At 42.0% G+C, this 60,948-nt stretch overlaps 1 protein-coding gene across 2 annotated transcripts; it reads left to right on the top strand.

Moving 5' to 3' along the window:
- Window positions 1-6,680: 6,680 nt before the first annotated feature.
- On the top strand, window positions 6,681-45,936 carry bcl11ba (BAF chromatin remodeling complex subunit BCL11B a). Of its 2 annotated transcripts, XM_047610989.1 has the most exons (4): window positions 6,681-7,579; window positions 15,789-16,274; window positions 39,752-41,611; window positions 45,369-45,936. In XM_047610989.1, exons 1-4 carry the CDS (start codon window positions 7,525-7,527, stop codon window positions 45,407-45,409), a joined length of 2,442 nt encoding a protein of 813 aa, XP_047466945.1. In that variant the 5' UTR covers window positions 6,681-7,524; the 3' UTR covers window positions 45,410-45,936. The 2 variants fall into 2 exon arrangements, with proteins under 2 accessions (XP_047466945.1, XP_047466944.1); XM_047610988.1 differs by having other exon boundaries at window positions 39,752-45,936.
- Window positions 45,937-60,948: the final 15,012 nt, after the last annotated feature.

Here is a 60,948-nt window from a genome sequence, read left to right as displayed (position 1 = left end):
AGACTGGTAAATGTTCATTGTAGTTATCACAGAGTGTTGGGTTATAATAAATTGTTTTTATTATAGGGTTTTTCGTTTTATATTTTATTTAATGTTCTTTTGTTTGTGTAAGCTGTTATAATTAGGAACAAATAAATTCCAAACTCAACATCTGCCACAGAGTTTTGAATGGAGTTAGAAAAAGGAACTCAGCTCCTTCCTACATGAGAAAGCTTAAGTCCCTTTGTTCAGAGCTGACGCGGACCTCCTTCTTCTTTAATTTGAGATGCAGTAACTGATGAGAGATGAGAAACATGCAGTGGACCTCTTCCAACCGGGTTGACGGTTAAGACCCCGCAAGTTACCTTTGGAGCTGACTTTGATTGGACAGGAGAACACACACGGTCCCCTGGCATATTTTTGAGTTGAGTTCAGACTTTTAATTTTTGACTGAACTGACAGGTAAAAAAGTGCTCCTTCAGAGTGAGTCTATAGCACCCTCCTGTCTGCAGCCACCCTATCTCTTCTGCCAAAGACGGGAGATTTTGCTTTACTTTAAAACTGTAGACTAGTTGAGACCGATGGAGCTGGTGCTTTCCTGGACAGTTCTATTATGGACAGTCTGTTTTGTTTTTCTGCGAGAAACTTATAAAGTATCTATTTTGTCAGATCAGACATAGGACCAGGACAGGTGGACAGATGTGCACCAGCATAAAGGGTAGAACATGTGTTTATGTGACAGTGTGGGTAATGTGAGGGGTTCTTTTCTCACTGTGTGTGTGGGGGGTGCATGTGAGTGGAAGGCTTTGTTACTAACTTTATTAAATAATCAAACATAAAGCCATAAGTTACATGGAAATTGAGATCTTCTCTCTCTATCTCTGTCTCCTTCTTTTTCTCTCTCATACATCACAGTGATGTATAGGCTCGACTCAGTCTCTCACCACCCTGACGCAGAGTCAGCCATAGTACAGCCTGATAAGCTACAGCTCCATTTGAATGAAATCTGTCACCGGCGTTAGATTCTAAATCTTTGCTCTTTCACCATCATCTAGCGACTCAATTAAATGCGGGTTTGTGTTATTACACACTGAACTTGTGGCTTCTCACAGCCTGGACTGACACTGTCACAACCTGCCTGTCAACTCCTTTTGTTAATCAGCCTCATTAAGGCTCCTCTCAACAGTAAATGGGAGTAGACCCATGTGATTTGGCTCTGGACTCTCAGTGCATTGTTGTATTTTGTTCACAACAGGCCAAAGCGAGGGCCACACAGCCAAAAGTCATGTTTGCACTGGAAAAAGAAAAAGGACACAAGAGGTTCTTTAACACAAAAGAAAGGACTTGGAGCGCCACTGCTGGGTTTAGGATGGCTGTCTGTGGGCGGAGTTTATTGTGCTGAATACAAAGCTTTGGCAGCTCCAGGTTCCTATCAGATGCCAGTGCGTGTGTGTATGTGCACTGGGTCGTGCATTCCCTCACTCCTTTGTTTACGCTCTCTCCCCGCTTCCTCCAGGGACCCTTGTGGAAGTGGGCCTGCCATCCTCCTGCCAACCAGACCTGATTTAACCATTTTTCTTCGACAAAACAATCGTGTTTGGCCCGAGGGCCAGTGGCCGATGGCTGTTGGCTGATGGCCGGTGGCTGGCGGATGGCTGTCTTCAGATCCTGGTAACCTAAACTGGTCCGAGCGGACAGCCTCCTTAAGATCTCATTTGGCTTTCAGGTGACAATGTGCTGTCCATCATGGGACTCCTCTGTGATTTGGCTACGTGTGTTTGGTGGGAAGGACTTGTGTGTCTGAGCTTCTGCTACAAGTCATTTTTATACCTGTGTGCCTTGGTGAACGATTGAATACCCACACAGTTAACTAATCTTGTTTTCCCCTTTTAGCTTCATACTGAGAATGAAAATGAGACCCTTAATGAAATGTCTTAACGTTCTTGTGCGGAAATTGTTTGTACTGCAACAAATTAAAACACACTGGGGAATGGAACCTGGATAATAAAGACAGGAAAATTCTCAATAAATACACTGTATATTTAAAGTCTTTTATTTGGCTTTAACAAACAACAACTAAACGGTGCATGTCAAAAATAGTAATGTCATTTTGTGAATGTGGCTTTAGGATTCACTTATAAAAAGTAAGAGAGAGCCATTGGAGGCTGTCCCATGTATGAAGAGTCGCTAATTGAAGGCAAAGCTAATTAGGACACTACATATAGAGCTGAGAACACATCCTTTTTTCTTGTTTTCTCTCTCTGCCTCATTATATGAGAATGAATAATGACCAACATATACATTAAGCACTGCTATAATTGTGGTGGAATTAATGATTCTGAAAATAAATCTCTTTGAAAAGAGAAGAGGAGAAATAAAAGAGGGAGCGGGCCAAAAAGGTCCTGAAGTGTGAGCGCATACGTGTTTGTGTGAAAGCGCCAGTGTGTGTGTGTGCGTGTGTGTGTCGGTAATGAGACTTCAGAGTTGGTGCTAACTTACTCTAAATAAATCTATGATTAGCATTTTTCCCTTTAAACGGAATAATTTCAACTTTGATATCTGTAATTGTGCTTAAGGGCTTCTGCGCTCCTCCGCTAGCCCACTCTTCAGCTCATGCAGAGACTATCACAGTGGCGTTTTATTCACTTAACACTTCATTCACAACCTGGAATAATGAGAGCCGCTGAATACTCTTTTAATAAACCCATACAACGCGCAAAGTGAGGCTCAACGTGAATGTGTGCAGCGGAGAAATCTGCTAGTGTGCGGCATGTAGCAGGGTGTATGCAGATACGCAGAACACACAGCAGAGCGCGCACTCAGAGTGATCAATCATCTGTAACACACACTTTCAAACAGGCTCGGACACCAAGAATAGAAGAGTCTGCAATCCACTGGAGGCTCACACCTTCCTCTGCACGCGCGTACGTGCACACATACACGGTACATACATAAAATTATGCAAAGAGGTGCACACACACACACATGCAGGAGCACCTTCCCAATGTCACAGAGGGCCTTGTTATTTGCATGTGGCAGTGGATAACCAATAGAGGGTGGTGTTGCATTGCTGGTCTCAGCACAGAGGGTCATAATTTTTAGCTGCGAGCGCGGAGCTCATCACTTCAGCACCTGCCTTTTCTAATCTGCTTTTCATTGCTGATGACTGGATAAAAAAAAAAAGAAAGAAAGAAAAAAAAAAGAGAATCAAGCGCTTTAATGGATGAAGCTGACATTAAGACTTGATGGCTGCTGTTAAAGAAGACCTGTCAGCTGCTCATTGATAAACTGTGTTAGAAATGTGACAAGCAAATGATGTCTAATAAAATTGCGTCTCTTTAACTTTTGGTCCATCTTGAGTTTATGACACAAAATTTAACCAGTTCTCTATGATTCTGTTTTTACTGTGTATTTAAACTAAATAATATATATGTATTGGTTTTATTTGTTATTTTCATTTTTTTTTTTTTGAAGATACATATCACATATCTCCTTTGGCCACTAAAGGCTGTTTCCAAGGTTAAGAATTGAAAAGTAACTCTTAAAGCCACAGTGGCAAGATAAAGTCCTAAATATAAATAAATAAATAAACGAAAGGGTATTTTTGGATGCACCTGCCCAGAGCATGTGACCATTTGCTTCGCTGACAACCTGGTCTAAAGAAATTTCGGTTTGCTTTAAAAAATGAAGAAAAAAAAAGAAAAGAAAAACATCCTCTCATAGCTCACTTTTAAAGCTCACTGAGCCCATTTACTTCCTTCCTCGTCCTGCTTTATCTGCCAGCCTGCATCCAAACACATAAACATCAATATTAGCAGTTTAGTGGTGAACAGTTGTTGGCAAAGTGATCTTAAAACTCTAAAGGACACCTCCACGTCCCTCTAATTAAAATTTAAACGCCCAGCCGACGCGATGGGTGATGGGAGGGGGGGAGGGAGAAAAGGCTTATTTAGCATTAACATAAAAACAAACAGCCGCATATATATATGCAAATGAAGGAAGGGCAAAAGCAGGATGCCGTGAGCCATCCGCCATAACTCACACTGATGGCCTTTAAGTGAGAAATCGCCTTCGAAAAACGTCCAATAAGAAGGCGGAATGATGCACCTGTCGCCCATCTGACTAATGAGCCAATCAGGTTGCAAGGACAAGGAGCACATCCAGATAGTGATGTTGGCCTGGAGTGTCACTTCACACTGAAGGCACTCAAGATTCTACAATGGTGGAGATTTCACAGCTTTGGATGATACAAAAAATGATCCAAGAAGTCAAAATTGCATCTTAGAAACAACAAACCTGCAATAAGGAATGATTCCTCACTTGTTGTAACCTCAGCAAAATGATAACAGCGAGAAAATGATTCCAAGGCAGCCTTGGTGTATCTGTGTGTGTGTGTAGTGAATATGAGCGACAATGAAGACAGCTTCTCCTTCTTTTCCTCCGTCCATCCACGGGCTGCTCAAAGCAGCTCTAATCACATATCTTCATTAAAAAAAAAAAAGGTACTGGCTCTGAGTTGTGCCTTAAAACTGACAATGATTTACATTTCAACATAATGCTCTCTGTCGCCTGTTATTGTGACAAAGTGCTGCATAGATCCCTCCTAAAATGAAAGTGGGTGTTCTGTTGTGTGTGCGACAAAGACATTTGGACAAACCTGCCATCCTCTCCTTTTTCTTGTAAATGAGCATGGGAAATCTATTTATGTACTCCTACAGTATACTGGTGGAATAAGGAGAGGCTCTTGGCTTGTTGGGAGACAGCCCGAAAACAGACGAGATGAGCCCCGTGAAGATATATTGAAAGAAAGAAGAAGAGGGACAGAGGAGGGAAGCGCCAGCACTCGAGGCAACGCAGGGAAAGTAGCAAGAAGTCCAAACACAAAGCCAGGCAGATGAAGGATGAGAAAGGCGTTCTCACTGGATGATCTGCTGCTCTGACAACACCTGGCCCAGGAACAAACTACAGGCTTGTCTAGATGCAAGGTGGGAGGGAAAAAAGAACCCCGAGGCCTGCATCCCCCCATTTCAACTGCGAGCGGCAGGATAGAGATGGAGCGACCAAGTAGAGACGAAGACATGCAGATGAAGAGGAAAAAAAAGAAGTGTTTCTGGAATGTGATAGCAGCTAATCCAGCTCAGAAGCGTGATGTGGGGATGAAGGAGTTGGCAGCTGCAGTTTCTAGTCAATGCTGACTGGCCACAACTTCAATCCTCTGCTTTTAAAAATACTGATGTTCCTCTAATCTAAATCTAAGGGGTTTCGTCATATAGAGAAACCAGTGCTCAGCTACTGCCACTAAGACATTCAACCTCACTTTCCCCAAACACACACCTCACCTCAACACTCACCTATCTGTTTCTCCAAGTCACCAAATTTTACTTTTGCTTTGGAGTCTCCCTCTCCTCTCCCACAGAGATGTGTGGGGATAGAAAGCAAAGGCTCCCTACTGTACCTGCCTCTCTGTTAAACAATGGGTGCTACTGGGGAGGCAGTCAGCAGGAAGCAGGCAGAGATGCTCCTTTCTGCCACCAAACCACTTATCCATCATCAGCCTGAATCTTCCAACTAAACACACACTTAATGTGCACACACATGACTCTCTAACTGCAGTGGCTACATTTGATGGAGCGACAGAGATGTGTAGCAATTATTAAAGCTTTTCCCCCCTCTAATAGAAACCTTATTTTAATTTTAAATAAGAGTAAATTAGGATTTTTCTTCGCGATAGGATTTTTAATCACCCCACCACTGATCACAGGAAATCGCTTTTGAATCCACACCTCCAATTTCTCACATATTCGTTTTCCACTTTAACGAAAATCAGTTTTAGAGTCACCGTGAGGTCACAACCCTGCCCTGTTAAAACACTAACGTCTCCCACGGAGAGCCTAAATTAATTCTTAATTCTCTGACGTTCTTACATAATTGATAAATAAGATCAAACTATTTAAACAGAAGCACGTGTAAATTTAGAAACCGAGCTTCTCACGCTGGGTATCGATGAGCGATCTGAAAGAATGAAAATGTTTGCGATCGATACATTTTTACGCATATCTAGGCCGCGACGCAGTGGTTTGACTCGAAGTCGAAAAATAAGTTAACACGGCTGCAGGCTGTAAATTAATAAAAATAATATACGCAGGCGTATCAGATGGTCAGCTGATAAAGAATACAGATGCAATCCGTTCATAACATAATTTAGAATTTTGATGTTCTTGCGCAATCAAATGTCCAAAAAGATTAATTTTGTTTCGGGGCACACGCAGTATTTTATGACAGCCCTGTGAGCGTCTCTGCATGTAACAGTTTGGTTGAAAGGGGACAAACGGAAAGGTGACATTAAAAACTATATTTAACAGTGAGATAAATTTAATTTAAGGCATTAGCGCTAATTAGTTGTGCGTAAAGTATAACAATAAGACATTACAAGTCTGAATATGTTTTAAATGTGAACACAGTCTCATGCAAAATGTCCAGCATCCTGCGGACCGGGCATTCTGCCCCCCGGGTCACAGTTAAACACGAGAAAATCCTGGTTCTAATCGTGATGCTTTGTCGGCGGTGAGCGACTCTGACCACTAGCGCCGTGCGCGCCACACGCCCCTGCGTGTGCGTGTGTGTGTTTGTGTGTGTGCGTGTGTGTGTGTGTGTGTGAAAGCTACCACTAGTCGCCCCCAGTGCTCTTCAGTCTCCACTCTCCCTTCTCACCGCAGACTGAACGTCACGTCCGCACTTGAACTTGAGTTTTCTCCCATCGTAGAAGCCAGAGAGCCGCACAGAGCCGCACAGAGTCGCACACAGTCCGGGGATGCGGGACTCTGCAGCAAGCACAAAGAGAAAAGAGGGTGTCAGTCTGTACTCAGACCAGTACTGGGCTTTGACTTGAAGAGTTAAAGTCTAACCCGCCCGCCCGGCCGGCACTGTCAGTGCAGCAGCTGAAGTGCCCACCACTTGGCGACATCTCGTGAAGTGCCGTGAAGAAAACTGGATTCCTATTTTACGCACGTTTAGACGTTAATTGGCGTCCTGTCACCTTCTTCATCCACGCAGGAACGAAAGGTGTCCACTGTGGCCGGATAGTGGACACAGGTAGTGACTGACCAAGAAGTGACCGCCGACCTCCCGCGACTTACCGTGTCTCCATCCCTTCAACACCGCGTCTTCATCGGCTCTCCTGTGACAGATGGTGTGAGAGCAGCGGAAGGAGGACCCGGACTATCGCCCATCCTCATCTCCACTGTGACCGAAGAAAGGTGCACAACCACTTTGACGACGAGAGCCCAGGAGCCGAGCGCTGCGCCACGGCCGGTCTCACCAGAGCGCAGGAGCCGCTGCACACTGAAGAGACAACCGCCGCGCGGGAGTCAGCTCGGGGGCCACATTTGGAGCCAGTGCAAAGCGGGCAATTTGAGGTGGCCAGCGACCGGTCGGTTTTGGGGCCAGCTTGGCCAGTCACAGAAACAGCAGGAGGAGGTGGAGGAGAAGGAGAGCCGACCCTTCCAGCGCCGCTCTCCGGGCGATGCCAGTGTAAATGCCAGGGCAATGTCCCGACGCAAGCAGGGGAACCCGCAGCACCTGTCCCAGAGAGAAATAACATGTAAGTACATTTGCAAGAGTTCACAGCACCACATTAGACTCTCTTTTCCTGTCTCCGTTGTCATTCGCAGAAGCTGAGTGTTTCATCAGTGCGTAAAAAAATAACATTTTCAAACTTGGAAGAGAAACTTTAGAGCCTCACAGAGACCAGATTATCCTCTGCTGGTATATTAACAAAATTAGATGAAAGCTTTAATGGCTTTATGCGATTATGGCGTTCTGCAAATAACCCGCTATCATTAGAACAAATTTACACATGGAGCACGGTGAGTCAAATCGTCTTTGGCTGCGTGTTCGACTTTTACTGTAAAAACTGCTCGTGGAGGAGTCGGAGATCCTTCCCGCTAGATTATTAAGACGCACATTCTTCTTTATTCCACTTTTTATTTGAAATCGCTCCACCATCAGGGAGGCATGTAGTCTTACGCTTAATTTCCAGTTGATAATAAAAACATATTCGTAATCCCTCCAATTCGAACCACTTTTAAACTTTACTTTTAATATCGTTTCTTTTCCGGCGAACACCTTCAACTTCAGCTTTGTTGTATTTGTGTGAGATAAAAACACGAAAGACCAGTTTTTTGATTGAAATTAAATTTGAACAAATTCTATTGATCCGCTGCATTTTTAAAACAGTGTTCCATAGGCTACTTATTTTTTTTCACTCAGCAGGAAACTTTTAACACGTTTTAACAAGAAATCAAGTAGATCCTCTGCTTCTCTCGTCGCACTCCAAAGTAGGCTACACGTCTCTATTTTGTTTTACTGCATGCTACTGGATCTGGCACATTATAGCTTCGTGCAAACCCGTTTATTTTCTGGTAAATTATCAAACTGTTAGTGGTGTTTTATTTTGCGTGACGGATTCAAAGCGTGTTCTTCTTTCACACGTGTAATATTAATGCGGGGTTCGGATTATTTAATTTCATGTACGCATCGACATCGGGGAAAAAAGGTGTTTCCTCACTGCACATTTACTCAGAGAACAGTGAGTAGCGGCTTTTAAAGACCAAGTGTGGGTGATTAGTGTCAACTCCAAAGCGTTTATTCAATGACAACGCGTTTTTTGTAGAATAAATCGACTTCTTTGACATACCATTGGAACAAAATTAAGCAAGCGTATTTCAACAGGAAACTCAGCGTTCGGCCTTCTAATTTAACTCTACTACTCGATTTATTTATTTATTGTCTATATTGAGCCGAAACCCTTGCCGCTAAACTTTTCACAATACAGTTATATTTTTTGGCCTGCGATCAGTTTTCTGGCTGATGTGGCTGCAGCGTGCTGGCTGATGTGTTCTGACAGTAGCGCACACCTCCAGGAGCTCTCACGCAGGACTTTAATAAACGAAAACATAATTTTAGTAACTCACACTCAAAGGTTTGAGGGATTAGTATAAACACTCTTGTTAATTGTTTAAACTTTTGCATTAGTTGGTTCAAATCACACAGGAGGAAATGAAGATTTTTATGTTGCTGTTGTTAGATGTAGTGCATGCTGCTCCTCTCTGTCCTCCAGCATGAGGTTATTCTGGGTTATTTCCTACATCAGATCACTTAAACCATGGTGCATCAGTGTTCACCTCTGTGGCGCATGGTGCATGGAAGTCCTAGATTTACCGGTAGAACCTCAGCAATTTTGTGCGCTTATTCCATGCGTGGTTTTGGGCCACACTGCTTGGCTTGTGTGTTCCTTCATTCCTTAGCTGCAAGGCCTTATTTTATAGCAACTACTGCCAACCACTGCAGCTGTATGCAGGGACACACACACGAAAAGTCACTGCATGTGGTTTAGATGTCAAATCACCCCATGCAAACTGGAGGTTTTGATTCAACAACAGAGCTACAACTTGATGTGGCAGCTTGTACACAGGCCTGCAGTGTGTACTTGGTTACCTTTTGAAATGTGTCACATTGTGCACGCCGCATGCTTCGCTGTGACATCAGCTTCTGCAGCAAAGAACAGTGAATACAGATAAATATGCAGGTATCCCGTCACATGACGTGGAAAGCTGAGAGAATATGAAGACAGAGGCTAATAAATGAGATTCCTCTTTGTACTTTAACAAAGGTGCTTTCACACACACTGTGTGTGCAGTTTAGCTGCGTCCAGGGAGCAGGTCCAACCTGTCTGTCTGTCTCTCTGTCTGTCTGATTTATCACCATTCAGGCTGCAGCATGATGCTGTACATACCATAATTTATGTGTAAGAGAAGCTCCCCGATTTACTATGCTTGAGTACACACACACACACAAACACACGCACACACGCACACCGACACACACACAGATATATCTTCATGTGGACATCAACGCACGCACACACATATATGCAAATGCACAAATGTGAATCCCCCTCGCCGAAATCTACATAATTCTTCTTGAGCTGTCAGGTGGCAAAATCCATCTGACCTGGGTTTTAATGCAGAGCATTTTTAATTTAGATTTGGCAACATGACGTTCCAGGCGCAGCAAAATGTGTTGGGTACGTATTCTACATTTTAGAAGACGAACTACAGTCGCTCCCCGTCTTTTGACATTCAGTTATCTTTTCCTGAGAGGGAAGAAGCGTTAGGAGACGCGAGACACATTTCCTGGAGTTTAAGTCGCTTGTTTGTTTAAATGAAATGTGTCAAGGCCTCAGTCACAAAGCAATGCTCCTCCTCTCGGTGCTCAAATTATTAGGGACGTTTCCCTGGTACTAAGTTGTAGTGCTTCTTTTTCCCCACAAATGTCACCTCAGAGAGTTGTCTTGGAGCTTAAAACCCCTCCTCTTATTCATCAGTCTCATCTTGTGAAATTAGTAAGGGATCACGATGTGGACCTGGAAACAATATTCAATCCACCCAATAAAAATTGAGAAAAAGAATGTGCATGTTTATTTACGCCTTCACTAGAAAATATGAAATATGCACTAAATTTGGTGCTGTACGCCGTCCCTGTCACCAAATTCACACTCATTTCCTGCCACGTTAAAATCAAACAGTCTGTCCTGGAAAGTGCAAAATCTTATGAAAATTTGGAGCATTTTATTAAGACATACGCAGGAAATACTAATCAGTAGAAATCTATATTGCTTTGTTTGTCTGAATGATCTGGTGTACGTTTTAGTGCCACGATGCCAGGACAGTTTACACCTGAAGGTGCAGACGTGCCTTCTGCTTCTCATTCACTGCAAATAACCCCGGCTTTCCTCCGAGAGGCTGATTTAGTGTGAAGAGACGCAAACAGGACGAGGGCTGCCATTGTAGCTGCACGCACACACACACACACACACACACACACACACACACACACACACATTCACACACAGAGGGCTGCGTGTAAATTGCAGTCGCCCACTTGAGATGCATGTTTCCCTTTGGCTTGTCAAATAGCCGTGCACCCTGCTGGGGCTAAGTCTTTGTTAGAGAGCGAGAGAAGCCAGCGCCTCCTCCTTTTATGCGCTGAAGCATTTTGTAGATCAGGTGCTTTTAAAATGCCACAAATGAAAATGCACTTCTTCACTGTGTCATATTAAGTATCACAGTTGATTGTTATGTACGCACGGTGATATTTCTAATAGTCACAACATTCCTGATATTCACACATGTCTTCCATTTGTCCTCCAGTGTAAGAAGCTGCACTGGTTTAATCTTAAATGGGGCGGCACACGAAACCACTGCAAAAACAAGGAACATATTTGTAATTGTGAGTTGTTTTCATTGAAATGAAAGAGGTAGCCCTGGGCAGGAATCTCTGTGGCGATGCCTGCGTTTTATCCATAGTAATCTCAGACACCATCTCTGAAAAGAGACGTTGCTACAGTTTGTTTAAATGTCAGGTTTTAATCCTGTCAGCGAGGATTTCTTTTTTCCCCCCGCAGTAATTAAGAATTACCACTTTTGGTTATTTATGGTTTTGTAGAAAACAAATTACAGTTTTATATATATATACACATATAGTAGAAATTCTCTTTATATACAACATTGAAGTTTTGACTCTTAAGAGTGTGTGCATGTGTGTGTGTGTATGTTCATGGACACGCAGGATGGGTTCCAGGATCCTAAAAAACATGCCTGAACTCATTTTGTTGATCAGTTGATTCACACTATTGATACACGCATACACACTCATACACATTTATGCTGTTCCAAACCCTGCATACCCCCGTGCTGGTTTGCTCAGCTGAGGCTTTACATCTGCCTTCTGATCCTTGGCCCCCCCACTTTTTTTGTCTGTGTCTATGTCTCCCCTTCTCTCTCTCTCTTTTCTCTATCCATTTCTTTCTCTCTCTCTCTGTCTCTATGTCCCTCTGTCTCCTGTCTCCTGCTAGGGGGAGCTCTCAGGCTGTCAGCGCTGCGCTTGCTCTGCCTGGGAGAATGGTAGCGGAGTGTAAATGTGGCGCGTGTGTGTGTGTGTGTGTGTGTGTGTGTGTGTGTGTGTGTGTGTGTGTGTGTGTATGTGTGTGTGTTAATCAGATGACATCAGTGCTGAAAGACCACATTCACCTCTTAACTGTCAACAGCTGCACACCCTGTACTTGACTGTCTGTCTCTCTGTGGCACTTCTTATTTACAGCATGTACTGTCAATTCACAGCAGTGTCTGACTGGCATCTCTAGCAGTATGAGTGTGTTGATACTGCTCTGATTAGACTACATCTTTACTTTGAAGCCTATGTGTGTTTGTTTTTTGCGTATATATACCACGCGTTGCTCTATTTTAGGATGTGTTTTCTGATGAGATGGATTCGTTTTGAAGACACGTTTCGCTTTATTTTAATTAAACATTTTACAAATGTATGTAAATTGACTTGACTCTGTTGTCTGTAATAAACAACGGAGCTCTCAGTTGCACACTTTTATTAATTTCAGAGGGTATTCATAAATTATATAATTGTTCATGTGGTTGAAAATATGTTTCAAATACAAATACAATCGAGGTTTGTTATTTTGAGGATGAAGAACTTCAGCCATGCGGTTGACATGCTCTCATGCTGCATTTCCGAGGAGCGCTTGATTCCCACCACAGCGCCTCGCAAGCAGGTGGCTCTGCTATAGTCTGATCTCTCTCTTTATCATCAGACTCGGGCAAATGTTTAAAATTATTCGCCTGTGATCCACACGCGATTGTGTCGACGCTGTGATCCAGATTTGGGCCAGAACGGAGGATTTACCTTGTGATGAACTTGAATTAGCTTTGAGGTGAAACAGATTATGCAAAACCAGGTCAAATCTGAAAATAGGCTGCGAGTCATATCAGTGAAACTTTTGTCCACGAACAGTTCTTCTATTTATGTTTAAATGTTTTTACTAGCTCTAATCAAGTAGAATTAAATGTTTTTATATATATATCTGATAGATTTTTTTTCTCCGCAGTGTTTTCAAGCATTTGTTCGGTTTTGTTTTGATAGTTGACAGGAGAGCGGTTACAGGAAATGGGTGAAAGTGAAGAGATGATGTACAGCAAAGATACAAACAAAAGACGTTAGTTCTTAAACACCTGCCAGCTCAGTGCCATCATATAATATAATGTGCCACATATATATTTAAAAAACTAAAGGTACAAATGACTGTAAATTGGAGTGGAATTTTCTATTTTTTTTTTTTTTTGGAAAAGGGAACCACTGGTCAAATTCACGAACAGTAAATGAAAAACAGACATCACTCGGTGCAATGACGACAGTGTCTGAATCTTCTCGTTCCTAACTCAGATCTTTTCATAACAGACTGTGGATGTAAGGCCGCTTCCTGTCCTGTTCAGACAAAAGCGTTCAGCGTTCATCTACCTTCACTTCACTCGCTGCTGTTGTCAGTGTGTTGGTGCATCATATTCGTGTGTATTAGAGTGCACATAACTCCTTGATTGTTGCCAAATTCAACTGTGTGAAGGGGCTGGGTGGTGTCCGTAACCAACTTGGATAAAATTCTAATAATTAAAAAACACAACAAATTTGGATTTCAGGGGTGTGTCTGTGTACATACATAGTAACCCCGTGAGCAAATCTTGAGGCATGTCTATAGTTTAGTATGTGAGGAATGGCTCGGATGCTGTAGGTGTGAATGCTTCGGCATACAAGTGTTTGAGGCCTCTTATGTGTGTGTGTGAATGCAATGTGCAGTCTCACCCGCAAACTTTCCTTGATACCAGAGACTGTGTGTGCGTGTGTGTTAAAGAAATGTGATTGAAAGTGTTGATCAAGGCTTTGACTCCCTCCGCGCGCACACACACACACACACACACACACACACACACACACACACACACACACACACGCACACACACACAGTCGACAGGCCTTCAGACATTTTTCTTTTGGCTAAACTTGCGTCAGTGCTGAAGAAAGTAAAATCATTAAATCTACTGTTGAGGACACCTGAAAATAGCTGTTTGGTCAGCTGCCGGCCGCTTATATGCTGTGCAATTTGTGTCTGTGAATATTAGATGACAGCCATGTGGTAAGTGTGAAAGGTTTTAGATGGATTAACAGCACATGTACAGTGATAGGTGGTATATAGAGGAAACCAAACCCCAGAGACGGGAGCCTGCTCGGAGGAAACTTCTTCGCAACGGCAGGAATTCACAACAGCACCTTCTGGGCCCTGAGACGAGACGAAAATCAGTTTGGCTCCCTAGATACCTGTCGCATTAACCCTTCTGGAGGTGGTTCATCAAGTTGTTCATTTCTGTTGATTTTTGCTCACAACTAATTCTGTCTGTGCTCTCTGTGCTATATATTCATATGAAACATCCATATCTGCGTGTTAATTTGCAATAGCACAAGAGAGAGTCAGATCCTGTTCTACTAGATCAGTGTTTCTCACACACACAGGAAGTCAGCTGTGTATCTGAGGTCTGTCTGCCTTTTTTTTTTTTTTTTTTTAATCACATTACTATAATTATTAACGTCTCAGATGATGTCAACCTCGCAGGGGTCACTGGAACTGTGGGTTGGATTTGTTCCAGGCCAGCTCACTGGCTTTATTCTTTCTAATGTTTATTACTGGGGAAACACACTCTACTGTACACGACTGTTCATTTCAATGGTGAAGGACAGATGGCTGCTGCCTGCGGGCCGCGCACACACATGCACACAACGCATATGTGTGTGTGTATCCATGAGGTTACAAACATGTTACGACACACAACGCATTCAACACATACACACATTTACAGGGGGTGCAGGGCAGTTGGTGTGTGGCTATGTGGGTTGGCGGAGCTCAGACATTGCACACCTGCTCACACGCACTTTTCCTGTCGCCGTGACTACAAACTACCGCGTCTGAACCAAACATCTTATCTCTACGTGTGATTAAAATGTGTAAACTGAAATGTCTTCAGTGAATTATATTTGGAGCATACTTGGAGGTTCAGAGATGTGTTCCCAGTGTGAAGAAGCCGGGTTTACTAGTATTTATAAGTAGACCTAAGGCAGGTATATGGTGAGGTGTGTTGCTCCATCTGGAGCCTTCATCTGCATTTGACGTCCCAAATCTGTTTGCATTTCTAATGTGGAGGCTGAGACAAATGGCCAACCTGCTGCTAATCCATCATCCTGTGTTAGAGAATGAGAGGGAGAGAGAAAGAGAAAGAAAAAGAGAGAGAATATTATGACGATGAGGAGTGTGAGTCCTCTCTTCAGCACGACCACTGTTTTGAGAGAGCATTTTTGCTTGTTATTTCGCCACATATGTGCCACTTCACAACAAAAATCTTGGGCACGAACATTTATTCATTCACACTGAAAAAAAAAAATGCTTGTAAAATTTGTTTCACTCAAATCAAGTCATAGTTGTGACTTTAGCATGCATAGCATGGTAGCTAAGGCCCAAGATAAAGAAAAAGGCCAGACTTATCTGGAAACAAATCAAATGTACAGTATATGTGTGAGGTGTGTTACGATAACAGTGTGCATATTCACATTATTAACCTCAAATTGTACATGTGTTGGGAATTTACCTAGAAGCTTGTGGTTATCAGCAAACTTCTGCTTCACATTTAGAGTAGCAAAGGAGACGAGAGGATAAGAGAACAAATAATTATCCAGGTGAAAAGAAGAAAACATCTAAGGTTCTTCTGTGTTTTGTTCACAGGCCCTTCTCAGAGTCATTTTCCTCTCACATTCCTGAATTCAAACCTTTTTTCTTTAGAGTCCATCAAACAGTCTGGGAATGACACATTAGTCCAGGTTTACTTTGACATGTGCGGTCTGCTTTTCTTCTCTTACAGCGGAAGTTGAGCATCCAGATGGCGCTCTGCTCTCCAACTCTCTACCTTCCCACCCACTTGGCCTACCCTCCCATCCACTTGGCCTACCTCCCCACCCTTTGGACCACAGCTTGGCCCACACCCTGCCGCCTGGCCTCCACGCCGACCACGACCTGCTGACCTGCGGCCAGTGCCAGATGACCTTCCCACTCGGCGACATCGTCCTCTTCATTGAGCACAAAAAGAAGCAGTGCCAAATGCCGCTGCTGGCCAATGGCTGTTACGACAAGATGAACGACAGAGGAGGACAAGGGGGGAGTCCCACTCTGCAGAGCCTTCATCATTACACCCAGCGGGTCGAGCTGAGGAAGGTGGTGGAGCCGGTGGAGATAGGCATCCAGGTGACACCGGAGGAGGAGGAGGTGGGAGGAGTAAGGGAAAGAGGTGAGAGGGGAGAGAAGACGCCCATCAAAGGAATTTGCCCCAAGCAGGAGAACACACCAACGGGTAGGCCATGACAAACACACACTCTCTGAAGACCTAGTTCAGCATTTTGGGACGTACACCTCAATCACAAGACTAATATCAATGTTATGTCTGTGGATTAAGTACAGAGATTAATTCAATCTAATTTAGTTAAGATTAAGTTCAAATTTATAATATGTCAGAATTATTATTATTATATTTCTTAAATGAGAGAACTTTAATACCCCGAGCCAAGAGTTACCAGTTTTACTGCAGTGATCCATCCAATAACATTAACAAATTAATAAATTAATACATTTCAAGTCTTGTCACGTCAGTGTGATCATGCAAGACCCCTCAGCTTTTAAAAGTCAACGTTTTGACAACTTAAGACATTATTTCTGAACTAGTTCTTTTAATGCGATTTCTATATTATGTAGATGGAGACAAAATTTCTTTTTCTGGTGTTATATTTGATGCTGTATTAAAATACACTATTACCGCACTAAACCTTTGTGACAATTAAGCGTTTATCACACACTACAACCATTACTTTACTAAGAAATAGTCCGAGCAGATCCCTTCAAAGCTCTTCCCTCTAACACCACATTTTTTAGTTTAGTTTTTTATTTGGTGTATGCAGGACAAACCAGACGAACACAGGCCCCACTTCCAAATAATATTAGTATGTATCTGGATACGTTATCTGGATACTGACACCTGACGCATAGCGTCGCTATTAAAATGCGTCTTTCTTATCTTGATGGTTCCTGCAGTCTGATCCAATCACAATATACAAATTAGTCAGACGACGAGGCAGTCTGGGTCAACAAACACGAAGAGGAGCAATGTTGCTGTTTGTGCTCGTTTTATTTAAATTTTTTTTCTACTGTAGAGCTGACTTTGCTGCTGCTACCTGAAGCTTTCATCGGGGTAATTGAGTTAGCAGGAAGAGGCAAATTTAGGTGACCTTTTAGATTGGGAGGGTGGGGGGTGTGGGGGGGGGGGCTGATGTTTCTTTCACCACGCTGCGGCATTTACACCTGCCGGAGATCTGATCGAAATACGAGCCTGACCATCTCCAAACGTGGTCTGGGTGCTCGTGCATTGTGCCACATTTACACCTGCATTAATGCATGTGTTTCCCTTGACCCAGATGTCCACATGTCACGCAGTCACATCGCTGCATACACGCTGTATGTTCATACAAGGTGTAAAGAGAAGACGGCATCTAAAAGAAATGATATACCATGACACTTCATCCAGGTCACTTTCGAAAACTATTCCATTCCCAGGACAGTTTTTGGGATAGCACCAAATCTTCCTGTTTTTAATCTTGTGACCAACTACGCAGACGCATACACACATGCATAAATTTGTCATTTCAGTCTTTATGGAGACATCCTGTTGCGACATAGTCCATCCTTCCAAGCAAGAGAGAGAGAGTTCATTGTATTAGAGCAGGAGGACAAGAGAGGGGGAGAGAAGGGAAGTAAGGGAGACAGGCACATTACCCACTCAGAGCTCTAAACCCCCTCAAGGACTCGACTAGTTGAAACAAATTGTGCAAAACGTGACAGAGAGACTCACCCCGACTTTCATGGAGAAATCCAGCCTAAGCCATCTGCTTAAAAAGGTGAAAAGCTCATTAAAATTCAAATAAGCAAAGCCAGGGAAAAAAAAAACACCATGAGAGAAAGAGAAGGAAAAGACAGAGAAAGAGGGATTAAAAAGAGGCTAGTTTCTCCCCCGTTCAATGGGGTAAGGAGGCAGTTTAGCAGGATAGCAGCTGCGGGGGGAAAGAGCACCAGCAGTTATCTCTGAAACCAGTCAGTACGCTCAGAAAGGAACCAGAGGAGAAAAGCAGAATATTCCAGTGTGAGACCAGAACTCACTCGCACTTTCCTAGACGTCAGTGTTTGTAGAAACAGGCCAGACACAGAGGGCTGCTCCGCTGTGTCTGATTTTAACCTTGCGAGCCGGCAAGAAGACTAGTGCCAAACTGCTTAGACTCTGTCTAAAAGAGGATCATCTTCTCATTTTAAAATCAACTTGAATTTGATGAACAAAGTATGTGAAATATGTGATACAGCTTCAACAAATGTATGTATGAATTGGACCAAATAGCTTGAGATGTTTTGGCAAAACCGTTACAAATTCCAAATGTGTTGTTTGTGAGTCATGAGGCCTCAGTATATTAGAACTCTATCAGGGAATTTTGTCATTAAAGCGCGACTATCAATCAGATGGATGTTTGTTTCGCGGTTCAGGAAGTTGTTTCCATTCCCCATGATTTTGCATATCAATATGCCGCTTCAGAGGTTTGTGTAAAATCTGTACGGCATTTGGATGGAAACGTAACATGATTCAGAAGCAGCAGCAGCAGCAACGGCCTAAATTTAGAAGAAAATTCTGGCACAAAGCCACATGAGGAAGTGCACTCGCAGGTAACACGCCTGACTCTGTTTCCCCAGTTAGTGTGCTCGAGCAGGACAAAGCCCCACTGAACGTGTCAGTCTGCGGTTTGGCCTACGCTGTAAACACTGTGTTTGGGCCTGAACTTCATCAATATTTTACCAGGCTGTTACAACTCTGCCAGGCAGCCACTCAGTCGCTCCTGTGGACTGCGCGGCCACCTGTATGTCTGAAAAGCTCGGTCCTCAGCCCCAGAACTGTGCTGCAGCTTCACATTTAACACAGATAAGTCCAAACTGTAGGGTGCAAATAGCTTCAGTACAATCCCAGCGTGTCTGCAGAGCTGCGCTCAGGCATGCTCACTAATTGACTGGCGTTGGTCGCATTATTAAGCTGGCATTATTCATATTTATGTGCATAAATATATATTTTCCCCCTGCGTTTAAATGCTCGCAATATATCTAACTGCAATCCTCCCGTGAAATCAACCCCACATGTGCTGCGTTGGAAGGCTTGAAATTGTAATTGCACAATATTTCTTTATAACAGAAAGCGCAATAATTTTCACATTAAAAGCAAAAACATATTAGCGGCTCAATTGGACGTGCACTGCGGCAACTGTAAACTATATTGCTCCAATAACATTTTATGTTGCAAAATTACCCTCGGTATTTCACAATTTCCACATGAAATATGTCCAACTAGCACCTTATTAACACCGGGAGAGGACAGAGCGGTTTATTAATCAAGACGCAGTTTAATTTGGAGAGAACACACTCAGCCCGGCTCATAATCACTGGGGGATTGAAATATGGCAGGTGGAATTCTCTCTTTGTAACTCAGACGTGAGTTTTTTTTTTTTCCTCCTCCAGTAGAGTTTTACACCTTTCATTACCTGGTGAAAGAGAGGGAAAAGAAAAAAGATGTAGAAAAGGAAGCAAAAGAGCAGAGCTGAGCGGCGCGCCGGAGAAAGCAAGGGAAAACTGATCAGGGAGTTTGAATGTCAGCTCAGAACACGACTGACGACAATGCTTTGTAATTGGCTCCCAGCAGGTCAAACTACTCCTTTATTCCCAAGCTTTTTCACTTCCATTTGGTGTCCATGTGAAATGGAACATGTGTGCGCACACATTCACACTCTGAGATGTGCATCATGCCAAGTTATATATATATATATATATTTTATTTTTTTTTATTTTTTATTTTTTATTTATTTATTTTTTTTTTTACCCCTAAATTAGAAGAGGTGCTCCTGCTCTAAGTGAAGGTTGTGTTTTTGCTATATTTTTGTCTATATAAGGTGGCACAGGGTTAGGCCGAAATGAATTGAAGAATTTGTTTTTAGTTAATGCAGCTTAAGCTGAATTCAGTGCTGACAGATGTTGCTGTGGTTTAGTTCGTAGGATGCACACCATATTATGTTGTGTTACCATGTTTTTTTTTTGTTTTTTTTTGTCACACTCACTGTCGGGTCACAGACAGGAAGGCCTCTTTCAGTGCGTACTATCTGACACGGATTTGATTATGCAACTCTATAGAAAATAGGTCCTTCAGATTCCTGCAAATAAATTAGAATACACTATTAATGCTGCGCAAAGGAAGTACAGTTAAACTGAAGCTGTCACTGGAAACATTATCGTGCCTTATCGCGGCCGATTAAAATAACCTGCAGCTCGCTCCAAATGTCGCTGTATTTCGCCAAACCACTGAAATAAAATAGATTCGCGAGAGGGTGCAGCTGATAATGAGGGTTTGGGGTGTCACCCTTCACATGTTCTTGTAAAGAACCTAAAATATGGTTTCCAAAAACTGTTTCACATCCTTCACTTCCTCCACCTCTAATCAACAGCATCCGACAGAGAGTACTGATGCTATCTGAGTACATTGTGTTTGTAATTATCGGTTTTCACAGCACACATAAACAGCAAAAGTGAAAATGAGTTTTGGCGTGGATGAATTCAAATTCACCACTGACTTCAGAACGAGTGGTAGGCCAGCTTAGAACTAACTTAACCCTGCAGCTAGTGTCTGCAGCAACATTACATCAGGTCAGTTTAGCCTTGACAGTAGTAGAAAATCGAAAATCGAAAGTAGAAAATTTATCCTTCATGTACAGGCAGCATTTTGTTGTATACTTGCTTTCACCGGGACATCACCGCCTGTGAGTGTAGGTATTTTAACTGGCGACCTCCGAGTCACACACCTCCCAGACTCCCAGGCCTCTGATAGTCAGAGTAGCGGGCTGCTCCACAGAGGTGCGACACTGACAGTTTGGATTAGAGAAAGAGAAGGAAACATGTCATATTTACTGTAAGGCGTACGCACACTCGCACTGTGTACACTTATCACTGAGGAGTGTTTAACACCACCTGACACAGCGCTACGCAGCCCTGAAAGCCTTGTCAGCTAGAGTTTAATTCAGATATTTAACTAAGTCCAGTTGGAGTGGAGAGGAACACACACACACACACACACACAGATTAAAAAAGTGTCATCATATCTGAGTTTGTCAAAGTTACTCCTTTACACAGGCGTGTGTGTGTGTGTGTGTGTGTGTGTGTGTGTGTGTGCGTGCGTGCGTGCGTGCGTGCGTGCCAGCTGTCTAGCTCTGCATCTACCTCGGCTTTCACACCCACATTTTTAGTCCCTTTTTTTCCCGGCCGATTTTCTTCTCTGTTCCGGTTCACTCTCTCTGTCGTTCACACACAGATGGTCACCCGTGCGTGTTCAGATGACGCGCTTTCTCCTGCTCTCTCCACTACTGAAGGTGTAATAATCGATGCGCATTATTACTTACGTGCAATTTGCAGAGTAAGGGAAAAACACACTCACACAGAAAAAAAGTGTTGTTGAATGTTATGCAAAGATTATTCACGTGAACACGCAAACACACTCGTGCGCACAGATCTTTAGCAAATAAGACTGAGCGCAGCGGTGTGTCCCTAAAATATTTACCATATGCTTATTTATCTTCCAAATTAATCTGCGCAAAGACTGAACAAAGAGCAACGGAACGGTGTGTGTGTGTGTGTGTGTGCGAGCGTGTGTATGTTTGATATAACAGCCTGTACTTTAGAGGCATTACGGCGCCCGCTGCTCTTGTTGTTTTGCGTTGGTTCAATAAAGCTGGGAGGCCTCTCGGATGGAGCGACGGCCTTTTTGAAGTGGTAATTACTCTGGTTTGTATCGCTGCTTGCTCTCTCTCCCTCGGCCTCCCTCTACCTCTCTCGCCTGTCTGTATGTGTGCTTTTGGCTAGTTTGGGTTTTGGGTATTTGTACGTGCGTGCATGTGTGTGTGTGTCTTCACATAATACAGTCCTGATGCATTTTTAATAGGCCTGAAAGCATGTGGATATGCACTCGCACAAACACGAGGCCACACACAAATCAAGAAGAAAATAAAATTTTCTGTTTCAGTCTGAAACAAGTTATTTGAAAAGACACGTTATCTGTTACTATAACTCCACATTACCTTACTTGTTACTTTACAGCTGCAACCCGGCATTATATGTTGTGTCCTAAGAATATTTAGCATTTAAGGTAGATGGCTGCTTCTGTTAAATAAAGAAATTTGTGGAGAAACTTGTTCAAATCTTTGATTAAATTGTATAGTTTTGTGCATTAATCCAGGAATAGTAAATGGTCTTGTATTTATACGGCTCTTTTGGTACTTAAAGGACTTCACGCAATGACTACATACAAAAAATACACTAACAAATTGCGGAAACTTAAGCGTGGACAGCTATTGGCAGTCATCAGCCTCCTCAGCCCCAGTGAGTGCACAGACGCAGTAAGGCCCAGGTCCAGCTCCACTAGCAGTGTACCACTGGGGTTATTAAGTGTAGCGTGACAAAGTTCACATTTTGCCCCCTTGTACTTTTTGTCGCTATCAAAGCCGTTGCTGTAAAATGATAGTCAATATTTGCACAACGCTGGTCAGTAGGATTTTGTCACAACTTCTGTGTGTGTGTGTGTCTTTGAAAGCCGGCTCGTGCATGCGTGCGTGCGTGTGTGTGAATGTGAGAGAGCCTCACTTTCTCCTTGTTCTCCTCTAGCCATTCACCTCTTCCTGGCCTACACAACGCTCTACTTTTCCTCTGTAAATCCAACATCCTGGACACAAACCAGACACCGAGAGCAAAAACAAGCGAGACATGAAGGTCGGGAGAGGCAGCGGCCGAGCGAGGCATACAGAGACAGGGGGAGAGAGAGAGTCCTCGCCATTAATAGAGCATCTCATCTCATGCGCTTCTTAGCATTTTCAAAATCCCTTTTTGCGATTTTCGCCTTGTCGCCTCTCGCCGCTGTGTTAATCACTTTGCATGCACTCATTTAAATATTAAAATTTTCTTTAATCATCAAAGCCAGTGATGCATCATGCATATTCATATCATCTTACCCCCCTCAACCCCTCCCCGATGCCTCCATCCCCTGGATCTCAGGTTCATTACTCTGCTGCGCAGCCATTAGCCACTTCTCTAATCACACAGTTTACACACACAGACTACCCCCGCATATGTGCGCACAAACACGCACGAAAACACACTAGCTAGCCACCAGCGCTAACCAGTGCTAATCCGCTAACTAGACTAAAATACACAGGCATCCCTCCAGTCTAAACTGAGTGAGCAGACTTGTCATCCATCCCGGCTGCTAGATGGCTGGAGCTGGGAGTATTTGTCAAGAGGCTCGACGAAACCCTCATTTGCATAATGACTTTGTAGTTCTGCATTAATAAAATTTGCATATGAAGCCGTGTTAATTACTCCTGATCAGTCTTTTTTGCATTCATGCATGGTAATTTTCGGCGACTTGCAAAAATTGATGTCCTGGCGTCAGTGATGAGATTTGTGGAGGAGGCACCGTGTGTGTGTGTGTGTGTGTGTGTGTGTGTGTGTGTGTGTGTGTGTGTGAGTGAGTGAGGATGAAAAAGAGGAAGGTGGGGGGCGATGAAGGTGAGGCACGGGTGGGGGTGTTTGGGGCATTATCACAGCAGAATAGATGGCAGGTTGGTATGGTTTGCTTATCATCCGGCTACTTCCTCTCAGCGTAACTTTTCTGAAATGTACGTAAATTGTGAAGAGTGACGAGAAAGCTGTTCACTAAAATCCTCACGCACACAAACAAAAACGATGGCTAGCAGCCATTGTAAATCTATTGTTTACTTGTAGTTCTTCTATTTAAAGACTCCTCAAACTGTGCAGCATTTGTTCAAGACTGAATAATATTCATAGCATTCTATAACATTCTCTCTCTGGATCTGAGAGGCGGACAGAGAGAGAGAGAGAATGTTGTTAGTGGTGGAGTACGTAGTTAAGAAACAGATTCTTTTGACATTTGTGATGCAGTATCACCCTTAATGGAGCCAAGTCATGTCAGGTTAGCGGGCATATGAGTCACATTGTGTATTTTTCACATCTGGAGGACCCTCGGAGGTCCCTGGACCCGACTTTGAGAGGCACTTGGTTTATAGCGGCTACTGAGACGTGACTCTTGTGTTTCCGTTTGGCTTTTAATAGCTTTGGAAAACAAACTATTCTTTGTTGGAAATAGCCTCTTAGCAAACAATTGTTGATTTTAGAAGCACGGCTCGTTTGAATTCCCCACGGGGTCGATCAGGTTTAACAAACCCTTCCAAATCGGTTAGTCTTAATTTATTCATGGAATTTACGGCACACTTTTCTGCACCAGGATTTTAATTCAGGTGTCACATGTTTTTCTTAGATCTGCAAAAATCATAGAGAGAGAAGAAAAAAGAAATACGTGATTTTTTTTTCTTGATGGTCTCTGATTCATTCAATCACAACAGCTATTCGCAGCGCGGCGAGTCGTGACCAATGCAAAGGCATCATCAGGAGCATGAATCACAGGCAGCCATGGATACAGTTTTTAACTTCTTTTTTTTCTTCTCTCCATTTTTAACAATGGCAGTGCATGAGGTTTCTATTTCTTGTACGTTTTGTAGGTGGCACTCCCTATGTCTCTTGCTTAACTTGTTAAAACACAAAACCTGTGCTACCCATGCTTCCTTTGGCAGACGTTTGCTAAACCATAGGCAGAAACACTGTAAAATATGTTAGTTTTTCAACTGCAGTACAACATTTCCTCTTTTTAATTTGGGAGTTAAGTTTTTAGAAAGTCCCTACTGTACCCACTTGGCAAGTCGTTATTCCGCTATTCTGTGGGTTAAATAAAGGGTTATCTTATTTTATCTTATGTACCAAAACACTTGCAATTAGATTTTGAAACAGTTGTGACAAATACTTGTTAATACATCAACTTACAAATGTTTTCCTGGTCTTTACAGTGAATACAACACATGACATGCCCTGATTCTTAAACTCCACTCTCTAGAAGTGTTCACATATAAAATCCTCTGGCCTCCTTTGTCACAAGACAGTTAAACGCCTGTCAATAAATAGCCACCTTGACATACAGAGATTTGTGGGGAATTAAGTATCGTAGCTTTCAAGATGAGAAATTTTTATTATTTATTCTCTTTATAGGGAATTAGGTGTTATCAGGGACAAGTATAGCCTACAGACTTTATAATAAGAATCCCTTTAGAGACTGGGCACAAACAAACAATGGTGTGAAATCCAGTCACAAATTTGCAAAAAACGTTCTCCAGCAAAACTCATGTAATGACACCATACAAGCGTCATCAGAGTTGTATTGACCGCCTTCAGGGAAATGTAATCTCTGTATAAAATATAGGTTCCTCTGTGAATAATCCCTCTGTTGATGGGAGAGGCTTTCATATAACCTGTTGGCTTTTGTGAAACTGAGAGATCAGATAAGACGATAAGTGCTCAGTGGAGTTTGGATCCAGATGACTGACTGAGCGAGGGCCTGTTATTAGGCAGGTAGTAGGCAGAGGCCAACAGAGAGAGTAGAAAAGTGAAGGACGGTGACTGGGAAGCTTTGTGAATATGACAGTGGCTGGATGAACGCTGTACTTCCATCTGTGTTCATCTGGACTCACTGATGATATTTGGGGACACAGGCCCTCCAGGAAAGGCTGCACCGACATTCATTCGGTGCTGTAAGACCTTTCCCATGTTTACACTGTCTAATTTTCTGTAACGTCGCTGTCCGATGAAAAAAACGGATCTCCACTTTTGATGTTTTTGGCTTCCTACAGTATACGACATGTCTGCATTCTACCCTAGCAACTGACACGTTCAGTATCTATCTGACCGATGGTACGATGCTTTAAGACGCAATCTATTTAAAACGTATCTCCATTGGATGTCAAAAAAGGCAGTCAAAAAGCATGTATCAAAAGCAGTTATGAAAAAAAGAAATTTGGAGATACGTGTTTTTCATCGAGGACAAGCAAATTTGTCATATTTGTGTTTGTGTTGCATTGTGTCCATGCAAGTTTGTGTCTGCAAGCACTTGTTCACTTATAAGGGATCATTTGGGAAAGTCTCTTCAGAGGCAGATCCTTTTTTTTTTATTTTTAAATGAGACAGACATCTTATCGGAGCTCAGCGTGATCAGTTATTACATGGACCTGGAACGTTCACACAGTGCCCCTCAAGCTTCCCTTTAAGCAGTAACAGAATGAAGGTGGGTGTCAAAGCCTGGCATATCTGGAAACAATTCCATCTGCAGCTTTAGTAATAACTCACACTCTTTCCAGAGTGAATAAACACGTGTTTTACTGCTTACATGCAAAACGAGTCAAAAGTGCAAAAAACTGTAATGAACACTCTGACACAGGCTTCAAACAGATACACAATTAAGGGCATTAAGCGCATAACCTATGCAAAAACGATAATAAAGGTCAACTTAGTAGCCTCTTCTTGAGCAGTTTGTAAGATGAAATGAAGTGGTTGCTAAATGATTAACAACCCAGTTAATAATATTTTTCACTTTCCCATTTCATGGTTAAATTACTGATGTATTTGCTTGTCATTTAGATTATACAAAGACAAGACAATTCAAACAAACTGACTTAGCGTCTGGGAGGCATTTCCAAGACCAAGAGGTCCACAAACTTGGAACAAACAAAAGAAGAAATACAGTGTGTCTAAATTAAATCTGCAGCAACAAACGTTTAGCAGCAAACACCAAAGATCAAGTAAAAAGTAAAAGAATAAACCAAACCTTGAATAGTGCTTTGAGTTGGACTGCTGTGTTTGTATTTAAACAAAGAATACATTTCCTTCACAGTGTGTCCTGTATGAATTACAGCACAGTTCTAGTGTTCCAAAAAACCAAAAACAATATGCAGGTCATCGCCAGTTTTCTCCCTAGCAGCCCTTTAGCCCACGCCCTCCAGTTATGACATTACACCCGACAACTGCAAACTTCTCAGAATTAACTCCTCAGTATTGCTCGAACCGAGACAAAGTCACAGGGATTTTCTGTTTGAGATGTCTCCCCACTGAGTCTCAGAGACGACGCTGCGCTTTGTCTTGTCTCCTCCTGCCAGAACAGCCTGCTCTTTCTCACTGGCTTTGAGGATCTGAATCCGTAGCCTTTCCTTGCGTCGTCTATCAAGCTGACACGGGTGGCTTTCACTACAACTCTGCATACAAGATTTGATTTTGTAAAGGCAGAGATGGCAGCAAGGGCATGCTGCAAAACAGACACAACACCTCAGAAATAGGTAATACACACAACAGGCCTTTCTTGCTAAGCTGACATGGTGATGTTTCAAAGCCCCTTTTGACCAAACAGGCAGGGACATAGCGCTTGAGTAAAAATAATTTGCCTTTATTGTAGCTGCACACTAGCAGGCAGAAGCAGTTCCAGTCTGGCCACATGGACAGGATGGGATTACCACAGTATTTCTGTCGAGTTTGGGGGACTCATGACTGCCCCTCTCCTCTACAATAGTCTGCTGGCGTTTAACACCGGCCAAATCACCACTTAACAAAAGCTAATTTCTCACTTGGTTAAACTGGGAAGGATTAGGGGCCCTGTGTTGGCGCAATCCATGTTTGGTGAAGAGTGAGGGATGGAAGGATGTTAGGAAAGGATTTAAACCTCAATTACAAGGGACTGAGGGCTTTTGTACGTCCGTGGCGAAGGTGGGATGCAGAGGTTTAGCGACTCTGCTGCAAATGTTTGCCGCCTTGTTGTGCTCGTGTGTAGGTGTGCGTGTATGTACGTGCATGCAGCTGAGGGTGACACAGCCTGACAAATGCGTGTTGATCCTCTTGTTTAAGAGGGTTTTAAATCTCCCCAGTTTAGCACAGTTACTACTCAGGATTTAAAAGAATAGGTATGATGTACAATCAAAGCTTGTGACAGCAGACATTTGTGTTATGTGCTGGAGGTCCCTTTACCATAAACATTTACTCATAACTCCTTAAAGACCTTTTGTTCACCTCAAATTTCCACTGGAGCCTGTGAACTTATTTAGCACTCTTTGCAAACTCCCCAAACTTTCAAGTGAATAATATGCTTTCGGCGTTGCGCATTATTCTACACAAATGCCCCCATTTTACACACTGGTGGGCGTCCCTTGTTACATTCTTCACTCCCTGTTTCCATCTCTTTGTGTGTTACATGTACAAATGAGTGAAACACCAATAGCATCTTTGGGGACAGTCTTTTTGAAGACAGCAATGTTATCACCAGTTGAATGGGTATGTATTCTTTAAGACAGCCTGATGTCAAATAGCTTTCACTCTTAGAAATGGGCAGAAGGCATCCATGGTGTTGGGGCTGTAATGCCAGCATTCCCTCTCGCTGTTCTTTTACACAGACTTTTAGCCACTTTTAGCATCTCTCATCTCCTCCAGACTTTTGGAGGAAGGGGATAAAGAGGGAGTTACCCCCCCACACACACACACACACACAGACACACACACACAGACACCCGCCGCCCGTGAACACCAAACCCTTTCGTTTGTATCAAAGGTTTGCCTCACCCCTGCTGACATCCCTGAATTATTCACTTAGAGGAAAAGATAAACAAAGCTTGCTAGCTACAGTTGTTCTATTGATTTCTCTGGGCAACATCACAGATAACAAAAAGAGGGCTGAAGGAGAAGAGCTGGACTGCTGCCGTCTCTGTTTTTTTTTTTTTTTCATCTGTAAATAAATCAATAACATGTGTAGTTTTTTCTCCTGAGAAAGGAACCTGCGTCCTGTTTCCCAGGAAAGAAAGTAATGCATTTATACTATGTATTTTTTAGGTAGTGAGAACATGTGGCCATGAGGCTCTTTCCATGTGGGAACAGTATTTTCTACCTGTTGGTTAGACCGAAATTGCCCATTGCTGGGGTAATTTGCCTTTCAGAGTGAGGTTGGGGGTTGGCCAAGTAAACAATGCTGGCTGAGGGCCAATAACCGGCGGTACCCCTCTGATTAAAAACAGGCAGATCCTCTCCATTCTTTCTTTCTCGCCTTTATGAGAAAGCCGGAGTGAGAATTTCAAAATAAAACCTGTTACTAATCCGCTCATTTCATCGGTTATACTACTGTAAAATTATTAGACATTTCTATAACAAGTATACATGACTGTATCTATGCGCTGACCCCAAACCAAGAATGGCTGTGTTACACTGTGTGCACCCACTTTGTTGCTTGTGCAGGGTGTCTTAACTGCTCCTTTGTCACCATTTGTAGGAGAAAATAAGAGGGAGAAAATTGGAGGTTGGTACAGTGTTTTCTCTCTGTGTGTCTATTGATTCTTAATCTCCAGAGGTTTTACCAATTATTTTGTCCCACTTGCCCCACAAGACATTATTATATCATCTATGGCAATTGTGGGCTCTGAGAAAGGAATTGTGTCTCGGCCGTGATTGGTCAGTGGATAAAGTGCCTCGGTAGGATTCTGGTCAAGGTTTCAAGCACACCACCACATAGCATCCATCTGAATGTCTGTGGTGGGGAGTCTCACCAGCGAGGGAAATCAGATCAGGGCATCCTGAGCAGCTTCATGTGAGCCTGGCTACAGTGACGAGACAAAGCACTTACAGGCAGAGCAGAGAAAAACCAGCAGCAGATACCTAAATGTTTGCATATTATGCTACTCGATTTGTAACTTAGACTATACAGGAAATGCCCTGGTGTGATGCAGTGTGCTGTAAAGTATAGTAGTGTTGTGTTAGCACTGACTGTGCACTGTTTCCCAGTGTTCCAGCTTGTCAGTTAATGTTTACAGTGTGGGCACTCCTTTTCTACATAACTTTGATGTGTAACTGTAAGTTTCCGTAGGGTTTAAGATGTTGTTTTACAGACTGATTTTCTAGCTGGCTTCCTCATATGGTTTTCTGACAGTGTAGCCGAAACAGTAATAAAAAGGGAGTGCGTTTCTCCTTTAAGAGATGAGGACCGCACTTCAGACTGTGCGTGTGTGTTGGTATGAGCGAATGAAAACAGATTGGACTGGTTATAGGAGCAGGCCTGCTTCCAGTTAGTGGAGAGACAGCAGGAGTACCAAGGACCTGATCTCCTCTCTGGACCAAACCAAAAAAAAAAAAAAGATTAGATTCTGTCCACTAGTCATGACTGAGAATCAACAATAGAAACTGGAGAATAAACTGTACTGAAACTAAATATAAGTACTGAAAAGCAAAGCAACTGGATGTTGGATATGTAATTAATGGCCTAAGTTGACCAGCCTCCCGTCTGTATTTATGCCAGTAAACTAAATAGTATAAAGTTATATATACATAAAAGAATTCAGATGGAGAATTTCTTGTGATGCAAATACTGTAGCTCTTAAACTATAATCAGAGCCATAGCTATGACAGGAACACTGAACTCCTCATTATTCCTCCTGAAGAGTAATGTACTGTTCGAGTTATATCAGACACTTTGGCTACAGTGTTGTTTGAGAGAACAAGCATATTTTATAACCCAAGTTATCTTTTATCTTGAGTTTGATTGAACTCATCATTAAAGTCAGTATGACTGCTATTATGTGATAAAGAGCTTGCTTGCTGGGTTCCCATGCACTGTGTCCCAGTCTGCAGGTATATCATTTTGTTGCCTTTCCAGAGCTCTCCAGTCCTCCAGGCCTTATAAGGGCCTCCAGCAGAGACCTGTCCCCTCATCCCTTTCTCCATCCCTCCATCCGTGCCCTCCCCTAACCCCTTCCTGGTCTGGATCTGCTCTCGTCCTAGGACCTGCCCCACTTCCCTCCCCTCTTCTGCTTCTTGCTGCTATTTCTGTATAAACAAGTGGAGTCTGACCAAAACACTCAGACCACAGGCGACACTCCTTCATTGTCACCCCCTCCTCCTGCTGCTTCAGCTCCTCTTCCACCTCAAATCCTTTCTTTCTGCTCCCCTCTTTACAGGTGAAATAGTACTTATTTTATTATATAAGATACCTAAACAGCTGCTAAAGGTTACAAAAATATCCTTATTTTGAGATTCTGATCCGAGGGCATAATGTTGAATTCATAAACCTGGGATTACATTGAATTTTGTCTGGTTCAGTGGCGAGGCAAGGGAGAGGTGCAGGAAAAACAGAGAGAGACTCTTTTCTTGTCAGGCAAAGCTGTAATATGTCTTATTCAGACGAGAGGGGCACTGCTACATCATAGTCTTGGATGGAGCTCTAGCATGCGTGTGTGTGTGCCTGTGTGTGTAGTGTGTTCCAGGAGACTCCCACTTGGCAGCGTGCAATTTGGACGAGCTTTATATACGGGGAGGGAAGGAGGGAGAGGATTTGGACGGGACAGGTGACAGGGAGACGTAGAGGAGAGAGGGAGGGATCCAAAAATGTGTTGGACTGCTGTCCCAGTTAAATCAAGCTCATGGCAGAGTTTCTCTATTGTGGCTCCAGAGACCACGCCAAGTCTTCACCTGACAAGATGTCGATGACTTAACCTCACAAGACTAAAACACAGCATGCCCACAGTAGAGCCATCTTCATGAGACGCTGAAGATCTGCCTTATGATATAAGCATGTATCTTTGTATTCATATACTCAGTAATTTACACCCAGACACCGGAGCACAACACGCTGGGAGTATAGCTTAAAGAACAACATCAGATATGTTCTGGTTCAGGCTGGTAGGTTTTCTTTCCTAGATTCCAACAGTGAGGTCCTGTACGAGTGTTGGTGATAGGACCATCTGTCATTCTTAGACACAAATGTGGATTGTTATGCACACTGGACAGTAACAGTCAGAAAACCATCCTTTGCAATATTACAAAATTGCAAATAAACTATACTTGACCTTTAATTATTTCATTTTTTTAAATAATAATTTATTTGCATTAGAGAAGCCCCATCATTCAAAGACTCCTTTACACGTAATTTCAACCTCTACAAAATGAACATACAACCAACATGCGCAGCAAGAGTGACATGTATCGCGTTCACCCTCCAAGCCTGGTATACTGTTGTGTATGTTCAGGATTAGGGGTCCCTGCCGGTACCAGGGGCTGTGTTCTGGGACTATGAAGCCGTGTGTAGAGGCTGCTGGTGGTAGGAAGAGCCTCTTCCTCTAACCACACCTCGCATACACACACACACACACACACACACACACAGCTTAAACACACACTCCCCAGGTGCAGTGGTGCGGGCCAGTGTGTGGGATTAGCTGGTATGCTCTGGCACTCTCTTCTGGTAATCCCTCTAATTTGTTAACAGGGCACAGAGACAGGGACACACACACACACACACACACACGCTCACTGCGGCATTTTGTTTTGGGTTGCTTCTCGCCCCCTCATTTTGACTCCGGGACTGCTCGTCATGTGGCGTGATTGACGGAGAATCTCCTCTTTGTCCTATCTTCCTGTACCCGCTGCTGCTCCACCACCTTAATGAGCTAAATGCATTCTAATTTGGCTATGATCAGCTAAGCCTTCCTTTAAAATTCGTAACATAAGAACGCCAATGCCCCCCTTTCCTCACCTCCTTGTCTCGTCACGAGCGTCGGGTTTGTACACACACTTGTGCGCGCACACCTTGCACAATGCTAATCCTTTGTCGACTGGATAACATGCAGAGAAGATGGGGTAATGCTAAAGTTCAACGCATGCTGCGATGAAAGAAGGATGTGTAGACACTGAAGGGATACAGCAACATAAAGCAAGGAAACATAAATAAATGCAATTAATATAGTTTTTTTATGTCTTGATGAGATCAGCTGACTTTGCTGGATACCAACCACTTCATTTCTTAAGTGGAGGTGGATGAAATGAATTCAGGCTATTCTTCTGAAATCAAAATAAGTAGTTGTGTTCATGAGAGACCTGTGAAATAACATAGGTACCTGAGCCTTTTTTTGGAGCAGTTTTTGTTGGTCTGGTGTTGTACTTACTGAGATGGTTCTGGGCAGATATACAGCCGAGACATTCAGTACTTACTTGGTGTTGCCCTGCTTTGAAACTAATTTATTTCATTTGGCATTGACTTGCATGCCACTTATTTGGAGAGGTGTTTTTTTTTGTTATCTATCCCAAACCATGATCTTTTCCTTAGCCTAGTGTTTTTGTTGCCTCCAACTAACCAGAAATTGGAGAAAAGAGGGACATAAAAAGAAAGAAACAGCAAGTGAAAACAAAACTTCAAAAGAAAAATGCAATGAGTGCATCGTAGTCCCGTGTGTAACTGTCTCCCTCCAGCCTCTGAAGGTCCATTTGTTTAACCTCCACACAGGTTGTGGTGAGTGTCACACAAGAACCAAGACAATTTGTGTCCATGTACAAAACCCAAATGAACTTTCATGAAATGCCATAACATTGGGTTTCCTTTTAAAAAAGTGGTACAGGCAGGAAAGATTCCATCAAATGAAATACTTTATTTTTACCGTCGGGCTCTGTGACTGTGTCATTAGGTGAGATGAGGATTGCAAGTGTCGTCTTCTTGTCCCAGAGCCAGAAAGATGGCCAAGATATGGCTACATAACGGACCTCATTACACAAATAATCATAAAAACACTACTACTTATGTGACTTTTAGGAATTATTTCTTACTGACAGAAGAGTAAGCAGCTCTATATCCACCCAGATTATCTGAGAAAGTTCTGCAAAAATAGAAAAAAAAAAGTGGCTGTTGTGTAAAGAAACACATGCGCTCCAGATTTATTTGTTTTTACAAAAGCAATGCCCATTTGAAATGAGCACAAAATATTTTAAGACAAAACACTGAACTTTCCATTCAGTTTTTCACTTCTGACACATCAAAAAAAGCCGTTGGATGAGAACCCAGCTTGTGGCATGTAGGCTGACAGTAACAGCCTGTATAGCAGCAAGAGTTTGGGGTTTGCCTCTTGGTCTTTAGCCAGAAGCGTCTGTGGTGAGCTGAGCTCAGTGATGACTCAGTTTCCCCACAAGGAGTTTTCAGTCTGGCTGACCAGAGCTCCGGGAGCTGTGAGGAAGCTGTAGTGAATCACGAGTCAGACGGAGCAGATAAAGTCTGCTCAGAGTGTGAAAGATCTCCATGTCCATACAGTTATGGTGAATTAATAAAAGCTGCTGCTGTGTGGTCCTGCAGTGAATTTCGTTGTGAGCTATTAAATCCTATTTAAAACGCGTGCTGGATGGCTTTTAAAAGCCTGCGCTCAAACCACTTCATTCAAAACTTACAGACTACTTACAGAATACTGGTAACTTGGCGCCAAATGAGCTCTGCTTTAGAAATTATCTCGTTAGATGGAGACGTGCGGGAAATAAACACTTCTTAATTCCACACAAGTGAAAACAAGAACTGGTACAGATGTATGTATAGTGTGAATGAGCAGAGATGCAAGCATGTAATTGTTGCTGTGCTACAATAGTGATGGTGTATATCTTTGTGGGATGTGGGGCATCTTGAGATCACATTAACACTGCTTATGTATGTAAGAAAAACATCAGGAAACTTTTTACAAGTGGACTAACGGCCAAGAGGAGAATACACACACACACGCACACACACGTACACACACACACACACACACACACACACACACACACACACACACACACACACACACACACACACACAACGATACCCTTGGCTCAGGTCAGCAGTCAGAGACAGTGCCACGAACCCCCTTACACAAACTGACTCCTCCTCACAAAGGAAGTGATCACCACACAAAGCATACATAGTGGCCGTTCCTGCGCTTGTGTCATATTTCCCTCCACGTTTAACTCCTGATAATGTAGTGGAGTACATTTAATATCTGGCAAGTTATGTTTGTGCCACAAAGTGTGTAAATACACATACTGTATTCCTGGTATACGGTATACCCTGTTATTAATCATCTCCTAACCCCTCAAATATACAGTACCATGGTAATCAGTCCCCTGCCTAGGTGCTCAGTGGTTACCGTTTCTTGATCCGGCATCACCCGACATCAGAGCCAGTTCATCCACCTGTTCAGACTTCGCATTAAGATCAGTTCTGGGTGATAGCATCTCATAAAAGATAGGTGTGAACACTCCCAGGACACACAGAGATCACATTTTAGAGATGTGATCTCTGTCCACATTCGATGGTAGTCTGGGTCACATGTGTCAGGATGTGCCTGTATTCCTCTGGTAGTGTGAATCACATAGGTTAGAGCTGTCTTGGGTGTGCATATGCAGGTGGTTATTCCAAAGATTTAAGATTTAAATCATGTCAACCAGGCATCGTGCACTGGTGTGAGCAAATCGGAATTTTATGAGGCAGTCAACCTGGTCAAAACCTGGTCTTCGATCCAATATTCTACACTTAGATCTTACTCAGATTTCTTTTCTGAAGTTGTGGGATGAAACAGAGGTAAGAAAAAAAAAGATAAATCAACCTTGATCAGAGATTTTTTTGTTTGTTTGTTTTACAGGTAAGATAAAAATGAACTTTTACATTTCAGTTAAGTCCAAATGAGTCATTTTTATTTGAATGTAGCTTCGCTGTGTGAGGATTTACTGACCCCCACAGACCCCAAAATTATAAGGCATCCAAAGTAAATCGTGACAATAACAGCAGTAGTTTAAGTAGATACAAAATATTGCAGAAGAGAAAAACTGTTAAAAGCTTCTGTGTAAGTGGAGTTAAAGATGAAAGATCGGTCCGTTTAACTTTGCTCTGCCTTTTCACACACCACTCTCTCCGTGTTTGTCTTCTTCTCAGCCGCCGGCCACAGACAAAAGGATCTATGTAATAATTTGACGCAATAATCCGACAGCGCTCCACTGACACTCACTACATTAATCGCACACTTTGCCGCGATGTGCGCTTCCCCTATAATTGTACATATTTGACTCTCTTGCGCGCTCTCTCTCCTCCGCTCTTCCTCCCTCCTTCATCTGTAATAGCTGTGATTTAATTTAGCTATTTAACCTGTAATTCCAGCAATATTTATTGAGGACCGAGGGGGAGAAAATTGGGCCATTAGCCGCCCCAGATGAATACACTGAGATGAAAATGAATGCCGCTAACTGCCAGTTGACCTTTGCACCTTTGCTTTTCTAGCCGTTCCCTCACTTCCCTTTTTTATTAGCGGCAGCAGCAGTAATTATGGTAAATTGAATCATAGTGAAAACTGGAATCAGTCAGTAATGAGAGTTTTATAATGTGTGAAACCAAACCAGGAAAGGGGAGCGTAGAGGAGAGATTACCTAAAGCAAGGGCTGCTGAAGGATGAGGGACGGAGAGATGGATAAAGTAATGGATGCCAGCGTATTTGGCTGCTGCTGGACACACATGCTCCCGTGGCCCGTAGTGTATTCCACACACACACCAACAAAGATTTTCAGTCTTTTTTTCCTCCTTCTTAAAATGATATATTTTGACAACAGAAGCTGTGTCATTGTAGTGACGAGTATATGATGTCAGTGTGTGTGAAAATGTGACATTCTAAACACTACTGCCTCATTCTGATTTGTTTGCCCGTGTTTGTGCGTTTGTGTGTGTGTGCACATGTGTTTTTTGTGTGTGTGTGTGTGTGTGTGTGTGTGTGTGTGTGTGTGTGTGTGTGTGTGTGTGTGTGTGTGTGTGCGAACATGAGCCAAACTAAACACAGGCAGAGAGCCAGACTGCACTTCCCCTGGCAGAGATAGAAAGGCAGTAGAATAATGGGTTTGAATGGAGTCTCCTGGTTGACAGACAGATCATCAAGTCACTCAACTTTGTCAGCAACGCTGTGCTTTACTTTTTTTATTTTTTTTTCAGGATTTTTTCAATTTCTGCTTTTTTCGTGTGTGCCCAACCCACAACAGCTTCTCTATGCACGGCGCCAGTGCAGTTTAGACTTAGTACATATACAGCACATTTCTGTTTACACGTGTGTTTTAAATTAAATACTGAGCAAACTCTGCATGAACACATTTTATCCAAAGTAATGAATATTTGATGCCTTTGGAACCTGAAAATGATGCTCACAACTGCCTACAAATGTCACCACCACCGCTGTTAGCTGAAGGCTAATAGTGGACACGTCTTTTACAATGTCCTTCAGAACCCTGATCATTTTTACAATTACACTTGTACACTTTACATGAATTAATAATGTCATGTGAGAATTCTCAGAAGTGCTCAGTATTATATCCTCATATATGTAATGATAAAAAAAAAGTGTGTCTCCCAGTGTTTGTAACTGCTGCCTTCCGCTCACGCGTCAGCATTGCAGTGCCATGCAGCGAATTAAAACAAAACGGAACAAAAAAAATAATTAAGATAATAAATTTTGCTCGTTAGTGGGGTGGTGTTAACTTGCCAGGTGGATGGGGGAATTATAAGATACAGTGATGTCCTGTTAACACCTAATGCACCAGTAAGCAAAGGGCACGTTTTACATGGCACATTATTACACACGACACTTCATGTGTCGGCGAAAACATTAAGCATTTGAGAATTAATGTTTCCATAAAGAGAACGACCCCAGGAACACAGAGTGAACTGATGTAACCTTTACACACAGCCCACACTTACTGTAAATTCACATACAGTGGGTCATAATTTAAACGGTGTGTGTGTGTGTAAGACGCAAACACAGGGAGAGAAGGGAGACGAGAGAGGAGGAATGTATCTATGCAGATGCCGAGGAGAGGGAGTGTGTTTTCCCGTTCACTCCATAAAGCACCGGTCTCTGCATTCTACCAAATAAAGTGATGAGCGGCTCCCTCACTCTCCCTCGCTCTCTCTGTTTTTTCATATGGAAATAGGAAATAATGGGGTGATTAAATAGAGTCGTATATTAAAGTACAGCTGACATTAGAATTAGCATAATGTGCTCTCGCCTCAGGCTGCATACTTTATTTGCCATCTGCGTAGACTCCCTTCCCCCGGGAGGGCGAGCAAAACACACACACACACACACACGTGCGCGCGCTTCCCCCAAACAAAAACCATGACCTGCTCCTTCCAATGCGGCCAGAGAAATGGCGTTTCAGAGCACTCTCTCTCCTCTTCTCTGCCTCTTTCTATCCCTCTCCCTCGCTCTGTCTCCCTCCCTCTCCCTCCCCCACACACAAGCACACACACACGCATTAATTGTTTAGCAGAAATGAAAATCAGCTGCATCTCCTGGCGACTTCCATCGGCAGATGAGAAGTTTGTTGAAAGATGGAGGATGGAGGGAGGATCTTCTCTCTCTGTTTTGCTCCCAGATCAAGGAGTCGGCCGAACAGAGAGGGAGTTGTGTCGGGGTGGGGGGGTGTGGTGTTGTGGGGATGGGGGTTCTCTTTTGGAGTGTTAAGGGTCTTAAGATTCAGCAATAAAACAGCTTGAATGTGAGTGTGTGTGCGTGAGAGACAGAGAGAGAAACAAAAACTGAGACATGGGGAGCTGTTATTTCCATTGTGTGTGTGTTTGTTTGTAAGTGAATGGGTGTGTGTTTGTGCATGTGTGTGTGCGCTGTCCGCAATAATTAAGTCAAAAGGCTTTACAGGACTATGGAGGTGAACAGCTGTTCTGCCTCTCTCTGCTCCTCCTTAATGCACACACACATTCAAGCAAGGAAGGGATAGTGAGTTTATAAAAAATAAAAAAATCTATTGCTGAATGTTCAGTTACAGAAATAATATTTTGATTTATTTCAGCTGATTTCAACCAAAAAGTTTTTTTTTAATTATATTTCTTATAAATTAATATCAGTATTTCACAGGCATTTTGACATTTTGTATTTTAAATAAATAAGTACTTTTTCATCAAATTTAGCTCCGGACAAGCAAATAGAGAAGATTGGTTCCATAGATGTAAGTGTGTGTGCATATACTGTGTTAATCTGTGTGTGTTTAGCTGCCAGAAAGAGTCATGGTCATGTACACACATGCAAACACGAATAAAGGAAACAATTAGAGGAGCATATGTTTTCTCCAGTATCTGAAATTAGTATACTAGGTCAAGACTACGAGCTTCCATTGAATAAATACAAGAGAAAGAACAACAGTACAATTATCATTATCTGTGTGTGTGTGTGTGTGTGTGTGTGTGTGTGTGTGTGTGTAGTGTAGCATGATCTTCAGCCTCTTTAGTAGCTTGGTAGCTATTTATTACTTTAAAGCACTTGAATTAATAAGGTGCTACAAAAAACAAAAAGCAAATCTTCTCAAAATTATGTTTTATACTGTGCTTGTATTTCTCTGTGATTCAACTTAATTTATTTAAATACTTAGCACTGACTTTGATTTATTCAGATTAGCTCACAACACAGTTCCACAGTTTGCTAGTGTGTGCTTCTTAAATAACAGTGCACATTCTCATCTTCATCATTTTTTTTTTATTTACTTTTTATTCAAATAATTTGCTCAACAATCACATGTATACACACATCTACCATGATGCTTAGTATATGTGTAAGCCTTGTTTCCTCACACTGTTCCAGCAGTTTTTGGAGTGCTAAATGAGACATCAAGGCCCTCTTAAAACATGGATATAGTGTGGGCCAAGCCAGTCTAACTGTGAAAAGCACTTTTCATAAATGCAATAAGTACATTGTATTTATGTGACAACATGATCAGCCAAGGTCTTTCCAGATACTGGGATTCCAGATACTATTAGGATTAAAACTGCTCACACTTAATGCATCTCACTGCCTTTTTTTTTTTTTTAAAAAAAAAAGGTACATATTCCAAATGTACATGAAGCTATTGATCATGACAAAAATCGTGAAACATATACTTAAATCACCTAGTAATCATTTTTGAAAAAGGGGATGTGTGTATCAGCTGAAATATTTAATCTGTTATTCCTCTCTGTTGCAGGTGGCAGGGACGAGCCCTCCAGCTATATATGTACCACCTGTAAGCAGCCCTTCCCCAGCGCCTGGTTCCTGCTGCAGCATGCCCAGAACACCCATGGCATTCGCATTTATTTGGAGTCCAACCCCTCTAGCACAGCCCTCACCCCTCGTCTCACTATGCCTCCACCCATGGGCAATGACTCCATCCCACAGTCCCCCCTAACCAACTTTCTAGGAGACAATAACCCCTTCCATCTCCTGAGGATGACAGGTCCCCTGCTTCGGGAACCTCCCCCAGGCTTTGTGGAAAACCGTCTCCCCAACACGCCTCCATTTGTCAGTCCGCCTCCCCGCCATCACCTGGACCCCCATCGGCTGGAACGCCTTAGCGCTGAGGAAATGGGCCTCATCTCCCAACACCCCAGTGCCTTTGAGAGGGTAATGCGGCTCACACCCATGGCTATGGAGTCTCAGTCGATGGACTTCTCCAGGCGGTTACGCGAGTTGGCAGGGAACACTAACAGTACCACTCCACCACTGTCACCCAGCAGGCCCAACCCTATGCACCGGCTACTAAATCCCAATCCATTCCAACCTGGGCCTAAATCGCCCTTTCTGAGCACCCCTCCCTTGCCCCCTATGCCCCCAAACAGCACCACTCCTCCTCAGACACAGAACAAGGTTAAATCCTGTGAGTTCTGTGGTAAGACTTTCAAGTTTCAGAGCAACTTGGTGGTGCACCGGCGCAGCCATACTGGAGAAAAACCATACAAGTGCCAGCTGTGTGACCACGCCTGCTCTCAGGCAAGCAAGCTGAAGCGCCACATGAAGACTCACATGCACAAGGCTGGATCACTGACAGGGCGCTCCGATGATGGCCTTTCAACAACAAGTTCCCCAGAGCCAGGCACCAGTGATGTCACAGGAGAGGGTATGAAAAATCGGGATGGGGACTTCCAGGGGGAAGGCAACGAGGAGGAAGAAGAGGAAGAGGAAGAAGAGGAACTTGAGAATGAGAGCCGACCAGAATCTAACTTCAGCATGGAATCTGAGTTCTACCGGAACAGGGAGAATGGTTCTAAACCTCATTCAGAAGAAAAGTCATCACTTGCCCTAGAGAAGATGGTGGAAGGTGGCGGGCTCAACTCCATACAGCAGTACAATAATTTGATAGTTGACAATCGTAAAAGGATGCCCTTCTCCAAGAGGGGTTTGGATGGCCAGCGTGACACTGGAGACGAGAATTCAGTGGCTGAGGAAATGGACCACCACCAGCAGGAAGAGAGGACAACTATTAATGGCCGGAACTGTGGCTCCGGTGACTCTTTCTCAGGCCTGTTTCCCCGTAAACCTACCCCCATCACCAGCCCCGCCCTGTCGAACTCCTCAAATAAGAGGATCAAGATTGAGAAAGACTTGGACATTCCCCCAGCCCCCCACATCCCTTCTGAGAACGTGTACTCCCAGTGGTTGGTGGGCTACGCTGCCTCACGCCACTTCATAAAAGACCCCTTCCTAGGCTTCACTGACTCCAGACAATCGCCCTTTGCCACTTCTTCTGAGCACTCATCAGAAAACGGCAGTCTACGGTTCTCAACGCCTCCAGGTGACCTGCTGGATGGGGGCCTGTCTGGCCGCAGTGGTACTGCCAGTGGGGGCAGCACACCACATCTAGGTGGAGGTCCCGGTCGACCAAGCTCCAAGGACAGCAGGAGGTGCGACACCTGCGAATTCTGTGGCAAAGTTTTTAAGAACTGTAGCAACCTGACGGTGCACCGACGCAGTCACACTGGCGAAAGGCCCTACAAGTGTGAGCTGTGCAACTATGCCTGCGCCCAGAGTTCTAAACTCACACGCCACATGAAGACACACGGCCAGCTTGGTAAGGAGGTCTACCGCTGTGACATTTGCCAAATGCCCTTCAGTGTGTATAGCACTCTGGAGAAACATATGAAAAAGTGGCATGGAGAACATTTGATGACCAGTGAGGTCAAAATTGAGCAAGCAGAGAGAGCCTAAAGCAAGTTTCCTATGTCCATATTCTGCACCACATTTTGACTTAAAATAAATAATGGGGTAGCTGGATACTTTTTTTAAATGAAATATTAATTTTGGTTAATTTTGTGTTTTTGATTAAAAAACTGCCAACTGAGAAAAAAAAAGTAAAAACAGAGATCTTACACCAACTGAAGCTGTCTAAACTGCCTCATTTGGCATTCATTTTTAAACAATCAGTCGGTTGAGTTACAAAATATGTGGAGCCTTTAACTGTGCAATAATTTCTGTATTTATTGGATTTTGTATTTTGGCATGAGCAGGTACATTTTTATTAAGATTTTTTTTTTTTTTAATGTTAGTTAGATTTTTATTTGATTTCGATTTTGTTTTTGTTTTTTAAACCCACATGATATCCTGAGAGTTCTTTAGAGGACAAAAATCCATTTTAAGTCTTTTTGGCCACTGCTTGTAGGAAATTGTATATTAAGCTAAATGTGTAATTTCTTGAGAATATGCTGAATTCAATCTTCAATTTGAAAGTGGCGTTAACTGAGAATGCTAGAATTAGTCTATTTTATGTGACAACGATACGCGGACAACAATCCTTTGGCATTGTAGCATGAACTGACTCTAAAACATGTCAATATAATTGGATATGTAGCACTGAGTGTCATATTTGACAGTAAATGTAAAATGAAGGAGGATCCCAAGGTTCATAAACCCTGTCTCCTCCTGAAACAGATTCTGAATAAGGCAGCTGTTGACTGGTACGTTGTGCCAAGCTCTGACAACGCTATGAGTACCCTCCCTCGTTTCTTCTACTCACTCCCCCCTTTCCTATTACTACCGACTCACCTACATTCATAAATCCATGCATTATATTTTGCATGAAGCCATATGACCTAGGCTATATTATTTATTACGAGTAAGTGAGCATGAAGCCATGAAGAGTGCGCATAGAGAGATAGGGAAAAAGAAACAGAGAGAGCACAGGGACATCTCAGGGTAAACTGTACTGCTTTCCTTTATTTACCCATTCATTCCTATATTGCCACTTGTCAAGCAACTTTCAAAGCATCTTCACTTCATCAGTCATTGTAATCACTCCCTGCCAAGACGAAGCTTGGAGCCTAAGCTTTAACCTAATTTCAAAATCCTCATTTATATTTGAGTCAGTGTCTCCAATTCTAACTTTAATTTGTTTAAAGAGGGTAAAATGTAAGTACATACTACCACTTTAATTAGACTTCTGCAGATCCTTTAACTCTCAGATTTTATAGTTAAAATTGTATAAAAAAAAATCATCATCCCTATGCATTTTGTGCTAAAAATATATTGCAATTTGTTGAAACGACATTAGTAGTAAATTTTGACTTGTAATATTGTAGTGATTCTATAATTGAAGTCACCTCTAGATGAATCAGAATTTTTCAAAGCTTCATTGTTAGTTGTGGGACACGTTTGCGTAGAAGAGGAACATGTATCAGTGTGTGCTGAAAGAATAAAACTAATTTCCACTATGCCCAACGGCATCTGTTTGCTCCATGCCTTTAAATGAATAAATACATCACAATCACATTTTTCTTTAAGCCCCATCCACATTCATTATGGCACTATTTTATTTTTTTTTTTTAAGTTGTCAATGTGAATACACGCAGCTCTAAACAACAGACCTGCACTTTATGATTTTTCCGTCTGACACACACAGAAATCTGGACAGAAAAACGTACTAAAGGGTCTGGAGCTTGGGATCTCCCGATGTTAAAGTGCCCAGGGTTGTTAGGCTTGGCTTTCCTAATGCTGGCACTATAAAATTCAGTAAACGAATAATGATCATTTATTTGGGACAGTTTTTGTACTGCTATTCAATTTGACATGAGTGTGCCTTGAACAATGATCTTCCTTGTTATTGTAGACAAATGGAACACTTTTTATGGAGTATCAAAATGAACAAGAAAATAGATGCAAAAATGTGACATTTGAAAGCTCAACATAATTATTTAAATTAATACAAAAGAAACAATGCTGAGTTTAGGTTTAGGAGTACCCAGCACAATATTAATGTGTTTGTGTGTGTATATATGTATGCATATGTACATATAAAGGCACAAACTTATATATAGATCTTTATCAAATTCCTCACTCACAAGAACAAGAGTCAGTCCCTCAACAGAAAAATTCCGGGAGTGCACAAAAGCCACACAAAAAGTTAAGGAAGAGACTGGACTAAAATCAGGAAATGAAGAAACTTAAAAAAAAAAAAAAAAAAATTAGTGCACTCTATCTTAAAATAAGTTTACAGTATTGATACAAGTACAAGGGTAAAATAATATTTGTGTGTATGTGTGTTTAAGCAAGTATTTTTTATTTCAGGTTTACTTCTAAACTTTCTCTGAATGCCCGAGTGGCAACGTGTACATTGATTTTCCTTTGTTTTTTCTCTTTTCTTTGGTGACGGGGTTTTAGTATAAATATATATATAAATATATATGAATATATATTACATTTTTCTTGTTTACTGTAAAAGTATACCAGTATTTGTAATATTCAAGAATGCCTGGGCATTTTACAAAAATATAAAAAAGGTTAATTTTAATTCTTTATTTTACAGTCCAATTTAAATTGTGGGTCTCTTAAACTGTTTTTGTCACTGTAACTGTAAAAGTCTTAAGTTTTAGTAACTTTTATTCTGCCTTGGGTGTAATGAAATTAAAAAAAAAAAATAAATGAATTAAAAAAAATGACTGAGCTGTAACAAACTTGGATTTGGTAGTGGGGTTTGGGGTGCAGGGTGGTGGGTGGGTGGGTGATCCACTAGAGAGGGAGGCTTTCTCCCTTAGAGAACATTGGTTCTGCTATTCAGGAAAAAAAAAAAACACACTGAGAATCCTGGCTTGTATCTATTTTTCTTCTTCTGGAATGGATTATTCTTCATGGATGGTTTAAATTACATGTATAGGCACTTGCTGTCTCTCCTAAGGAGCTTGTCTTTTTTTAACTTGTAGACTATGTGCATCCTTTGTGAATAGGGTACTCTGGGTACCTCAGGACGTCTTGCTCTTATTTTGGGTGCAGCAGTAGGGTGACATTATTCCAGTGACCAATCCAACTCACCTGCTGCCACATTCTGTTTTTCCTCTCAGTGTGCAGGATAAACAGAACCTGATGAATTTGTACTGTTGTAATGACTCATGTTGTACAGAAAGGGAACAAAAAGGTTGTTAAACAGCCTTTAGTTACAAAAACACAACTTGCTGTTTTTTTTCCACTCCATTGGTTGTACATAGTTTTTTATGACTACGCTGTTTTCATTCTGTTTGACTTTTTTTGTTTGTGATTTCTAACTGGCACTGGCAGTGACTTCCCTGTGTTTGAAGGGAGGGTGTGTGTGTGTGTGTGTGCGTGTGTGTGTGTGTGTGTGTGTGTGTGTGTGTGTGTGTGTGTGTGTGTGTGTGTGTGTGTGTGCGTGTGTGTGTGGGGATGGGGTGTTCTTCTGTTTGACCTTTGTGACCTCCATGTCAGTTTTCAGGCAAATGCCTTCCCAGTTGATATTTCTCGGCATGAGAACAGAGCACAAATACAAGCTGTTACAATTCCCCATTCTTTGCTTGTTTGTCTCATTTTGTTCTTTGGTTTCACAGAAAGGGACCACGGACAAAAACAACTACAGCATCAACCATGAGAGGCTATTTCTCATGCATATGGGCTACGTTTTAAACACAAACACATGCACTGCTGCTGGAACGAGCCGCAGAAAGAACAATCATTTAAACACCTTCCAATGACAAAAGATGCAGAAGAAAACGGTTGGGGCTTTGATAAAACACTTCTCAAAAGAGTATGCCTAATATTTTCTTTCATGGTGCTTTCATTTAGTCTCCCACAGGTCCTTCCAATTCAAATCCAATCAATGCCACATTCCATACTGGCGGCTTTCCTTGTATTTGTACTGAAATAGTAATAAAGATACAATGCATTGGGATGATGCTGAGAAAATGTCATTATTGTTCTGTAATAATGTTTAAATGCAGACAGGGAGGGCTGGGGACGGCACTTTCTGGAGTAAGGATGTACTGCTGTTTGTGATGTCGCTTAATTTAAATACATGAACTACGTTTCATAGGCTGCAGCTTGTGTTCTCTCTGATGTCACTGAGGTGCTGCCAGTGGTTGCCATTGGCTGATTACAGTAAACATGACATTCAGACTCCCACTGTCTACTTCTCCTTTTTTTTTTAAGTACGCTACATGACAATAGCAAATCCATTAGTAGTGAAAAAAAAAAGAAAGAAACTAAACTTCATACCACAGCAGCATAGCTGCTTGTATTGCAGGTATTTTGTGTGATTCATTAACAATATAATTAGCAATATACTGCATATTGTAAGTGAAGTTTGTATTTACATTTATATACCAATACACCTCTGCCTCTCATATCCATGCTAACACATTATTATTAAGCTCACATTGAGGCCTCTGTAACGATATCTAAAACATTAAGCGACAATAGTTTTTGTTGAGCACATCCTTATTCTCCTCATGAGTCCACCTCAGTGTATACACAATTTATTTTGGGAGCACCTGCATCCGGATTTAAAGCCGTCACTCTTCAGATTATTGATCAGATTCATCAGTTTACCTGTGAAAACTATGTATATTAAAGTGCAAAACGTCACAGTTTGTTGTGAATGACTACATGTTGCATGGTAACAAGATACCAAGCCTACCTTTTCACACACATTACAGGTGCTGCATATTCACACTTAGTAGGTAAGCCATGCTTCCTTCATGTTAGTGGACAGGACTTGGGCCAAACTAAAACATTAAATTTCAGAATCATAAAAAAATGTATTTATCCCCGAGGGGCAATTAGGGTCACATCCATCAAGTATGGTTTCTGTCATTTAAGGTAGTTTATATAATTATAATGCTGATGCATGTTCAAGTGTCTTGTGTCTTTCGTTTCTTTTTAGTTAATCGACACTGTAAAAGCAGGATGTGAAATCATGATGATTGGCTTAATTACTCACTTTAGGCAACTACAATTGAACCTGAACTCCTATCATATCATATCTGACGCTATGTTTATTTCTCACAAACATTATGGCCTGAACTTTCAATTTACTCCATTTTAGTTGCCTAATAATTCATTATTATATGTGTTTTGTGAGCTTATTTTATTTCTCTCTGAGCATCTATAAGTAAGTCCTCAAACTATCTCTAAGCCTCCAGTTCATTCAAATAATATGAAATCGCTTTGAACTCATTTATCATCCACAATAGCCATCTTTTCTCCCATTCGCTGCTCTGATTGACATCCCTTGTCAAAAAGAGCATGCCACACAAGAGGTGGCACTGCTACTTGTTAAAAATGTTGAACCTCGCCATCAATCAGTGAGGCTCAATATTTTTCAAAGGCCACAATGAATAAATGACAAGTTATGATAATTAAGCTGGATTCAAAGAAATGAAAGAAATCTCTGGCCAGCTGAAGTGTGCTTTCCCATTAACAGTAATGCAAAACAGACGAGCGGAGATAATTTATTGTTTTTTATCTCAGGAGGCTTTGCCCTCCTATGGCTTGGAATGACAGCATTTACGATGAAAATAGGGAAATCTACAAGATAGCAGCGCGACTCTAAGATAATGGCTCTTTGCATCATTGAATTTCACTGTCTTCTTGGAAAGACTACACATGGGGGCAAATCAATACTCTGAAATAAGGTCATTAATTCTCTCATCACCTGCTTCCGCATTTTCATAATTTCTAGTAATTTCATTTAAATTCATCTTTCCGTTTCCACAGTAAAGGACGGAGAGAGAAAATAATTCCAGACTCACAATTAGTCCGAGGGAGGCGTGAGTGTGGAGTCAGACAGACCTGGGCAAGTTGTGATTTGGCTTGAGTTTCAAGGCAAATGGGTAATTAAGGCTTTTCCCTGGCCGGCCTGCACTTTGAAGTCCCCTACAGGGGGGATTATCCCAGCCAAGAGAAAGACAGTGAAAGTGAAGTAATGAGACCCAGTACGAGGGGGAGAACCCGAGAAAAGCGGGGAGCGAAGCCTTTGCAGAGGAAGGAGATTAAAAATCAAATAATTTATTTGAAAATAGAAGATTTTTATCACAGGCAAAACAATACACAAACAACTTTAGACGTTAGAAAAAAACAAAGCGGTGACAATACTAAATGCTTAAAACAAACTGATTATTTGATTGACTGAAGATGAATAATAATTAATTAATCAGTTAATTAAAAAGCAAATCAGTCAATTAAAACGTTTGTATTTATTTGTTTTACTATATTTTCTTTTTTTTCTTTTTTTAATCAAATTCTCTTTCCTGCAGCCTCATTGCTACAATGCATGTATGGATGTATTCCATACGCTACCTTTTTGGTTTTAGCTGTTAATCAAACAAAGACTGTACACATATATATATATATATAATTGCAAAATATTGCCAGTCATAAAAATAGCTGCAATAATTTTTTAATTTAGGAATATGTTTTTATTTCGTCATTTGATTAATACACAGCACCCAGCTGGACTACAGTCTGACAAGACCAGGCTGTTCCCCTCTCTGCCATTATCAGCCCTGCAACCTGCTTTTATAACTAACTAAAAGTGTGTGTGTCTGGGGGGGATTAAGTCAGACAGACACCTCTGGTTATTCAGAGGGATGGAATTATTTCAAGACCCTGACTGATTGTCAGCGCTCGCTGCGCCTCCTCCCCTCCTCCTTAAAAAAAAGAGCAACTTCAAATGACTTAAGCCGCTGGTCGTCAGCGCCAAAGCCACACTGTTGACAGGTACAGTAGGGTCTTAAGCCTTCAAGATCAACGCTGCTATTCTCCCTGACAAAATCCCCCCGCAGGGCTCCTCCCCGATTGGATGGCAGAGGAATGAAGGAGGGAGGTGGAGGGGCTTGGAGGAGAAAGGGAGAAGGGGTCAGGCGAGGAGGTGTCGCCGTGTCAGGAGGTAAGGCTTGGAGGGAAGGGACAGAAAGACTGGGGCTTGTCGTTTAATTATGGAAGAGGTTTCATGGCCAATCAGAGAGGAGTCCCCCGACATGGCTGGTAATTATTAACATTATCATTCACCAGCCTTGTCCCTGTCCAATTGATTGGCATGCCTGTTTCATGGCTCTTTCCAAAAAAGAAGCTATCATGCTTCTCGGTCTCTGCCTTACTTCCACTGTCAATTTCCCCCAGCAAATGAATCCTCATCAGACATTTGCTGGGCTCAATTTGAGTGTGGCGCAGCACACAAATAAGAGCGAGAATCAGCCCTGCTTCACATTCAGAATAAAGGAATACAAGGTAACTGATTGTTAGCTAAATGCTCCATACGTGTAGTAACTCGACTCAACATGTCGCTACGGTTTCTTGTTTCTCTTTGTATCTGTGTGTTGTTCCACTACAAAGCCTTGTATTACTGTTGTTGAAAAGAATATGTCTTGGTGACAAGGCAGAAGCTATCGATTTATTTCAGCTCACAGTCATAGCGACGATTGCACAGATGTAGGTTGTCAATATCTCAACGGATCAAAGCTTCAAATGTGGATGAAAACAAGCTAAACATGAAGAGTATCCGTTGAAAAACTTGAGACTGTGGCATCTTATGTGCTTTATCCACTTTCTTGAATGCAAGGGAAGTGACAAGCAGGGTGACATTTCTTAAAAAGAGAAATGGAAAGAGGGAGATGGTAGTGCGTTAGCGGTGGAAGTCCTGAAGGCGCTGTATAAGAGGTGCGCAGCGTCTTTTTGATATTCAGATTCGCCTGCCTACACACAGCATTATGACACATTTGGATGATCGCATTGTAGGATTAACGGGCCTGCCTTGTCATTTTCAACAACAATGCCACGATTTAGGGATGCTATTTCTCACACGGCGCTCAGCATTAACGCCGGCCCAAAGATTTACATAAATCTTTGTCTTAAGATGAAAGCGGAGAGGGGCTTGAGACAATGAAGTTAAGCTTTGGAAATGAAAGAAGAGAGGAAGGAGAGCCGTCACCGGGCGTTGGTGGTGGAGGGATGAAGAGATGGAAGGGAGGGAAGGAGGGAGGGATCGAGGAAAGTTTGAGTATAAATCAGCCACTAGCCGTGATGATTTGAAGAAACACTGTGCCTCCTCCCATTCTGGTATTCTGGCATCCATATGGCAGAAATCATTAAAAAAGTGAATAGGAAAAAAAGGAAGGAAATTAGCATTTCTGTATCAAAGAGGACTTGGGGGTTATCCAAATGGAGGTAAAAGGATGAATGTACAGCATGTGTGATTTAGCGTTGCATCCCTGAATGAAAAGCTTCTTCTTCATCATAGAAACTCCGGTTTTCTAACTCCTCTCCCTCTCCGTGTCAGTCTCTGTGTCCTCTAATCTCCTGGCCTGCAGCAGTCATTGGGAAAAGTGCCCTAGATTGTTGCGCCTCCCCCTTCGTCTTGATTGGATTCATCCTGGCTGATTGGGAATCTGCTTACATTAAAGCCAGCAAGAAAAAAGATAGGATCAGATAGATCTGACCACTAAAGGCAATTTTATTATTTTTTTGCCTTTGAAATACAGAGGGGGTTAGAGGGGGAAAAACAGAGATTATAGGCCAAGAGAGACAGTGAGAGAGAGGTGAAGCATGAGTGACACTATCAGCACCATTATCACTCCGCTCCAGCCTTGTTTCATAGCCTTTATTTCACATGCTGGCCATGATTACAGAGAGGAAGCCTTTCAGCAAAAAAGGCAAACTGACTGTCAGCCACGATGTTAAATGATCCCTCTGTTTGTGATTCAATATTCCACAAAAACTGCACATCATGTGTACACTAAACGAAACTCATAAGTATGATGTACTGCACATGCACACATACAGAAGACGTGGTCAAATAGTTAATTCCACACTATTTAAACAAACAAAGTAAAAAGACCAGCTACATAACATATTTGGTTCAAACACTTGTAGATTCCTTGCGTTGTGGGTGGAAACTGGAGGTTGCTGCTACTGCTTTGCTTCAGTGTGTAGTTAAAAAAAAGACCTTTGCCAAAAAATGCTTCTTACGTACATCAACAGCTGAACTTAGCGCTGTAACTGACATGCACCTCTCAGAAACGTAACTACACGCAGAGGGCAAGAGCTGTGATTGGTCCAGTTGGTAGTAGCATTTTTCTGCTTTAGTATTACCAGCTGCTTCTCCATCACCCGATTTTCTGTTTGATTGTTTTGGATCAATAAATAATAGTAAAGGTTAACTGAGGAGGTTTGGAGATATGGACTTTTGCATAACATAATGTTCATTCTGTCTGAATTCATCCGGCAAAATTTGGGAAACGTTTCAGCCACCATTGTTGAAAGTGAAGCAGGAAGTGGAAACAAAAATTAAACCAAATGGCAAAAAAAGACACTGCACCAACTAGTGTTTGGGTGGTGCTGTTGTAGAGTGAGCCAGACTGACGAGCACACAATTCTAAATGGCTTGCACCGCCACAGGCTGCGTACGTAACTAACGTAACTTGGTCTGAATTTGAGGTCATGAGGTGACAGTATTTTATCCTACATGTTAGAGAACATGATGAGTGTGATTAACTGCAGGTCTGCTGCTGGGAATAAAATAAGGTGATGCTTTTTTCTCTTTCCACTTCTACATGTATTTACACACACACACACACACACACACACACACACACACAAATACTCTTTCTCATGTCAACTGTCACCCTCTTTTTCCTTTTTCAGGCCTGTCTGTCTCCCTTTAGATTGCTTCTTTCTATCATTCTGCATTATTTCTCTCTCACTCTTCCTCTGTCTGTCCTAATCTCTCTCGCCCATCTCCATCCTTCTCGCCTCAGTCTCAGTATAGAAGACACCTCCTCTCCCCTCTTGTATCCCCGAACCCCCTTCTTTATGCATCCTGCTCAACACCCTCACTTCCTTCAGCCTTTTCCGTGGTAATAAAATAAACTAATGGAGTTGGAGTGACGTCCCACCTTGAACCAGTGGGGAGGTTATTTACATCAGGTGGGGGTGGGGTGGGCGGGAGTGGGCAGTGGCGATTGGCTGCCTCGATCAGTCAGCCATGACAGCCTGAGCAAGACTCATCAGATAACGCCGAGAAAAAAAAGAGGAAGCCCAGGAACAGAGGGGAGATGATGTTCAGGAGTCTTCCTTCTCTTTTCTCACCATTTTTATTGCCTCCTTCTGCATTTCTACTTGTGTTCTCTTTACCCGTACCTCCTTTCTGTTTCTCTTACTTCAGCTTGTCATATCTTTTGTCCACTTTCCTTTCCTACTTTTCCTCTTTCACGCCCTCTTGTCCCATGTCCCATCGTCCCTTTCTTCTTTCTTTTGTTTCTGACCCATACTATAAAGCATTTGTAACTGTGAGGTACTTTCTCACGGACCTGATTTTTCTGGCACCCATTACCATGAAAATGTCACTTGCCCTAAAGTAAAATAAAATAAAATAAAATAAAAACTTTTTTCAATATATTCATTAATCTGAACCAAGCTTTACAGAATACACTAGTATTTGCATTCAGAGATTTCCTTGTGAGTTTCAGTCATGTTTACGTGTGAACCCATAAGACAATGTTACATGCTGCGCAAAGGCCTTCGCCTGCCAGCTGGACATATAGACTACAATATACGCACACATAGAAAACATGCAACTGTCTGCCCAGTTCCTATCTCTAGTGCCAGGCAAACCATGGTAACGCGGCATAAACACAAATGTGCACATACAGGTGTGTGCACACACGCACACACAATGCTTCGCACACTCCTGATGCATATCAATATTTGCATTTGCATGTATGTGTATGCCTTTGCACATTTATGTTTATGGAGTTTAAGCACATGTCTGTAGAGCAGAGATAGGGAGAAAGATGGAGCCTGAGAAAAATAAACCTTATATATTCAAATGAACCCCATGACTTTTCACATGGCTCCATCCGCAGGACAAACTCCATATAATCAGCTCTACTGCTGCTAGTTAGCCACTAAGAAGAGCTAAATCATCATTTTGATGGTGGTGTTGTTCAACACCTTGAACCTTGAGAACAAAATTTGGACTCTCTCTCTCTCTCTCTCTCTCTCTCTCCCTCTCTCTACACACACGTATGCACACATATATATGTATTGCTCATTGATAAATCTTGGTCCCCTTTGTTCCAATGTAAAAGAAATTAAATGAATAAATATTACAATGACTGGTCGAATGGAAATTTTAGAAAATAATCTTGGTGAGAAAACTGTGCAACTTGGAAAAAAACTGCACTGATTGACCTAATGAGGGCGCTCTGATTAAATGTCAACATTTTTAATGCAAATTAATCCCAGGCTCCTGCTTGGATTGTGACATACCAGGACTGATGGTATACCTTGGCGCTGTGCTCTGACGTTTCACACATTCCACTGATTGGCCTGGCAGGGGGTGTCTTAATTAAAGGTCATAATTTCAAACTTTAAGAGGCCAGAAATCCTGCACCACTAGTCCGATTTGGAGAAACTTAAAGGGGCAATATTGCTGATTGGAACACGGGGTGCCACACTGTCTCGGCAAAATGAGTGTTTAGACTTAAAATATGATGAGTGTTTCAAAGATAGAGTACATGAAGAAATATATAAGAAAAAGGAATGAACACTTTTGTTGGATTGCATTGTATAGTAGACATATGGGCCTACCCTGGACTAAGTCAGTGGGTGTCTTCACTTGGCGCTAAACAGACAATAGAATCTCACTAAAGTTGCCTGACCTATAAGACAAAGAGTGGTGGTTATCCACTCCTTTTCCCAGAGAGATAAGAGTACCTGTGGATTACAAAGCCTGTCGATAATCCACTGCTTGTCCACAAACAGATGGATGTAGACACAAACACATGCACACAACAAGAGAGATTTTCACTACCACTATCACAGGATTATCCTAACAGCAGATATCCATTACATCTCAATTGCCAACTGGTAGGGTTCACTGTTTGTGTCTAAAAGAAGAAAGTGTTTTGTAACTAAAAGGCAGTTTATGCTTCTGCGTGAGCCAGCCGACAGTTCAGACCCTACGCAGACCCTAACGTCATAGCCTGATATGTACCTCCCCAGAAATGTATGAATCATGGCAATGCAGGCCACAAGAGCAGTGATTGGTCCACTTGGTAGTAGTGTGTTTCCGCTGTAGTATTTCTGGCTGCTTCTCCATCTCTGCAAATTTGAAATTGTTTTGGATCAACAAACATGGAAGTCAAAGAGGAGGTCAGTCAAACATTTGTATGGCTCATCTTAGAAACTTTGTCAAAGGTTTCAGTCGCCACTGGCAAAAAAGACACAGCGCTGACTAGCGCTAACATGCACAGGTTGTGGCATCTAAACAGCACTTAAGGATTTTTTGAAGGTTGAATGTTTGCACATCAGAGTCACTCAGCTGTAAACCAGGACAGGATTGTATTTGCATTGAATTGACAAGAACCCGGAAGAGTTTGCAGCATGTTTGTTGCTTCTTAATGCCATCATGCTTTTTAAATCTTGCTCTTTAGGATGATTGTTTTGTGAAACCTTACATTATGTATTCCTTGATTTGGAAAATGTGATTATCTCATAAGATAAGACTACTAATCCATCCAAGGTGATAAACATTTTAAACAGAAAACAGAAAATACTAATGCTAGAAACACTGAGAGAAATTGCCCTGCCATTGTGGCTCTTTTTCCGTAATGTAATTTATTGGTGTGTTTTTCATCTGCAGTGTTTCAGGAAGATGATGAGCACCTTCTTATTAGTTACTAATTTACAACCGACTAGATCTGCATCCAGGAGGTTAATGCTGCCTGATTCCACAGGAAATAACTGGCCCATCTCCAAATAGGAGCGTGGGCCGAAGCATCACATCTTTCCTCCCCTAGGAAGAAGCGGTAACATTAGTAATTACCTCCCGGACTAAAAGGCCAGATATCTGTCCACCTTTTTATGAAGTCCACAAATTGAGGTCAGTCGGGGAGGGAAAATGCTACAAGGTGTAAGCCACTGGTTAGAGGGAGTTTTATTGTTGAAAATGCAGATGCACTGAATAAATGTCCTCAATTAAAATATTGCATTTCAATCTCTCCCTTTCTCAGTTTGTAATCTCGGTTCCATTTGTCACATTATTTTGAAACTGCTGCAATTATCTAGAGGCCCGAGGGTTGGATCACTTGGCCTGATGGTAAAGACACCACAGGAACATTAACAATCCAGCTCCATGACTCCCATTGCTTCAGGTCTGCTGTTGACAAGCCTCAAATGTTAAGCGCAAACCAGTTTTCAATGAACTCAGTGCGGAAACAGCAAATATCTTAATGGCAACCACCTCAGTGTGGTAACACCTACAAACCTAAATGTAACAACCCTATTTTCCAGTTTTACTTTGAGATATTAGAAAAGCCTATCTTCCATATTTGAAAGCTGCAATCAGTGGTTTGCCCCTGAGGGAATTGGATGCATGGGGTCAGATCAAAATAACAGGCTTATAGAAAACCAGCATGGCCTTCCATTCAGGGTAGAGCTCCTACATCCTGCAACCACCCGAATTACATCCGGTAACTAAACCACCTCTCACTGAAAACCAGCCATTACCAACATTTTAAGAGTCGACTGCAGGAAGCAGCAAGTAATACAATAAAGTATTAGCACTATGCATGATTTGACAACTTCATACTCACATAAGAACTTTTTTTAACAATAATAATGCTGTAAACTATGAAATATGGAGAGTCTAAAATTTTGAAAACTACCTTATTAAGTAGCCATTGTGAGTTAAGCTAGCATATTCCTAGTTTCCTAGTTAGCATGATAGCCAAAAAAATGTCAACGTGAGTCCAGTAGCCTAGAATCAATTTCTTAAGGATGAACAGAGCATCATTCTACAACATACTTGTCAAATGACAGGCTATTGATTAACAGCTGGCTGACAAAACAATCAAAATATATTTATATATTTACTTAAGCTAACCGCCAATTAATGGTACTTACAGGAAGTCCCTAGTGACTGCCATTGCCTTATGGATACCAATGGAACAACAGGCAGACATACAATGAAAAGCTCTAACTGCAAATGTCACTAATAGTAAGTAAATGTTGCAATAGTTAGGTCAACAATTGTGCAGTGTATAAGCAATAAATAAAATTTACTGCATACAGTATGTATTTGACTAACTTTTAGGCTGTTTATTTAACCCATGTCTTTCCCTCTGGTTTGGACCAGTCAACAAATAGGACAGGAAAAGACTACAACAAACAGTTAAGTCTGCAAAAACATGTGCGCCCCCAGAGTCTGGACACTGGCAGGGGAAATCAGAGTAAACCCCTCATACCCTGGTCTTGCTCCAACTTCTCCCCTCTGTCAGGCACTACAAAGAACAATGTGCCAAAACTGCAAGAGACAAGAGGAGTTTATTCCCTTTGCCAGCACCCCAATAAAAAAACGAAATCAGGCACATGTCAAATATATATGTACAGTACTGTGCAAACATTTTAGGCAAGTGTGGACAAAATGCTGTAAACTAAGAATACTTTCAAAAATATAAATAATGATTGTTATTTTTTCAATTTACAAAATGCAAAGTGAACAAACAAGACATAAATCTAAGTCACATCAATATTTGCTATTACTACCCTTTGCCTTCATACTAGCATCAATCCTTTTAGGTACACGCAGTGGTTGGCCAAGGAAACTTAGTGCAGCAGATGAAAAACACATCAAGCTTATTTGCCTTCCAAATCAGAAGATGTAGACCACACATAGACCAAGAAAGACAACTCTTACACCTCTTGCAACTGACAGAATTTAACAATATTTGAGAGAGAGTCTGATTGGCAGTTAAGTATGTTTTTACATAGGAAAATATTACAGCATTATCTACTGATATTATTGTTGCTATTTTGTAGTTAATAAAGTAAGACATCTATGATTGTTTGCCACTCTCTGTCTGCCTTTTTCTCCCTTGTTCTCACCAATTCACAGATGACTTGACCTTTTGGAAATCTGTGTGAAAAGAAATCTGCGCTTGAAAATGAACTGAAATCGATAGTAGAATGTGTAAAGTAACAATATTTTGCTTTGGAGCCCAGCCTTGGCATAGTTCTGAAGTGGCCAGTCCAGGATCTGTTTTCAGCAGCTTTGTGTTGACTTCATTTTTCAGCCTAGAAGGTTGTCGCTTGGTGGCAACATTGGTAGCATTAGACAAACATTCAAACTTACAGAACAGCGTGTGAAATGTGAAATGAAAAATGTGTTTAATAAATTTTTGGGGGTATGCAAATTATTGTGTCTCAAGGGGAAAAAAAAATATGATGGCTTCATGAGTTGCCATAGAGCAGGTGAGAAAACAGGTGAGTTGGCGAGAATGTGTTTGGACAGCAAATTAAAGCATCCTTAGAATCTCATGTGGAATTATTATTCATTCCGGTTTTTCCTCATATTGTCCTCCCTTGTGTCTAGTGGGTTCAAATCTGGTGTCTGATATTGAAATCTGAGAAGGTCGCCCTGCAGTGGTCCAGCTTATCTGAGAGCAGAGCCATTCAAAAGAGGCCACAGAGATGAGAGAGGTCAGAGCAACCCAGATATTGGAAAATAGGTTTACTCACATCCACCATTAGTCTCTCTAATAAAATGCTTCCCCCCTTCTCCTCACTTTCTATTAATATTCAGTGTGGCCGACCAGAGTCTTTTCCCTGACTCAGACCATCCCACTATGCACTGGAGCCTCTGATCTTTCTCTCATAATTAGACTGATAAATAGGCCTTCTCCCTCTCTCATATTTTTTCTTCTCTTTTTGCACATTTGATTATTTCTTTTTACTCTTACCTCTGAAATACTAGGATCTTTCTGAGGATTATGAGCATTTTGATATGTGGACATCACGCCTGCCTGGTAAACCTTAGAGCGTCAAGTGTCTGTTTCATTTTGCTCACCTAGTTAATCCACACAGTCCACAAAGGTTTTATGAAACTGAACCGCACATTGAATTAACAGCCCTTTCAAGAGGACTGGCTTGCATATACATGCTAGCTAAACCACAGCACTGCAATAGCTTGTATGCAGAACTCAAATTAGAAATAAGGTGATATCAGTATTATTTTTTGTGTGCTATCCATGTAAGTTACAGAATCACTTGAAGTTAACTGCAGTGGCTTTAACTATTTTGGCCTTGGGCACTTAGGCTCTTCCACTCTTTTCATAATATTATCTGATACAGTTTGATGGAATCTGGTCTCCATCCAGTGCCAACTGGTTTAATCAGGGCTCCAAATCTCGGATGCAATGGAAAATGTATTTGAGGGGTATCGTCAGTTCAAGCTACTGTGCCAGATATGCAAAAGAATTCATCCAATCACAATCCATGTCTGTCCTGAAGGTGACCCATGTGCCAAAGAGGTGACCCAACAGAGAGAGAAGGCAGCTTTAACACTGACAGTGTTTTCAGGACAGAGTGTGGACAGAGCATATTCAGCAGTTGTGCTCACCTGCCCTCCACACAATCCCGATCAGGAGGATGGTTTCCTTTCTCTTTCTCCCCTCCCTCAAACCCAGTTTAGAAGGCTTCACATACTCTGCAGCAGATCTGATAACCGCCACACTGGATAACATCTAGCTGCACTCATCTCTAAGAAGTCCTTCCCCGGGGTACATCTGCCAGTGCCGATCTCAGCATTAAAATATAACTTTGATGGTCATTATTAAGATAAGCATCGTGTTCGTTTAGAAGAAGATTACACTGATAGTGTTGGAGCTAACAACTGTCCTTTCAAGGAAGTCTCAAGAAGGACAGAGGAGAGACATTCCTGGCCAATCAGAGGCTTATTACCAAGGTCAAGTGTGGACACATTGCAGCAGTCGACAATCCTGCATTTCCAGTTATCTTTGAGCGCATTTGCTGAACAGCACGATCCAAAACAAGACTATCTTTATTTGAATAATCAAATTTTTTGGGAGAACCCAACCAGCTTGGAGTGTTAGAGCTGACCTTTGACCTTTCCAAAGACAATGTCTCTCCAGGTATTATTTTATGTCTGTGCATTATGACAACTGCTATACTGAGGTATATAATGCTATGGCTTTGAGCCATGTATGGCGCACAACTTGTTAAAATCTCCTGTGGCTGTTCCCAGGTCCAATGGATGGTAGGTGGTGACAAAGTTGTCAAACTCACAAAGCAGACATTTTCTGTCGCTTCTGAGGTGTTGATTGATTGTGGTGGCAATGCTGGGATTAGAAGAAAGCAACAAAACAGTTATTAGGCAGATATTTACGCAACTTGGCAGTAAACAAGAGGACTACCAGAGTGTGAGAATGCAGCAGGAAGTAGCAAGTAGCACCAACAGCCAGGAGAAATGTTGCTCACGTGGATAAGCACCTTGCTAATTGTGTTCTCTCAATGTTAACATGCATGTGCCGTTATATGGTTTCCCTGTATGGCTGTTAATCCTGAGAAGCCAATTAGCATCTATGAAGCTCAAAGTTTTCCAAACTAAACCAGGTTAGCATGCTAGCAGAGCTTTCCCTGTCAACTCTTTTCATAATTGATTAGTAGCAGATTTGCTCTACCTCAGATGGGCATTGTGCTAGCATGGAAGGATTTAAAAGTCTTGTTCCTAAAGAATCACATTAATGTTGCATGAGTGCGAACTGCATGAAATTTGCTCGCACCATTTGCTCACTCAACCCTATTAACTCCAGTGGTAATTGACAGACCCATTCCCCATGAATCCACATCTCATCAAATCACTCTTAATACATGTTAACACACCATAGGGGGAGTAATAGTCAGAAGCAGCATTATCCAAATCGCTCTCATGAATAATGTAGATACATGTAAGGGTGCTTGGTTACCATGCTAAAAGGTCCTTTTTTACGGCATGCTGCAGCATTTGCTCTGATTAATCTGAGACGCGTTTGAATGAATTCTCAATGCAAATTCGCCATGATGCTTTCTCGGAACGGAAGGGAGCGCAGGCCATTTGAATACCACTACCGCTTCATCATACCGTTTTACGGGTTTTAATATGCAAATACTATAATTAATTATTCCTTCAGGTTCGTTTTGCCTATGCCCACATGGACATGAGGTTTCATGAACCCCATATATGCAGTGTTATCCTGATAGCACGCACCAGAAGATAATAATAATAATAATAATAATAAAAAATGGGGAAGCAATATGGGTTAATACCTTTTTAAATGAAATCACTGCTCTCCTGCTCAAATGTAAGCTTGTCTTCATGAAAAAAAACACTTGCCTTTAAAATTAATTAAAGTATAGGTTTGGATTTTTTTTTTTTTTTTGCAGAATCACGCACCCAAACTCTCATGGCGTGAGAAAAATGTAAGCCTCAATCTCTAAGAATGCGAAGCCTAGAAAAAAATGTTCTTGTGTTAAAGCTTGTGTTAATGTGTGTGTGTGTGTGTGTGTGTGTGTGTGTGTGTGTGTGTGTGTGTGTGTGTGTGTGTGTATTACTGGAGGTGGGGGTCTAATTGGCCTTTTCCTGGTCCTTAGGTTCACTCTAATTAAGGCCCTGAGAGTCGGGCTGGGGGCACCTGGACACAAGTGTTTTGCCGGCACTGCTGCTACATTGCTGGTGGGAAGACAATGATAGCCAATTATCCCTTTTTATTCAGGCAAAGGAGGCCTTAGCAGGTCTGTGTACAAGGGAATGCCAGACAGTAGGGGTAGGAGCTAAAGGCCAAGCAGGTGTTTCGGTTCTTTGTGTGGTTAATGCTCGACAGAAGATCCTAGGGGTAGTTGTGAGAGTAAGTTACCACTCTGCGTGAAGAAAAACTCATGTACCATGTATTTTTTTATTTCCTTGTTTCATTTTTGCTTTTTCATTTTTTAATTGTGTGTATTGTTATTTAAAAATATTTAACGTGAAATTTAAGTCAATCCAGATTAGATATGCTTTACAGTATTTACTAAACGTTTAATGCAATTTTGTACATGTATTTGGAATTTACTTCAGTATTTATAGAATTCGACAATATGACAGTAAAATAGATCCCTGTGACTGGTTTGATACACACTTACATACTGTACAGCTTGGACAGGATGAGGGTGATGTGTCAGAATCATCTTGTAAGCTTTCAACTTTTCAACAATGGTCTCCCTTGTTGAATAGAATAGAATAGAATAGAATAGAATAGAATAGAATAGAATAGAATAGAATAGAATAGAAAATACTTTATTCATCCCAGGGGGAAATGT

The sequence above is a fragment of the Mugil cephalus genome, chromosome 17, assembly GCF_022458985.1.
Source record: "Mugil cephalus isolate CIBA_MC_2020 chromosome 17, CIBA_Mcephalus_1.1, whole genome shotgun sequence".
In the NCBI taxonomy this organism is placed as follows: Eukaryota; Metazoa; Chordata; class Actinopteri; order Mugiliformes; family Mugilidae; genus Mugil; species Mugil cephalus.
Note: the sequence above shows the minus strand (reverse complement) of the source record. Positions and strands in the feature narration are given on the sequence as shown.

Bases quoted from the DNA above. Each gene is read 5' to 3' on its own strand.
- bcl11ba (XM_047610988.1), top strand. From the start codon at position 7,525: ATGTCCCGACGCAAGCAGGGGAACCCGCAGCACCTGTCCCAGAGAGAA. The intron at 7,580-15,788 runs GTAAGTACATTT...CTTCTCTTACAG, and splicing joins GTCCCAGAGAGAAATAACAT to CGGAAGTTGAGCATCCAGAT. The intron at 16,275-39,751 runs GTAGGCCATGAC...TCTCTGTTGCAG, and splicing joins GCAGGAGAACACACCAACGG to GTGGCAGGGACGAGCCCTCC.